The following is a 72,089-nucleotide window of genomic DNA, read 5'->3' on the forward strand; positions in this document are numbered from 1 at the left end:
AGGCAATAGTAGATGGTCAATCCCTAAAAATGTTTCAGAGGTAAGAAGCTTTATGGGGCTAGCAGGATACTATAGGAGGTTTGTGGAAGGATTCTCTAAGATAGCAAACTCCATCACCTCATTACAGAGGAAGGGTAAAAGGTTTGTGTGGACAGAACAAAGTGATAAGGCATTCCAAATTTTTAAGGGAAAACTAACTTCAGCACCCATTCTAAAAGTACCAGATCCAAATGGACACTTCACAGTCATAACTAATGCTTCTATCGAAGTTTTGGGAGGAGTACTTGTCCAAGATGAAGGGGTAGTAGCTTATGAATCTAGGAAGCTGAAGACTCATGAAGTTAATTATGCACCCCATGACTTAGAGTTAGCAGTGATTGTGCATGCCCTATAGAAGTGGAGACACTTCTTACTAGGGAAGCCCTTTGAATTAAAGTCAGATAACCAAGGACTGAAGTACATATTTACCCAACCCCACTTAAATGCTAGATAAAGAAGGTGGTTAGAATTTCTAAGTGAATATGATTTTGAAATTGAATATATTAAGGGGAAGGAAAATAGGGTGGCAGATGCTTTAAGTAGGAGGAGACACTTGATGACTATAGCAACATTCAAAACTTCTTTCAAAAGGAAAGTAATGGATGAGCATGGGACATGACCCATGGTATGAGCAAGTCAAATTGACTTTAGAATATGATCCAACCGATCCTAAGGTTGAAGGGTATACATTAGATGAAGATGGGTTGCTCAGATACAATAATAGAATCTATATTCCTAATTTAGGAGACTTAAGGAAAGTAGTCTTGTCGGAGGCTCATAATGCCCCTTACTCAGGGCACCTAGGGTTTAACAAAATTTATGTAGATCTAAAGAAGTTATACTTTTGGCAAGGGATGAAGAATGAAAAAGTCAAGTATGTGGCTAAATGTTTGGAGTGTCAAAGAGTAAAGGTAGAACATAGACATCCAGCTAGATTGTTACAGTTACACGATGTACCTCAACACAAGTGGCAAGTTATTAGCATGGATTTTGTGCAAGGGTTGCCCATGTCACCTTCTAGGCATGATACAATAATGGTGGTAATTGACAAACTCACTAAGGTGGTGCACTTTATACCAGGGAATCTGACGGATGATGCACCTACCTTGGCTAGGCACTTTGTTAAGGAAATATTTAGGTTGCATGGAATGCCAGAGAAAATCATATCAGATAGAGATGCTAGGTTCACTTCAAGGTTTTGGACAACTCTTCAATCAACTCTGGGAACTCAACTAAATTTTAGTACTACATACCATCCTGAAACTGATGATCAAACAAAAAGGACAAATCAGATTTTGGAAGACCTACTTCGCATGTACCACATGGACCAACAAAAGAAATGGGAAGATTACCTACCTCTGGTAGAGTTTTCTTACAATAATACATATCAAACATCTTTGGGAGTGGTGCCTTTCAAAGCATTATATGGTAGACCATGTCGAACACCTTTGAGTTGGGATATCCTTGAAGATAGAGTAATTGTTGGACTAGATATGTTCAAGGAAATGGAAAGGAAAACTAAGGAAATTAGGAAAAGATTGAAGGAAGCCTCAGATAGGTAGAAAAGTTATGTAGACAAGAACAGGACACCAAGGGAGTTTGAGGTGGGAGAGAAAGTCTTCCTAAGGGTTAGGCCACACAAGAGTTCCATAAGGTTTGTGAAAAAGACCAAGCTTGCACCTTGTTATGTTGGACCCTTTGAAATATTGGAAAGGATTAATCCAGTTGCATACCGGTTGGCCTTACCTCCCCAGTTGAGCCAAATCCATGATGTCTTCCATGTATCTCTTCTTAAAAAGTATGTACCTAATGAGAAACATATTTTGAATTGGGATGATTTACAGGTCTAGGAAATGGGAGGAATAATGATAGAGCCATTCAAAATCTTGGAGAGGTGCCAGTGCCAATTGCAGAACAGAGAGGTTGATCAATGCAAAGTACAATGGAATCAGTATGATGAAAAGAATGCAACATGGGAAGATACTAGGGAAATGCAACAATTGTTTCCTTTTTTGTTTTAAACTAATCATGAACTATAGACTCTTTTGGATACATTAAATAAGTGCATCGGGATGATGCACAAATTTAGGGGGCTAGGATGTCACAACCCTCCTTTATCACTTTTTAATTTGATACAATTCTACTATATTTTTGGTTGAGCTATTGTAAATAATTGAATGAATATTATAAAAATAAATAAATAATGGACCCACACACACACACTTGGAGAATATAATTCAAAAGGCATTTTTTTTTTTTTTCCCACTCCCAATTATGGCACATGTTGTAGGAGGAATTAGAAGCTTCTAGAGGAATCTTCAATGCCTTGCATGTAACTCCCCCGCTAGATTTTATTCAATTTGCATGAGTCCAATATTGGAAAAGAATCTCATTCTTAATTAATTTATCTAGATAGTGGAATTTAGGGATTTTTCCTGTATATTGTATGCAAGTTTTCAAAAAAGGGAGTTGATTATGTTTTGAAAAAATTTCCCAAGTTTCCTTGTTGTTAGTAGTAGGATCTTCTTTGGTAATCTCATTTTCGTTGTAGAATTGTTAAGTTGTTCTTGAAGATTTCTCTCAAGTTGCAAGGAAGGATCTAAAAAGGATAGTTAGAAGATTGGAGAGGATTCAACATCGAGCTTTGATAAGCTAGGTTCTCTTCTTTTGCCATCTTTCATTTACATGTGAAAAAAAATTGTATTATCAAAAAAATATAGCTTCTAGATCTTCCTTTATATAAATTAGATTGCAAATCTTTTATTCTTATTTAGGGATTAATATTGATAAAAGTACTTTTCATATAATGCATGTAAAAGATAGCTTTATTGTTTATTTAATTTTCTTTAGAAAAAAATATATATATCAGATCTTGCTTTTGCTTTTCCAAAGCTTTTTAGATCTGTGCAAAAATCATATTTCCTTTGTTTAAATTTCTTTTTTTTGAGATTAAACTCTTCTCTGTGTGATTAAATGATAATCACTTGTGTATGAATCTTGTTCCTTATTTTCATTACTCCCGCTCTTGGATTGGAAATCTGAATGTAAATCTCATTTCTTTAATTAATTCTTACTTCCCTATGAATAATCTTACCTCTGTGCGAATACAAGTTTGATCTTCTGCATATAAAGTTATTTAAATTTTATTTTTTTTCTATGAGTAAAAATTCATTTCTCTCTCTGAATGTACATTTGATCATAAATCTTAATTCCTTAAGAGCAGTCTTACTTCTCTGTGAACAAAAAAAAAAGGAAATAAAATATAAACTTCACTGTTTCCATTTTTCTCTGTGGAAATAAAATATAAATCCGTCTCTATGAATATTAGTTCCTAAAAATCTTTCTCTGAAAGCTTTGTTTATCTCAGCATAATCATCTATTTTTCAGTTAACTGTACATTGCTGAAATGAATTAATCTCTCTGTGTTATTTCATCTCTGTGATTAAATTCATATTCTCATAATAATATTCCTTTTGTACATATATCTTTTATTTATATTTATATCTCTCTTATATTTTTAAATAAACTGGAAATAAGAAAATAACCACATATATATATATATATATAATTAAATTTATGCAAAGTAAAAATAAATATATAAAATAGTGTACGAAAAAGTACAAAGAAATCCGTAGATTTAACTTCGTTTGTGCATGGAATAGCAGGCCAATCGCAAGAGGGGGTGGAGTTATTACCACCGCAGGGTAGTGGGGGGGACCACGCCGGTCCCCTTAACACTATGCGCCTGCTCCCGCAGGCCCACAATGGTGATGGGACCCATGGGCCCCACACCCACTTGCCCCTTTTTCTTTTTAAAAAAAAAGCCACTATAAAATTAAACCATGGAAAATTTGGACTTTGTAAGAAAAAAATTTATTTTCAAATTTTAGTTTAATAAAAATTTAACTTAGGTAAATTTGAAATTTATCATCTTTAGAAAATTTTATAATTACTTTATTTTTAGCAATTTTCTAATTGTAAATTAGATTGTATTAAATTTTATAATTGGAATTTTATAAAAACTACTTAAGATTCATTGGGTCACTTAGATGACATTTTGGACTCATTGAAGGCAATTAATTCATATTGATATGATTTAAACCAAATGTCTAAGGTAATCGCTAATTTTGGGACTAGTGACTTTATAAGTGATTATTCTCATGATAGAAATCAACACATTGCTTAACCCTGCATGTAACTTACAATATTCTTGCTTCATGCGAATCACTCATACATTATTTGCATTTATTAATGACAAAGTTACATTTTCTTCGTCTCCATGCAAGTGACACGTTTAATTATTAATATGCAAATTTCATAATTGTCATTATTATGCAAGTTATATTTCAAGTTTTTAATTTAGTTATGGTTTTTATTCCACGTGGTTCATCAAGTAGTTGTTTCAATTAATTAAACTTTGCAATGTCCAATTATGTATGTTCAATTCATAATTATTTTCAAGCATGATGTTTTTCATAGCTTCTTAGTTAGAAAACTAAATAAAGGAAGTCGGAAAACCAAAACCTAGCAGCGTTCGGTATATACAGTGCCTCTGGGTCACACTTACAGGTAATGTCGTCATGTTGAACTACTGCACTTAACGCCTAATAAAGTTGCATCAATGACATCTATGTCATCATCCCTATAAATCGTCGGGTAGTAATAAGGGACACTTGGAAGTTAAAATCTAAGGGGTGGGTAATCCCCCTTGGATCGATAATCTAATAAGATTTAATCCTTAAATGATTTTTACATCCGTTGAGTTAAACCATAATAAACCCCCTTTAGGGTTGATTAAGTGAAATGCTTTGATGAAATTGATTTAATCTCAAAGAGTTGTTGTCAATTGACAATTGGGTCAAGGGTGACGCTTATGGTAGGTATTAGAATCTAGTTGTTTTAGGCCACAAGCAATAGGCCATCTTGAGCCCTTTGCTTAAGTGCTACCACCATGGGTAGAAACCACAGAGAAACTATCTGAGACATTGACCCTGGAAAGGGTTGCGTACCCACTAATCAGTTTACATCAATTCATAGAGTAGAAAATAGAACTACATACTTTACGCCTTGATCCCGTGCTGAAACAGGTATGTAGGCAATCTAGGGACAGAGTTGTCCCTAGTACTCAGGTGTTCGTGGGTGGGGTCTAGGCTTGGTAAGAAGAAGGATTGAATAGAATCCTAATTTGAAAGGTAAGTATAATAAAAAGGAAAAAGTAATTCAATGCATACTCGGAAGGAATCCTGTATGGATTCGCTTGATTTCCCAAGGCTTTAAGATAAATTTCGAGGCAGAATTCAAGCTTGTATTATGTTATTTTGATTACTCTGAAGGACGGTGACCTTGGTGCACCCCTATTAGAGGAGTGTAGTACTTAGTGAGTGACTCAGGACCCGAATGGTTCCGATGAGTCTAAGTCTCTGGCCAGAGCACCTCCTATCCCAATTGGATAGATGCCCACCCCATATGGGTAGATGCCTATCCCATATTAGATAGATGAAATCTGCTACTCTGTATGGATAGATGCCTAACCCGTATGGTTAGATGCTCATCCTGGATGGATGAATGCCTAATCCTAATGGATGGATGCCCAGAGTATGCGATTGAATCAAACACAAATGATTAAATTAAACAAAAATAAAAGTGGTCGAATTTTGTTGGGTTAAGTAAAGTGGGTTATTATAGAAAGCCAAATAATGGAAAGGTATCTCATTTACTGACCTGGTTGTGGGGAACTTCCCTATCTCCACAGTAGGCTAGGCTATATTTAAATCTATTTGGAAGGCTTGGGAAGTGGTCAAGGTCTAGGTTTCTAATTGTAGGATTAGAAACAATGACTATAGTTGTGGAAGAGATCTATTTGGTGGAATCTCTTCCACAAGGGTAAGTATCTTGATCTCATTCAAGGTTTCTTAGCTAAAACCTGGGATAGTAAGGCATTTGTTGTTTCAATGATACTTTTGATAATGAGCATCTTATCTCTTGGGCTGAAATTTCTCATAATTTTAGCATACTGGCCTCCAATTGGAGGACTTAATCTTTTCTTAGAGATGCATGTAATATGTTGCATCTCACTAAACATTGCATTGTTAACAATGAGAGGTTTTTCTCCTACACCTGGACAGATAACTCTCCTCTTGTGAGTACTAAAGCTAAGATTTTTTTTAATGTTTTATCTTCTAATAATGATATTATTGTTCATATGAATTATGTTTGGCACAATGATTTCTCTAACAAACAGTGGCATAATATTCTTAATAGCTTATGGAGTAGTATGATAGCTCCTAAGATGAAATGTTTCAAATGGTTATTCATTCTTAACAAGATACCTTTCAAGAATGAGAAGCATGATGTGGATTTATGTAGTGTTTGTAAAGTGGCCGAAACTGCTAATCATTTATTTTTCGAATGCCTAAGTACCAAAGAGATAAGGATATTATTTGGAATTAATATACCTGATAATATGAATATTATGAATATTGTTACAAGCTTTGTGAATGTATTGAGAAAGGATCTAGCAAGATGTTCTGACTTATTTTATCCTGTGAAATATTGTGCTTTATTTGGAAAAATAGAAATCAAGATTAATATCAGGGTAAAGTTAGGGTACTTACTAAGTCTTTTAGATGACTCACACTCCACTATATTGATGTGAAAGCTACAATCATGATGAGATTAGCAAAGAAAAAATTTGAACAATTCCTAGAAGATGAGTACGAAAGGGTGTACACTTCAAAAATCTCCCATGGCTATACTTAGAGCAGATCCAACCAGGAAAGAACTACCTTCGTGAATGCATTAGCAGTTTTAATGAATGAGATCAATAAGGGAAGAAAGATGGAAATGGAGTACATTTCCCAACTAGTAGCTCATGGTGCAATCTCGATTAGAGATGCAAAGCAAGTGATTTGGATGGAGGGTCCCCTGGGCTAGACTGCCTGGGTTGACCAGTGATCTTATTGCTAGTTTGGATCAATTTTTGTTACATAGACTTCTTAGAATGTTCATTATGTATACATTATAGATCTGGATAGGGTCAGTGGTTGTTTATGTGTAGATAAATGGAACTATGACATGATTTTGTAATATGGGTCAATCAACTATGAGCAACTAATACTTATATATTGTACTATTTTCCCTCTATATTTAATATATAAAAAAAAATCACTTATAGATCTATGAAAGGGTATTTTTACATTTCAAAAAAAATTATTATTTATAAGAGTAGGACTTGTTGAAACATTGATTTTTTCATAAAAAATTAAAATTGGTAATTAGACCTAAAGTGGTATAAAATATACATTTAGTAGATACTTTCAATTGGAAAAGTTGTGGCCCATATATAAGATACCTATAATGAATCTCTATAGACCATATGTTTGACTAAAATTAATTTTTAGTTAGAATTACTTAAATTCACTCGTGTTGATAAGTTGGCCTAAAACCTAACATAGTTTTGTGTTTTTACCCAGTCATAACCAAGAATTAAAACCAATTTCAAATTGACAAGAAAGGTACTAAACATTTTTTTTTCCATTTCAAATACATAAAATCAAATAGAATACAATATATTTTCCCCTTCTTAGTGAGGAGTAATCAGTGGTCCATTGGCCTATTTTGGAGACCCATAGCTTGATTGGAATGGAGAATTAGGGTTTCCTATTTTTGTGGAGTTCTGCACGAGCCATTTGAGGACTGTTCGGTGGGAATTCTACATTTCTGTTTGTATATTCCTTCTGGGTTTTTAGTGAATTTCACAGTGGTATAACATGCATTCAGTTTAAAGGAGATGTCTGAACTTACTATTTTTAGTAAATGGGTGTTGGGCTGACTAGATAGTACAGTTTTTTTGGGCTTTTTTGAGCTCTCTCATAGGTTCTGACGAGCATGTCTTTTGGAGGTGTTTTCATGACTTACTATTTTTAATAAGTGTCAGTTAAGGCAGTGCTATTTTTGCAAGTGTTTAGTAGAGCTCCAATCTAGTTCAGATTAGTGTTTTTTTGCATCTCTATTCACATGGTTGATTTGGCAGCAATCAGTGGTTGGTTTTAATTGCTAATTAAATATTATTACTTTACTCTAGAAGTTTAATATTTAATTATTCTGACTGATTATATTTTGGAGGAATGACTTAGGAAGGAAAATTATGTTATTTATCCAAAATCCCATTCTATTTTCTTAAGTCAGGTGGGCGTCCAAATGAAGTCATTTTAACACAATTTTATTTTCTCAAAGTTCGAACTTGTGCACCTTGATAAAGTTCGACTAGGGAGGCTGGAAAGGGGATGCCATGTCTTGAGGTGAAATGAAATGAAGTGAGTTTTGGATGTGTTTGGGTGCCATTTGTATTTGAATTTGAGGGAGAAATCTATAAATACAAGGTATGGGCTCATCATTTCGTTATCTTGAGAATTTACACCACTATGTTGTCGAAATGGTTAGTGACTAAACTTTGAAGTTGGAACAGCTTCTTGGTTGCTTCATTTTTGTACTTGAGACACAATACCTAGCTGGATAGTTGATTTTGGGTGATGCTTTTGGAGTGTGATTCAATTTTCAGTGTGAGTTTTGGAGTTTCTATGTTGCTGTTGTGTTTTTGGTGTTGCTAGTTCATACTAGGCTAGAAGTGAGTTTTATTCATAGCTTCTTGTGTGTTTAGAGCATCATTCTGGGTATTGGCTCTATCTGTACTCCCTAGATGATAAGGTTCACAAATTTGCAAATTCATATTTTTAGTTGCAGATCAAAATTTACAGCTTGGTCGTACCATTTTGGAGGTGCCTCGGTTTGCATGCTAAGTGTTTGTGGTGTTTGTGTGGCTAGTTTGAGGTTTGGATCTCATCTTCTATGCTTTCCCTTCTATTTTCTTCCTCTCCCATTTAATTAGGAGTTGTTTTGGATAATTTGTAAGCATTTTAGTGTGTTCGTAGCTAGTTGGTTTGGTGAATTTTCTATGCATTTCTAGAATGTCAGAATTGGTGTTAGTAGTAGTTTTGGCTTGTCATCTTCACATTTTTCATTGTAGCTAATTGGGATCATTTCTTTGATAACATTGAGAATGTAATGCTTCTTGGATGCTAACAGTGCAATGTACATACACTTATTGTAAGGTTGATTTCAGTAGTACTGAACAGTCAGTTATACCTACTTTATAATTGTATTTCCTGCTGAAAAGTGGAAGAGGTTGGCTTGCAGGCTTCATTGGATAATTGTAATTATGTTCTCCTACTGTATAAGCAGTCGAGTGATATTTGTTTGTAATGGTCCTCCCACTGCATAAGCAGTCGAGTTGAGCTATGCTGTTGTGTTCAGTCCTCTCACTGAAACATTGTGGTAGAGTGATTAGTGTTGAGTGTTCTCTTGTTTCCTTGGCTGGTTTACCACCAATTATCTTGTTTACCAACTAGTTAAGCAAAAGGGGCTGGCCTACCGCCCATTATTGTAATCAACACTTTCAGCAATTTTCTAGTAATGATCCCCTCCTACCGTATGCTCTCACCCTCCCAGTTTGAGTTATTTGTGATAAAATGGTGTAGGGTTCCTTTCAATTGTTTAGATTACTTTATTCTAACCCTAATGGGTGATTGGTGTGATTGTGATCTTGCTATAAAATAAAAATAAAAATTGTGGGAATATTACATACAAATATCAAAAAAAGAGAGTAATAAACACTACATTGAATCCTATGAAAACGACGAGAAAGAAGGAGAAAAAAGAAAAAGGAAGCAAGAAATAAATCCATGAACAACGAGTTTCAAACCAGAAAGAAAGAAAAAATGCAACAATAATCCTCCAACAAAACCCTCCAGCAACACACAAATCAATCTCCCAAAATCTCTCCAAAATCCTCTCTCCACAAGCAAGCAAATCCATCCAAAACTCACAAATTCATTCTCACAAAATTCTCTCCAAAAAACTCCAACAATAATCAACCCTCTCCTCTCAAAAACCAATCCTTAAATAATAAATTCCCTCACATAAACATGTATGAGAATTCACAACCAACTCCCAAAATAAAACTGTATAAATCAATATAAAAAGTCTATTAAATTCATTGGAAGGGGATTCTAGCATCACATGCATTCTCATCTATTCAAATGATGTGATATCATCCCTTTCCATACAACATTTGTTGAACACATAGTACCACTAAGAGGGGGGTGAATACTGGTTATTATCTTAAGCACTAAACATTCAAACCAGTAAAGCAAAGGAGGAGACCAAAGAAGACAATCACACAAATGCACTCCACAACATGAGATGTATGAGGAAAACCCAATATGGGAAAAACCTTAGTGAGAAATTCTGTTGGAGACTACTGCTCCAATCCGGCCTCACAAGTGAAACATTGAATTACAAATATTTAGGCCACCAACCCCTACTAATTTAGGGCACCAACCCCTTCTGATTTAGGGCACCAAACCAAGGAGCACCAACCCTTGCACCAAGCTCCAACTTGGTGATGTATATTGAAATACAATTTTGATACAGTTATGGCTTCTTGTTGCAAATGAGTTTTGCAACTCTTGATCAAATATGTTACTGTCGGTTGACAATCTTCTCTTCTTTATTGGATCTCACACTTTTGGTTGTGAGATCACTCTCTCTAATTCTTGTCCTCTCTTCTCTCTCTCTCTCAGTCTCACAACTCACTGTGTCACACTTCGATGTTGCCTTTCTCAACCACACCTCACCGATTTGATTATCTGTTGGACTTGCTTTAGTTATATCAGTACTCAATCACTGTCAATTAAACCTTCTCACCAATTTTATTGTTGGCTCACTCTACAACTTAGAATAAATTCTAAGGGAGATTATTATTCTCTACACTCAACCTCTCTTTACTCTTCTTCTTCTCCTCAAGCATCAATCTTTTTTGTTTCCAGCTTATATATTTATAATCATGGATTACCGCCAATAATGCATTCAAACATTGTCGTGTTAGGTCTTCCTTTTCCATCTCAATCTGAATCCACTTTGATTCAATCTTCTTTTTAGGGATATGATCTTTGTGACAATGATCAATCACTAGCCGAACTTCGCATTCCAATGTGCATCTTCTAAATTTGGAGGTCTGCAGCACACTTTTTTCTTTTCTCTGTCACTCGCCATTAATGGTTTTGCTATTTACTTCACCAAATAGGTATGCAGATCAAATCTTCTTGTAGAATCAATGCAGTTTTATTTCCATCTTGCCTTCCTCGAGCCACAATCTTCTAGCATCTTTCGTTTCTTGCAGGTTTCTCATAAAATCCAACCTTCTTGCAGATTTGTTACATCGATGCACACTCCACCAACCTGTGCAATACCTCCACCTGGCATCCAGCTCTTATGCTTGTCGACATCCACCTTTGCTTGGATTCCTATGTCGGTTTGACATACTTTGTCGACCAAGGTTGAATATCGGTTTAGTCTATCTTATAGGTATGACCATAAAACATCCTTTATGTTCTGTTAACCAGTTGTTGTGCCTTCATAACACACAAAAAACCTTCATCTTGGTTTATTCCTTATCGATAAGCCTTCTTTACCAGTAGATTACCCAAGTCATGTGTATCGGTAGCCTTCCTTTTATCTTCTCACTCTCATGTGTATTTCCATCATATCGGTCACCACTTCTAACTTACCAGTGACCTTGCCAAACTGATTTCTCTGTTAATTCTTCCGGTTGTTGGTATTTTGGTATGGTTTCTGTAGCGTCCTAAAATTGCGACACTTGCAATTTTGACTGCATTTCGGTCTTCACGATGGCGATGCAACACGCAACCTGAATGGAGACCCCGAAACTTGCTCACGACACCAAAAACTGCATTTTTCAAGTACCCTGGCCTGAACCTCCTTGCACCCTGCTGTCCCGGGAGGTGGGACCAGAGCGCCCAGCGCCCTGGTCCCCAGGACCATGGTGCCCAGCACCCTGGTCCCTGGGTCCTATTTTGGGCCCGGTCTCCTAAGGGGCCTCGGGTCTTTTTGTTTGCAATTTGGAAATTAACTTTCCTGGTCGGCCTAAGGTCGGGAAAATCAGTCTATCAGCCCTAATTGACAAGTATATAAACTACATTTTTCTCTCTCATTTGATATAACACATACATGATGAAAAAGGCGTGGAAACTATACTCAAGCATTCAAGCATTCAAGCATTCCTTCTAAGTCTCCATTCAAGGCTAAGTGTTGCATTCAAGACAAGGATTCAACCATTGAAGAGGAGATCACATACTACTACAACATACAACATACAACATCTAAACCTTCGCACATAAGGATACAAACATCCTTAGAACAAGGTATTAGTACTTGTTTTACAGTCATTTACATTTACAACTCTTGCTCATTTCTTAGTTAATTCCAAAACCGGGGTTTGACCTAAAGGCAAACCCCTAATCCCTAACCCCCCAATCGTCTTCGCTTTTCTGTGTGTAGGTTGCAGGTACGCGGCTGAGATTGAAGATCTGGAATCCTTGTGCAGAGACGAACAGATCCCCCTTCGTTTCGTTGATTTTTCGGAGGACCGTGGCGCTGGGCGCCATCATCCTGACAACTTTTGCTCAAATTTCTAGGACAGCGCCGTATCGACATTTTACTGCTAATTCCAGGTCCCCAGCTTCATAGTGTATTCCTATCTCAGTTTATAAGCGAATCTTTGTCACTTTCTATGCATTCCTAGCTCAATTCTTCTATGCACATTCTTTACAAAAGAGGGTAGCCTTGCTGTCTTAACCCTTGAAACTCATTTAGCATCCAATCTTGCATTGCGTGGGATTGGATCTTGTGGGTTTCAACCCCTCTTTTGAATGTAAAGTCTCCCCCCTAAGTGAAAACCATCGAATCCTAGCGAACCTCCCTTCTCTCTCCTTGGAGTTGGAAGAGCGAAAGAGCAACTAGGGTTCGATCGCGATTTTTCCGCTTTACATTTTGGTGAACCCGACGTGAACATCCTTTCTGATTTTTCATGCTTAGATCTGAAAAAATTGATTACATTTCCATGTTTGATCTTTTGCAAAATTTTAGAGGTGATTGCATAAAAACCCTAAAATTTCTTTTTAGTAATTAAGCTTGTGAAATTTTTAATTGTTAATGCTTGTTTCAGATCTGTCCTTCTATTACAAATTATCAATTCATATCTATGTTTTAATTTTGAAAATTAAGTGGTTAAGTGTCAAAACCCTAATTTTTGAAACCCTCTTGATCCAACCTTTGTCCGACAATTTCACTGATCAAAACATCTCCAAATCAGCTGTAACTTTGGATTCCGCAATAAAATCACAATATCTTTCATCCCTGAAAATTTGGAAAAAAGTTGCGAGGACTGTGGCGCCGAGCGCCATCGTCCCCGACATTTTTTCCGAAATTTCGGGAGCGAGATCTTACTATATTTTTCTGCTAAAATCCAGAATTTTGGCTGATTTTATCAATTTTAACACCTTCAAAATTACAGTCAAAGTTGGTCTTGTGATTGCTTGGATTAAGGCTTTTAAACATTCAAAAATCATTGAAACTAAAATTTTGTGTCAAAATTGTGTTCTTACTGTCCTAAATCTGAAAAGTGCGTTAACATTCATTAAAAATTTCAGTGCTTTATTCAAATTCTTGCATTTTGAAATTAAGTGCTTAATTACAACAACTTTGATTTCCGCTTTCAAAATTGAATTTTGCGTGAAATTGAGTCAATTTTTAAATTTCAAAATTTGCATTGCTCTTGACATTCCCTCTAAAATCATAAAATTCAAAATTTCAGTTTCCCTCTCTTTTTTTCAAAATTCAAATTTTGCATTTTTTGACAATCTGGGTAGGGTTCAATTTTGAGATTGCAACTTTAATTTGACCTATCTACAGATCGTAAAATCACTCAATTTTTTCAGATTGGCTTTAAAATCATCATACCTTTCATCCCTGCAAATTTCGAAAAAAGTTGCAAGGACCGTGTTGCACTCCGAGCGCCACGGTCCTGGACATTTTTTCCGAAATTTCAGGAGACGGTCGTGATTGCATTTAACAGCTTAAATCCAGAAGATTGGCTGATTTTACTGAAAATTGCTACCTCTAAAATCAAAATTTTCTCTCCTTCTCTAGTGCATGAGTTTTACAACAATAAGCCCTACTTACACTATTCCCATTAGACGAAGCTGTAGAATTAAGTCTTTCCAAGGTTTAACTACTGAGGAGATGGAACCTAATTTGAATAGCCTTTTTAACGAGGACATGGGTAATTCCTCTAATCCTCCTAATGATGAAGAAGCTCTCCATGAGGTTTCTTAAGAACAACTTTCGAAATTGGATAACCAATTTGACGATTTTCGACCATGGATGTCTCAAGAATACCCTGATAGTCAAGCTCTTCCTTTAATTGAGGGTCTAAAACGTATGCTTCAAAGTGATAAGAATGGAATTGATATTTTGCGTGGTATTTCACACATTGTGGATTCGAACGTGATGCCTATGAAGAGTTGTGCCGAAACTTTAGGTTATACACAACCTCCTACACAAGTCAATCATTCTATTCCTTTGATGACTTCTATTGCTAGCATACCTACCTTTACATCAAACATAATGGCTACTTCTACACAAGACATTCCTCCTGTGATCACTAGTCATGAGGGCAATCCTTCCTTTTCAATTAACCCTCTTCCTTCATTCAATCCGACTTCTTCATTCATTCCTTCAATGAGTGTTCCTATTACATCTCCGCAAATGAACATGACGCAAGGGGGCAATTCATTTAATCATTCCATTCCTCCTTGTAGTGTTCCTCCTGTCCAATCATCTCCTATGACTAATTATCATAGAGTCCCACCACCTTACTCTTTACCTTTTTTCAATAACATAACACCTCCATCTCAATCTAACACATCTAATATGAACCCTTCGACTGAAGCGACCATTAACAATCTTGCACAAACTGTCTCTTCTTTACAGCAACAAATTGCCTCTATGAATCAATCTAAGTTTAGTGTGCCCACATTTGATGTTGTGAGCCCACTTTCTCTTGACATTGTTCGAGCTATCCCTCCTAAACATGTTGAAATCCCGCATTTGGAGCTTTATAATGGTAAAGGAGATCCTCTAACACATGTTAAGACTTTTCAAACAATATGTACTGATTTTGCTTATGACCCAAGGTTGCTTGCAAAATTATTCACAAGAACATTAAGAGACAAAGCCCTACAATGGTATTTGCTCGTTGCCTTCCTATTCTATTACTTCTTTCGAACAACTTGCAAATGCTTTCATTCAACAATTTCAAAACAATATAAGTCCTAAAGTTACTTTGATTGATTTAATGCATTGTAAACAAGGTGTTAAAGAATAAGTGACTGATTTCATTGGTAGATATAAGCATTTGTATGGTCAAATTTATTTTCCAGTGCCTGACAATGATATTCAAAGAATCTTTATTTCTAATTTACAAAAAGATATTCGAGACAAACTTCTATTTTCTGAGTTTACTTCTTTCCAACAGTTGTGTGCCACTCTTCACAATTATCAACTGACTGTGAGTCAAATGGAACAATCACATCCTATGGCTCTGAGTGATAAGGGTGATAGCAGTCAACAACCATTTGGGAAGTTTAAACCGAACAGAGAGTCCATTAAATTCAATGAAAACATCATCAACAACAATGTGAATGCAGCATCAGGTGTGCCTCCTATTTCTAAGTTTTTCAAGAAAGAAAGAAAGTTTACTCCTTTGAATGAATCATTGCATAGTATTATGAATAAGTTATTGGAACAAAATGTGCTTACTCTTCCTCCTATAAGGAAAATAGATCCTGCAAAGATTAACTCACCCTATTTTGATAACAAATCTTTTTGTCAATTTCATCATCAACCTGGGCATGATACTGAAAAATGTTTTTCTTTAAAGGGTAAAATTCAAGATTTGATTGATAATAATACTATCTCTGTTTTTGGAGTGAATGATAAAGGCAATACATCTGTAGCTCCTCTTAATCAAAATCTTTAGATTTTCACTGATCCATTACCTTCTCATACCTCTAATGCGATTGAGACTAATGATTCCTCTCTTTCATCTGATGGTCTTGTGTCTATGACTCCAAATGTGATTAACTTTGTAGAGCAGCAAGAAAACCCTAAAGAACCTTCCATCACATTTGATTCCAATGAAACCATTAGGGCACCTGATGGTCCTTTATACATAGTTGCAAAAGTCAAGAATACACCTTGCCGTGGAGTGCTTATTGATCCTTCGTGCATGGTTAATGTTATTACTGAAGAATTTCTTTTTACTTTGCAATTGAATCAAGTGATTTATGACAAAACAGATGTGATTGTGAAACTATTTGATGCATTTTCTTCTCCTGCAATTGGTTCTATTACATTGCCTATTGAGGTCTATAACAAATCCCTTGATGTGAACTTTGCTATTATTCCATCTTCCGAACAATTTCGTGTGAAACTTGGCTATCCTTGGCTATCTTCCATGAAAGCTATTGCTTCTCCTATTCATAAGTGTTTGAAATTTCCCCATAATGGTGAAGTTGTTACTGTCAATCATAGCCTCTTTAAACCAGCTGAAAGAACCTCTAGTGTTCCTCTTGATTACTTTTGGCCTAAACAATTCCAATCCCTTCCTCCGCGAAGTGATCATCTTTTCAAATCTTATCAAAAGTGGAAAATAGATATGATCCTATCTTTAAGTGAACCTAGAACACCTAAACTTGACATTCCTATCATTCTTGAGAAGGAAGTTCTTCCTTTGAAAGATAAAACTAATGTCTTTCCTCAAGAAGATTCCCAACCCATCCCTATGGATGTGACTATGTCTATATCTAATAAACTTCCTACAAGTAGACCTATACCTCCTCATCATGATGGACTTGGTCTCCTTCCTAAACCGAAAATTCCTCCTTTATATGGAGCAGTTCCTCCTCCTTCCTTTTATAGAGAGAAGAGACCTTCTTCTTCTCCTATTATTCAGCCTAAGAGACCACAACCTAAACACCCAAGTGATAGGGATGAGAACATTCCTCCTCCTCAATCTTCTTCACTTCCTACTAAGACTAGACGAAATCGTTCTGCACGTGAACGCCGACGAAAGTGTCGTCTTAGAGCTCAAGCAGCTGCTTCTCAAACTTTGCCATCTCCAAAAATACCTTCAACAAGCATTATTCCATTTTCTCCTCAGCCGGACATTGAGCCTAAATCTCCTAAACATAAGATGCATGATGGTCTTGATCCTGTGTGAGTTAAAGATCCTATTTTTATAAATCTTGATGATGATATAGATGAAAATGTTATTCATGATGAAAATATTACTCCTCTTGCTTCTGATAGTGAATATGAACTTGTTGATATTGATAACCATTTATCTAATGAATTTTCTAAAGTACTTATCCTAGCTCCTAGACAAGAACAATGTGGCTCGAAACATGAACATAGCCCTTGTTTGGATCTTGTGATAGCTCCATCTGTTGTGTTGAATGTTCCTCCTCTAGCGTGTTCCCTGCCTTCCCGAAACATTGATCAACAAGATCGGGGGGTAGATGACGTGCTAGACTAGTTACATTAGCATAGCAGATTCTCTCCTCCTCTCTTGTGTTACTTCTTCTATATGTTATTCTCATTCTTCTATTTGTTGTCCTTAGTGTTGTCTACTTGAGGACGATGCAAAGCATTGAGATCTCTCAATCTCTCTCATGTTGACTCAAAAGACACATGTGTTCCCTTCTTCTAGGTGACCTTCCTTGATTGGGGAATGAAGAACAATTATACATACATACATATGATATATATACATGACTTATCATACAGCATACTGACCCCAAGGAAAGCGAAGTCACCTCGTGCTTTGTGTTTTGTGTCTATTATCCTTGGGCTTATCTCACACTTGGGGGCTAAATCCTTGCGATAACGTGCTCCTTTCCTTTCTCATTCTTATGTGTATGACTGCGTTAAAACAATCACCCCCGGTGAGGCGTGTGCGATCGCTTTAACGTAGGGGGGCATACATCCCGTTCATATCTTTTCAAGATACTTGAGAATTTCTTGGCAAATTTAGCTTTGCCTTGAAAATTCTTGATATCTTTCTTGCATGACTCATAGTGAGGGAACCTTACTACTGATAGTCATGGTTCTCCCTCGTGATCTTCCCTTTTACTTTGTCAATCGAAGTCGTAAGATCCTTAGTCCACTGGGGGCTTGGTGTGTCTTGCCTCCTTGACGTGGTGAAAGTTTTTCAATGTTGTTTCCTTGTACTTTACCGGAAGTATGAGCATACATACTCCCGCTAAAGTGGGGGCTAAATGTAGCGTCCTAAAATTGCGACACTTGCAATTTTGACTGCATTTCGGTCTTCACGATGGCGACGCAACACGCAACCTGAATGGAGACCCCGAAACTTGCTCACGACACCAAAAACTGCATTTTTCAAGTACCCTGGCCTGAACCTCCTTGCACCCTGCTGTCTTGGGAGGTGGGACCAGAGCGCCCAGCGCCCTGGTCCCTCAGGACCAGGGCACGCCCTGGTCCCTAGGACCATGGCGCCCAGTGCCCTGGTCCTTGGGTCCTATTTTGGGCTCGGTCTCCTAAGGGGTCTCGGGTCTTTTTGTTTGCAATTTGGAAATTAACTTTCTTGGTCGGCCTAAGGTCGGGAAAATCAGTCTATCAGCCCTAATTGACAAGTATATAAACTACATTTTTCTCTCTCATTTGATATAACATATACATGATGAAAAAGGCGTGGAAACTATACTCAAGCATTCAAGCATTCAAGCATTCCTTCTAAGTCTCCATTCAAGGCTAAGTGTTGCATTCAAGACAAGGATTCAACCATTGAAGAGGAGATCACATACTACTACAACATACAACATACAACATCTAAACCTTCGCACATAATGATACAAACATCCTTAGAACAAGGTATTAGTACTTGTTTTACAGTCATTTACATTTACAGCTCTTGCTCATTTCTTAGTTAATTCCAAAACCGGGGTTTGACCGAAAGGCAAACCCCTAATCCCTAACCCCCCAATCGTCTTCGCTTTTCTATGTGTAGGTTGCAGGTACGCGGCTGAGATTGAAGATCTGGAATCCTTGTGCAGAGACGAACAGATCCCCCTTCATTTCGTGGATTTTTCGGAGGACCATGGCACCGGGCGCCATCGTCCTGACAACTTTTGCTCAAATTTGCAGGACAGCGCCGTATCGACATTTTACTACTAATTCCAGGTCCGCAGCTTCATACTGTATTCCTATCTCAGTTTATAAGCAAATCTTTGTCACTTTCTATGCATTCCTAGCTCAATTCTTCTATGCACATTCTTTACAAAAGAGGGTAGCCTTGCTGTCTTAACCCTTGAAACTCATTTAGCATCCAATCTTGCATTGCGTGGGATTGGATCTTGTGGGTTTCAACCCCTCTTTTGAATGTAAAGTCTCCCCCCTAAGTGAAAACCATCGAATCCTAGCAAACCTCCCTCCTCTCTCCTTGGAGTTGGAAGAGGGGAGAGCAACTAGGGTTCGATCGCGATTTTTCCGCTTTACAGTTTTGTCGTTGATGTCAACACCTACTAAACCTTATCAACTCTAGCATTTTGGAGAATCAGCAACATTCACCGACAAGCAAATGACTTATGCACAGTCACCGATATCTGGTACACCAGCAGGATATAATGATCATCGGCAGGTTTATCTTTTCTAGATCAGCATGGCACGCTATGGAGATGACTTATTATTATTGTAAATGCATTAAGCCGACATGTTGAATCGGTCATTGCATCAGGCATTATTTTATTTGTAAATTGATTTTATTATAATATCTCTTAGAGCTGACCTACTAAAATTGGTCCTAGGTTATGATATAAATGTAGGATCTTATTTGTAAGATCGGATGTGGAATGCAAAGAAGGATTGTGTGAAGGTATATGCACGATTAAGCAGATTTATACAAGCAGACATCATTTGAAGGTGAAGCAAGGTTTTTGTGAAAGCATATCAGAACTACACCAATACTGAATCCAGCATATGAAGATGTTATTTTGAGCAGTACATCCTTATTGGATTTAACCATCCAATTGTAGTTAGTGTGACTCCTATTTTGTGTTTGAGCAGTGAGCTCTAGGCGCTTGGCCTTTCTGCATGTGCATACCCCATTTGTATACACTTACTATCTGCAGTAGTATCATTTGATTTTGGGTAAGGTTTCCCATCATGGTTTTTCCCCTTACAGGGTTTCCACATACAAATATTGGTGTTAAGTGTTGTGGATGAATTTGTCTTTTTGTTTCATGCATTAATCTTTATCGGTATTGCAATTATCTGATAAAACTGTCCACCGGTATAAAAGACTGGTTCACCGGTATTAAGAATTAAGTTGGTTAAGTTGTTTTTATTTTGAATTTATTTGACAACTGATTCACCCCCCCCCTCTCAGTTGTCTCTGAGACCTAACAATTGGTATCATAGCCTAGTCCTCTTTTACAGAAGTTTAATAGCTTGAGGAGATCCAATGTCTACTAACTATTTTAGGAAGGACAGTCCTAAACTTGATGAAACCAACTATGGCATATGGAAGTTCATAATGGAGACACATTTAAATTGCATTGGAAAGGACATCTGGGATGTTACAAAGAATGGCTATACTGCTCTTACTCAAAGCCAACCTAATCCACCTAACTTGACTAAAGATGAAGAAAATGATTGCAAAGCAAGAGAAGCACTTTTGAGCGTATTAACAGATCAGCAAATCATGGGATTATTAGATAGATCAATTGCTAAAGCTATTTGGGATCATTTGGAAACACTGAATGAAGGAGATTCCATAGTCAAAATTGCAAAGCTTGAAGGCTTTTGAGTCAGGTATGAAAATCTGAAAATGCAAGAAGATGAAAGGATTTCTGCTTTTATGGAAAGACTTAATGAAATTGTTTTGGATATTAAATGTTGTGGAGGAACCTTAAGTGAAGATGAAATTGTTTCAAAAGTTTTAAGAGGATTGCCACCGGCATATAAAATGAAGGTCACTACTATAAATGAGTTAAGAACAATGCCTAATACATCAGTAACTAGAGATACATTGATTGGAAAAATTTTAGCCTTTGAAATTGAGGAATTTGGTCTTGTTGCTACTATAAAGATAGATTTAGCCTTTAAAGCATCAACATCATCTGCATCATCATTTGACAAATCTGATTGGAAAGCCTTTTATGCAAGAGAACTTGAAGAAAGCGGGAAAGAAAATGAAGAACTTGAAGAACTTGAAGCACTGTTTGCAAGGAAAATGCCTAAAGGTCTAGTTGGAAGTAAGTATGAAGGTAAAGAACCCTTTAAATTTTTTAACTATAATAAGATTGGTCATATGGCTTCAAGATGCCCTAATAGACATACTAGACTAAGAGAAGAATCTAGAAGAACACACAAGTCTAACCCTGAATGTCAGAGATACAAATTTAAGAAGAATAAAGATAAATCTTGTTATCTTGCTAATGAAGGAGTGACTGATGATTCTGATGAGGATTCGATAGACAATGGATCAGTTTTTGTTGATATAACAGAAGATCAACCGGCACCTACAATCCAACCGGTAGAGCAGGCCTTGGTAGCTGAAATCAAAGTAAAGGATGAATGGATCATTGATTTAGGATGCTCACATCATATGATAGGTGATAAAGGTAAATTCTTCAACTTTCAAGAATATAATGGAGGTCTAGTGAGATTTGGAGATGATAAAGCTTGTCTCATCAAAGGTAAAGGTACAATATCTCTTGATGGTAAGCATAATACTGACAATGTTTACTATGTTGAAGGTTAAAAGCATAATCTTTTGAGTGTTGGTCAATTAGTTGAAATGTAAAATCATGAATAGAACTAGTTTAGAAATTGCAACCGGTAATCAAACTAGAGGAAATATCTTTCATTTGAATAATGGTGAAAAGACATGCTTGATTGTGCATATTGATGAAAGTTGGATATGGCATAAGAGACTCTGTCATGTAAACTTTGATTGCATGGTCAAAATAAGTACTGCTAAGGCAGTTAGAGATTTACTTAAAATTGTCAAACTTCACAATACAATATGTAAGGAATGTCAATTTGGAAAACAAGTTAGAACTACCTTTAAAAGTATTCCAGTAAAATCCAATAATGCTCTTGACTTAATTCATACTGATTTATGTGGTCCAGCTAGAACTAAAAGATTGCAAGGTGATAGATATTTCATGCTAATCATTGATGACTATTCTAGAATGTGTTGGGTTACTTTTCTCAGAGAAAAATCAGAAGCACTTGGGAAGTTAAAACTGTTCAAAGCTATGGTAGGAAATGAAACCGGTAAGAAAATCAAATGTCTAATGTTAGATCAAGGAGGAGAATTTACATCTAAGGAATTTAATGCATTCTGTGAAGTGAATGGAATCAGAAGACGACTATCAGCACCTTGGACACCACAGCAAAATGGAGTTGTTGAAAGAAAAAATAGAACTATCTTGGATGTAGATAGAAGTATGTTATCAGAAGCAAACCTACCACATATATATTGGAGAGAGGCGGTAAGTATAGCGGTCTATACATTCAACAAAGTTCACATCAAAGGTGAAATTGGTAAGACCCCTCATGAACTATGGTTTGGTATTACTCATACTCTTAAATATTTCAGAATATTTGGAAGCAAATGCTATATTAGAAGAGATGAGTATATTGGGAAATTTGATACTAGAAGTGATGAAGGAATATTTCTTGGTTATTCATCTAAGAGTAAAGCATATAGATGTTTTAACAAAAGATTTCAGAAAATTGTTGAGAGTACAAATGTGAAGATTGATGAACAATTCAGAGGAACTTCAAGGTATATAGATTCTGAACCGGCAACAAAAATTCTAACAAATGAACCTACACTGAACCCATCAGTACAGAATGAAGATCCAATTACACAGGTATCATCTGAAAATTCCACTATGACTGAGGAACAACAACAAAGAAAGACACCCCGATATGTAAGATTGAATCATTTTGAAGATCAAATAATTTGAAACAAGTATAAAGGAGTTATGACAAGAGGAAGATTGGCAAATGAAGAGGTATGTCTTATTTCTCAAATTGAACCATCATCAATTAATGAGGCATGTGAAGATAAATATTGGATTAAAGCTATCAAAGAAGAATTAGAACAAATTGAGAAGAATAACTCTTGGACATTAGTTCCCCAGCCTAAAGATAAAAATGTGATTGGAACCAAATGGGTATTCAAAAACAAACTTAATGAAGATGGTAAGGTTATTAGAAATAAAGCAAGACTAGTGTGTAAGGGATATTCTCAGAAAGAAGGAATTAATTATAATGAGACCTTTGCACTGGTAGCTAGAATTGAGGCAATCAGATTATTTTTGGCTTTTGCTGCACATAATAACTACAAAGTATATCAAATGGATATTAAATGTGCATTTCTGAATGGAGATCTTGAAGAAGAAGTTTACATTGAACAACCCAATGGATTTTCTTTGACAGATAACAAAGATATGGTTTGCAGGTTAAAGAAAGCTTTGTATGGATTGAAACAAGCTCCCAGAGATTGGTATACAAGATTGGATAAGTATCTTTTGAAGATTGGTTTTTCTAAAGGTAATGCTAACAACAACTTATATTATAAAGTGACTAATGATGACATCTTGGCTATAGAAGTTTTTGTTGATGATATAATCTTTGGAGGAGAAGATGGATTATGTAAAGACTTTTCCATTGAAATGCAGCAAGAATTTGAAATGTCTATGATTGGAGAAATAAAATTCTTTTTAGGATTGCAGATTTCACAGACTGATAAAGGTATATTCTTGAGTCAATCCAAGTACTTAAAGGAGTTACTAAAGAAATTTGGGATGGAAAACTCTAAACCGGTAAGCACACCTATGACTACAAATGACAAACTATCACTCAGGAATGAATCTACACCTATTAATCCAACTAGGTACAAATCTATGATAGGAGGTTTATTGTATTTGACATAGACCAGACCTGATATCATGAATGTAGTATGTATTGTTTCAAGATTTTAGAGTAATCCTAGAGAAAATCACGAATTAGCAGTAAAAAGGATTTTTCGGTACTTACAAGGCACTACAAATCTTGGATTATGGTATCATAGAGATGAAAACTTTGAATTATGTGCATACACAAATGCAAATTGGGTAGGAGATGTGGATGATAGAAAAGGAACCACCGGCGGAGAATTTTTTCTTAGAAGCAAACTATTTTCTTGGTTGAGTAAGAAACAAAGTTGTACATCCTTATCAATAGGAGAATCGGAATATGTTGCAGCAGTAACTAACTGTACACAGGTACTATGGCTTAAACAAATGTTGAAAGACATAAAGGTAAAATGAAAGGAACCTATAACTATATATTGTGATAACACTGTAGCAATTGATATATCTAAGAATCCAGTACTACATTCTAGAACCAAACATGTTTCCATCAAACTGAATTTTCTAAGGGAAAATGTTGAAGCAAAAAAAATAAAACTGGTTTATGTGAATACTAAAGAGCAGATTGTAGATATTTTCACTAAACCTCTACCTAAGGAGACTTTTGAATATCTTAGAGATCAGCTTGGGGTCATACCCCCACCGATAGATACTTAGAGAGTTGATGTTTGTCATTAATCGACAAAATTAACAGAGAAATCTTTTACTTCGGCTTTGATGAGGAAGCTACTTCTCAGGGGGAGTAGTTAGTATACTAAATTGGTTGGTATTTTGTAATGAACTTGACTTTGTAGTAACTTTGGTATTTGATGTCAAAGGACAAGAGATTGGTATGGAAAAACACAAGGAAACACAAGTCACTCTTAGGGGGAGAGATTATTACTTTGAGAAAGATTACTTATATTTTAGTAATTATTGGTATTTTGGTATTTCGCATTTATGTTTTGGCACTTTGATGGTTTTTCCATCTTGTGTTGCCATCAATGTCAAAGGGGGAAATTGTTGGTATTTTGGTATGGTTTTGTCATTGATGTCAACACCTACTAAACCTTATCAACTCTGGCACTTTGGAGAATCAACAACATTCACAGGCAAGCAAATGACTTATGCATAGTCACTTGTATCTGGTACATCGGCATGATATAATGATCATCGACACTTGGAATGGCATGGAAAACACTTGGTTATGTTGAAGACATCATTTGGACACTTTGTCTTGGAAAATCATTTATTTGCATATTTGTTGTTACCGACAAACAGGTCTAGGTTATACACTGGCAGGATTATCTTTTCCAAATCAGCATGGCACGCTATGAAGATGACTTATTATTGTTGTAAATTCATTAAGCTGGCATGTTGAATTGATCATTGCATCGAGCATTATTTTATTTGTAAATTGATTTTATTATAATATCTCGTAGAGCCGACCTACTAAAATTGGTCCCAGGTTATGATATAAATGTAAGATCTTATTTGTAAGATTGGATGTGGAATGCAAAGAAGAATTGTGTGAAGGTATATGCGAGATTAAGTAGAGCTATACACACAGACATCATTTGAAGGTGAAACAAGGTTTTTGTGAAAGCATATCAGAACTACACTGGTACTGAATCTAGCATATGAAGATGCTATTTTGAGTAGTACATCCTTATTGGATTTAACCATCCAATTGTAGTCAGTGTGACTCCTATTTTGTGTTTGAGCAGTGAGATCTAGGCACTTGGCCTTTCTGCATGTGCAGACCCCATTTGTATACACTTACTATCTGTAGTAGTATCATCTGATTGTGGGTAAGGTTTCCCACTGTGGTTTTTCTCCTTATAGGGTTTACATACAAATATTGGTGTTAAGTGTTGTGGATGACTTTGTCTTTTTGTTTCATGCATTAATCTTTACCGATATTTCAATTATCTGATAAAACTGTCCATCGGTATTAAGCAACAAGTTGGTTAAGTTGTTTTTCTTTTGAATTTATTTGACAACTGATTCACCCCCCCCCCTCTCAGTTATCTCCGGGACCTAACAAATGACACCTTAATGCCGAATGCCAATAATCTCCCCCTTTGGCACTGATGTCAACTTACCGCAAGACACTTTATATAGGTAAATTTCTCCCCCTTTGACACAATGACAAATGGTACTATACACTCCCCCTTTGATCCATATTGAGCTCCCCCTTAGACTGCTATGAACTCTCCATGAACCATATAAATCCTTCCTTTCTCAAGTGCATAAGGAAGATGACACAACTCCCAACTTGTGTTGGAGGTACTCAAAGGTGCTTACCAGTAATGGTTTGGTGAAAATTTCTATTACTTGTTCTCTGGTAGGGACATAATCCATCCTTACCGCCTTTCCTTCAACCTTTTCTCTAAGAAAATGATACTTTAAAGAAATGTGTTTTGTTCTGGAATGCTTCACTGGATTATTTGCTATGTTGATTGCACTCGAATTATCACACCAGATGAGAATAGGATCAGTGATGTCCATTTGTATGTCTTTGAGAGTTCGCTTCATCCAAAGCACTTGAGAGAAGCATGTAGCAACCGCAATGTATTCTACTTCAGCAGTTGATATAGAGACTAAGTCCTACTTCTTGCTATGCCATGAGACCAACCGGTCACTTAGGAAGAATGCACCACCACTTGTTCTCTTCTAATCATCAATGAAACCTACCCAATCAGCATTAGTATATGCTTCCAATATGAATTCCCCTTGATTGGTGTACCACAATCCATAACTGAGTGTTCCTTGTAGGTACCTAAAGATCCTGCTTACAACATTCATATGTGATTACTTAGGTGCAACTTGAAATCTCACCACCATGCATACTGCCTATACTATATCCGGTCTAGAAGCAGTTAGATACAATAGTCTGCCTATCATGGATCTATATAAAGTCTGATCCACCACCAGTGATTCATCATTCTTGCTCAATTTACTTCTGGTCACCATTGGGGTATTTACCGGTTTACAATCCTCCAATTGAAATGTCTTTAACATTTCCTTTTCATACTTGATTTGTGAGATAAAGATTCCCTTATCTTTCTGTAATAACTGCAAACCAAGTATGTCAATTCACCAAGCATTGACATCTCAAATTCTGACTGCATCTGATCAGCAAATTCTTTGCAGAGGGTGTCCTTGTTGCCTTCAAAGATAATGTCATCTACATACACGACCATAATGATCATGTGGTTTCCATCTTTCTTTATGTACAAATTATTTTTAGCACTCCCCTTTTTGAATTCCTTCTCCTTCAAGTACTGATCTAATCTTGAATACCATGCTCTAGGAGCTTGCTTTAGACCATACATGGCCTTCTTCAACCGGCACACAAATGTTTCATCATCATGCAATAGAAACCCTTCTGGTTGCTCCATGTACACTTCTTCTTCAAAATTTCCATTTAGGAAGGCAGATTTTACATCCATTTGATATACTTTATAACCCTTGTAGGCAGAGAAGGCTATAAACATTCTAATTGCTTCTAATCTAGCTACTGATGCAAATGTTTCTTCAAAGTCAATTCCCTCTACCTAAGAGTATCCTTTGCACACTAGTCTAGATTTATGCCTAACAATTTTACCTTCTTCATTCATCTTATTTCTATAGACCCATTTAGTACCAATGATGTTCTTGTCTTCTGGTCTAGGGACTAATTCCCAAGTCTTGTTCTTCTCAATCTGTTGCAGTTCTTCTTCCATGGCATCCATCCATTCATTTCTTTTGCTAGCCTCATTGAATGTTTTAGGTTCTACTTCAATCATGAGGCAGAAGTTGACTTGTTCATCATTCTGGGCAAGTCCTCTTCTAGTGTGCAGACCATCACTCTTATTTCCTAGAATTTTCTCTTATGGGTGATTCAACTGCACATACCATTTGGGAGCCTTCTTGGATGCTTCTTCTAGTTCATTTTCTGATTGAGCTTCCTCACCTTCATCATTGGAATCATTATACCAGTTTACCTATGGTTGACTTCCTTTGTCCATATCCTCATCAACTTTTACATGCACACTCTCAATGACTCTTCTTAGTCTTTTGTTGTAGAATTTGTAGGCTTTGTTGTTAGATGAGTAACCAAGGAAGATTCATTCATCATTCCTAGAGTCAAAGCTTCCTAGACCATCCGTATATTTTGATAAAACACTTACTTCCAAATACTTTGAAGTATTTGACTGATGGCTTTCGATCATACCACAACTCATAAGGTGTCATTTTGTTGTTTGTTCTTAATTGAACCCGATTCAAGGTATATGCAATAGTATGAACAACTTATCTTAAGGTAACTCTCTTAAGGAAACACAAAGTACCATTGAGAGGGGGGTGAATCAGTGGTTCCTAAACTCTTTTTTCTTTTAAGGCAACTTCAGAATACCAGTTGTTATCTTAAGCACTAAATAGTCAAACCACTAAAGAAAATGAGGAGACCAAAGAAGGAAATCACACAAATGCACTCCACAACACCAGATGTACAAGGAAAACCTAATATGGGAAAAATCTCGGTGAGAAATGTTGTTGGAGACTACTACCCCAATCCAGCCTCACAAGTGAAACACTGAATTACAAAGATTTAGGGAACCAACCCAAGGAGCACCAAGCTCCAACTTGGTGATGTATATTGAAATACAATTTTGATATAGTTGTGGCTTCTTGTTGCAAATGAGTTCTGCAACTCTTGATCAAATATGTTACTGTTGGTTGACAGTCTTCTCTTCTTTACTGGATCTCACATTATCGGTTGTGAGATCACTCTCTCTAATTCTTGGCCTCTCTTCTCTCTCTCTCTCGTAGTCTCACAACTCATTGTGTCACACTTGGATGCCGCCTTGCTCAACCACACCTCACTGGTTTGCTTAACTATTGGACTTGCTGTAGTTATACTGGTACTCAATCACTACCGGTTAAACCTTCTCACCAGTTTGCTTGTTGGATCACTCTACAACTTAGAATAAATTATAAGGGAGATGATTCTTCTCTGCACTCAATATCTCTTTACCCTTCTTCTTCTCCTCAAGCATTGATCTTTTTTGTTTCAAGCTTATATATTTATAATCATGGATTCTCCCCAAGAATGCATTCAAACACTGTCGTGTTAGGTTTTCATTTTCCATCTCAATCTGAATCCACTTTGATTCAATCTGCTTTTTAGGGATATTATCTTTATGGCAACGATTAATCACCAACCGAACTTCGCACTCCAATGTGCATTTTCTAAATCTGGAGGTCTGCACAATGCTTTTCTTCTTTTCTTTGTCACTCGCCATTAATGGTTTTTCTTGTTTCCTTCACTAAATAGGTATGAAGATCAAATCTTCTTGTAGGATTAGTGCAGTTCTATTTCCAACTTGCCTTCCTCGAGCCGCAATCTTCTGGCATCCTTTGTGACTTGCGGGTTCTTCATAAAAGCCAACCTGCCTGTAGATTTGTTACATCGATGCACACTCCACCAACCTATGCAATACCTTCACCTAGCATCTAGTTGTCATGCTTGTCGACATCCACCTTTGCTTGGATTCCTATGTCAGTTTGACACACTTTTTTGACCAAGGTTGACTACCTGTTTAGTCTATCTTACCGGTATGACCATCAAACATCCTTTATGATTTGTTCATTGGTTGTTGTGCCTTCATAACACATAAACAACCTTCATCCTAGTTTATGCCTTACCGGTAGATGACCCAAGTCATGTGAACCAGTAGCCTTCCTTCTATCTTCTTAGTCTCATGTGTATTGCCATCATATCGGTCACCACTTCTTACTTACCAATGACCTTGCCAAACCGGTTGACATCAATGACAACTTAATGCCAAATGCCAACAACATCCATAGAACATAACCATGGTTCTTTCATTAATTAACCATATTAGTAGGAACTTTATCATCATAGTGATCACTAGATCTAACAAACATCTTTCTACACTGATTATTACTACATCACTTACATCATCTACATTAAAGCATAGGCTCAATATCATACTACCTACTTTATTGTGTGATAGTTAGAGAGGTATTACACATCCTAATGAATGCCCCCTAAGTAAGCCATGTCCCAATTAGGTCCCCTTAAGATGTATCCTACTTTTATGTATCTAACTAATTTTGTTTTTGTAGGTTGATCCTAGTTTTTGTTGTAGGCAGTGTTAACGAGTACTACACCTCTAGATGTGTATTTGAAAGTTTGTGATAAATTAATGAATTCCCATAATATGGTAAGCATCAAATGTTCAAAGTTTGTGACATTTTTTAATATTTTTTTAATATCAAGTTCATAAATTTAATATATAATTTGGTATTTTGTAAATTATTATTGTTTGATATATAGGTACATCCCTTTAAGCTTTAGATGGTACAATGGAATTTAAGGAATAGAGGTATGTATATGTATATAGTTTTATATAAATTTAAATACATGTTCAAATTCATTTATAATCATTTTGTACTTTGATATCTATTCTAATTAGATATATCCCCTTAAGCCATGTGTCCTAATTCTAGACCCCCTTAAGCCACCCCCTTAAGATGTATCCTATTTTAATATCTAACTAAGTTTTGTTGTAGGTAGATCCTAGTTTCTGTTGTGGGTGGTGTTAACGAGTTCGTGAAAAATTAATTCAAGAATGCTCATAATATGGTAAGAATTGATTATTGAATGTTTAATTAAATTTTTATTATTAGCACACACACGCATATAGTGCAATTTTGAATTTTTTTTGTGTATTCAATTAAATCTAATTTACTTGACTCATTTTTTATTGGATAGGTCTGCTACAACTTGATTGTCTCTACGAGGATCAATTTTAATGTTATTACCTCATTTATAATCTGAATTTATGTGTATATTATATTTAAGTTCCTAAATATTATTGAGATGTGTTACATGTGTGCATTTATTGAATAAAATGTTTGATTTAAAAATTATATGTTATAATATAAGTTCCTACATTGATTTAAAACATGTAAGAATTCAAATTATAAAGTCCATACATGTAGAACAAAGTACTAGAGAAAGCATATATATATATATATCCATGAAATGTACTAAAGTGCATACATAATAAAGTCAAACAAACCAAGTGTACTGAAATAAGTTTGTGAAACATCTATGTATAAAAATAAGTCCATGCAACAAATTTTGTACCAAAATATAAGTCTATGAAACATGTATATATAAAAATCTATATCTAGCCCCTAAAATCATAAGGAATCCCTAAAATCCAAGCTCCTCTTCAATCCACATGATCCAAGATGAAGAGAATCACTTTGCAAGATAAAAATGAACTTGAAATCAGATTTTTAAAACTATTTAATTTTTTTAATTCTTATTAATTTAAATTATAAAATCAGATCTAAATAAAATACCGTATGAGTCTGGTCATCTCCTTCCTTGTATGTGTGATTTGCATCTCCAAGTACTATGGATCTCAAAGTCTCTCCTCTCTCAAGTTATAGAAGAAAAATAAAATTAAAAATATTTATTTAATAATAAATAATTTAAGCTTTAATTTGTAAAATAATGTACAAATTATTGTACCTGATCATATCATCCTAACACATCCAAGTGCTCTGCATCACTACATGTAGGTGTTATTGCCATGGTTGCACATGTCTCAACACGTAATTCAACAATTTAAGTATTGTTAATAAATTCCACTATTCAAACTACACCATTTAATCTCATCTAATTCCTCTAAAATGAAGACTATTCTTTTTCTTTAATTTATATTAATACTCAACTATAATCCTTGAGGAGATGTGAATCTTACATTGATCTCCTTTTCTAACTAACAATTTTATAAGTACCCCACAACATATTATGGACATACCTAGCTCCTTAAATATCTTGCCTCAAAACCAGTGTAAGGTACCCATTCCATGAGTCTTCCTAGAATAATCCATGTTTTCCATATTTAATTTCTCATAAATAGTGATTCACAATTAAGTCCCCACATTCCACTATGAATTTCCAAATTGTCAAGTCCCTTAGAGGATTGAATGTAATGAATGTTCTATCAAGACCCCAAGTAGTTAAGATATTTATTTTGAATGATTCTTCCCCATTTCAACTAGGATTTTACAAACAAGTTCTAGACACCAACTTGAAATTCAAAGCATAATTAAATTAAGGAATATCTTTTTATTCTAACACCACCTACCTCTTTAGGAGCATAGATCTTCTCCCATGCAACTAGTTGGAATGCATTGCATTCTAAGGTGAAGACTTTATATTAGCATTTTTAGGCATGGCGTGAAATATATGGAAATGGGTGATACAACTAATTTCAACTTCAAAATTCTATCAATATAAGATAACCACTTACCTTTCCATTATTCCAACTTAGCCACATAGTTTGAGATTAGTGATTCCATAATCATGATTTGCAAGAACCAAAAAATAAAGGTATCACTACATATTTGTTTATTATTTTACTTATCTTTAAGCCAATGATGAACATAATAAATTTATGTTTTCTTAATTTAGTGTTTAAGAAGAATATTTGTAATTTCTATTAGTTAATTTGGTGACCTAAAGCTTGATGTATAAAATAAGTATTTTTATTATTATTTTAGCCTCTTTTCTACTAGTAGCACCAAATAATATATTGTTGTCAATAAATTATTGATGAATAACTTGTTGCACATATGAGTCTTTGTTTTCATTGATGTCAAATCTATTGTTGTTGTTTCAGATGTCAAACCTACTTGGTCTAGTTGTTGATTCTATTGGTCTAAAAGTGATGTGAAGTAGAAGTATATGGCTTGATAGTGTATTCTAGTTAATTCCTTGATATTGGTTGTGTTTGATTGTTGCTTTGGATGTCTATACGTTAGTAATATGATGTATAATTTTATGCAGATTCTTGTGAACAATGATGTGGTTTTTCTAGGAATAGGTGGATATGCTATGTTAACTATGTGTAAGATTTTTGGATGGCTAATGTTGATGATATGTTATGTTTTGAGAAGATTAATGTCTTTTGTTTGGTCCAAATATTGTGTTACTATCTCCGATGACTGTTTTGGTGACAATATCTTTGTCGAAAAATGTATGGATGAACCGAATATGTATCAGATGGTTATGTGGATTGAAGTATAATGATGATGGCAGATTGATCTCATATTCTCTGTTGGATGGATATTTCTCTATGATCGTCATTTATGTTTGTGATTAGAGTTGGTGCAATTTTAGGATTTTGTGGAGGAATGTGTTGCATTCCTCATCTTGTTATTACTTTGAGGTTGTTGTGGATCATTAGATATTGTTCCAGTGTGTCATGTTTCTTTCGTGGTGAATCACATATTATATTTTTGGGTCTAGATTAAAATAATTTTGGGTAAAACAGATTGCTATGAATCAGCTTATATGTTTTGGTTCATGCGGTTATGTGTAAAACTTTTATGAGGATAATTGGAAGGTGTGCCGACTTAGTGTGAATCTTTACACATCTTCTTTGCCTTCCACATACAATGTTTTGAGTCGATGATGAATATACACATTACATCTTTAAGCTAACCTAATTGAGATAAATGATGATCTAGTGAATATATAAAGATAGATCAATTGAGCTATTAAAAATTAGAAAATATAGACAAAGTATGATAGAACAAATTGAGCAAGTGTGTAAGAGATGAAGTGAAGTAGGATGTGGATGTGATGAGAATTTGATGTGATACAGAGGTCCAATTATGTTGCAGAGCAGAGATGAATGATGAATCAGATGAGTAGTAAGCTATGAACTGTTATCTACATGTTGGTAGATGTTATTCCCTTTATAGTTCAATTTCTCATTCTCATTGTATCAAGGAAAATGTTTTCTATCTTGCCTTGAAGAAGTGATCTACAATTGTGCAAGTCTCTCTTTTGTATCTTGCCTCAAGGTTGTGCACCTTAGCTTGCAAGTGTGGAGCAGTGAGATCCCTGGCCTATGGCCTAAAACATTATACACTTATTACATATTGTGATTTTGATTGTCACCATGGTTTTTCCTAGTTTGGGTTTTCCACATAAAAATCTTGGTGTTCTTATGTGGATGCATTTACTGTTTCAATTATTTTACTCTCATGCACATGTGATGAATGGTTGATGTGGAATGAATGTTTTAATATGATCAAGTTTTAGTATATGCTAATTCACCCCCCTCCCCCCCTCTCAGCATCAAGCAGTGTTCAACATAACTAGATCCATATTAAGAGCTACTTTTAATCACTTCTATTCACCTTTGTTGCTTATATCTTGAACTAACTAAACTAGAGCTTCAACCACAACGATAAAACAAGGGTAGAGATAGGATCCCCTTATCTGAGCCCTTTTAAAGAGGGAAAAAAACATTGGAAACTTCCATTTTCCAAATTGAAGAATCTTGGCTTAAAGATACAACTTTGAATCCAATTAAAAATTAAAAAATATGTTTATCACTAAAAAAATTACATATTTAAAGTTATACATTGTTGTCTATAATGGTATTTAGTTTAATCCAAAAATTCTTAAAAAAACTCACCAGCGATATTGTTAAAGTCAATTTAAACTTATGTTTCTATAATAACATTCTACTTGTAGGTCCAAAGCTTAGGGTTAGGTCTCCAACTCTGAAATTAAATTAAAATTGTGGATGTTAAATATCAAATTTCACACTAACAAATGCACAATAATTTACAAAATAATGAATACACAATCTAAAAACAAACAAGTATCCATTCTAAATGATGCTTTCATTGAAAGTGGACTCAACTTCTTGCACTTAACCTTGGAAGGAGATCTAATACCACTTGTTAGGATATCACCTACAAAATATTATTTCAAAAAATAATAATGTTCATGTGAAAGCAACATAAATCTCAAAAATAGTTATAAGACTAATTATATTAATAACTAATATTATAAGTCTCTCTAAGGAATGCAAGTCTTTACAAAGAGTAATTTGCAAGTTACAATCAATGCGGGATAAATGCACATAGTATAATATTAACTAAATATCAATACTATAACTATTATAATGGTCAAAATATAACTTTTCTTTTGAGAAATTTTTTATGTTCATTAATATTTAACCAAATATTTTTCTTTCACCAAAAGATTTCTTTTTCAAAATTAATTAAAATTGATGTCATGCATATTTATTACTATAATAAGATGTGCAAAATATTAAAAAATATAATTTATTACATTCATTAAAATTATGACTCTAGAACTTTTATTGCAGTAGCTAGAAAGGACATCATACTGGATAACCATTGAATTATTTATAATAAAATATTAATTTTTTTATGAATAGTTTTTAAGATATTTTAATTACTACAACATTATATTTGGAAGGTTTCTCTATTTTGTCGTCTATAATAAAGCATGTTAAAGTGAATGGTGGTAGGACAAGTAATGAATGGACAATTGTCTAGTCAAGAGACTCTATTTGATTGGAGTTTATGTCTTAATAATTTGTGTACTTTATATTAATGATATTACATGTTTGGACCTTGTGACAACCTCTATCTAATTATTATTATTTTTGAAACTATTGCACTTAAACAATATTCATTAAATTGCATCTTTATGCAATGAGATGACTTTGCAATAATATGAAATTGATAGTAATCAATGGTAATGGATTATTAAGTAGAAACATGTGCTAACCTAAACGTGCACATCATATATTAATTTTTAAAGGCATATGATGTGATATTTCAAAATAATTGAAATTGTATCTTAATATCTACTAGTATAAATGTGTTTATACTATAGTTATCAATCATTTACTCTTGAATATGAAATATTAGGCTTGACCGTTGATTAGGAATGATAATATATGTGTGTTAAGCCACATATTACAGAGTGTGACGTGATAATAGTAAAGGCCATGGAGGTGTAGGGAAGAATATAATACATTATGACTTTATGGTCAACTAAAAAATATTATTTAGTTTTTTTAATCTTATGGAAAAATAATATAATAAATGGTAAATAATATTAATAAAATTATAATAGATTTAATTTAATTTAATAAATTGTTTGTGGATATGTAGTGTCGTGGTTTAAACACTTCGTTGGTGAAGTGGCCACCAAGGTTCAAATCCCTGTTGGGCCATTGTGCTTCGTTGGGTCATTGTGCTCGCTGATTTGAGCAAGTGAAGTGTGGGGATGAGGTCCCCTGTTTGTGGCCTCACCGGTTCATAGCTCTGGGTCAAAAGCATTCACGTGGAGCCGAAGGGAGTGTCGTGCCAACGTCACCGATCACGTTAAAAAGTTTACCAGACATAGTTTTTAAAAAAAAAAATTAATTTAATAAATTATAATTGTAGACATTTAAAATTGTTTTAAGTCTTCAATGATATTCTTTACTATTTTTTTGTTTCAATTGATTAAATAATTTTATTACTTAATTAGTATTACTATTCTTCTTCTAATAATTAAATCATTTTTAATTATTTCATTATTTTTCTTCTGAACCATTAATTAAAGAATCTTCATTATTTAATTAATATTCATCATTATCTCTCTTTAATCAATTAACCTTGACTCATTGATTGCTCAACCTAATTATTCTTCTATGACTAAATAATTATTCAAATTATTTGATCCCTCTTTTAAATTAAAGAATCTTCATTGTTTAATCACCCTAACTAATCTTTTGTCCATGATTAAATAATTATTTATAATTATCTAATCTCTAATTCTAAATCTCCTTAATTAAATAGAAAAAAATTAATTACCATGTGTGGGTGAAATAAATAAATTTTAATTTTTTTTTAATAAATAATTTTTAAATTTATTTATTTATGGCCCCACTTATCTCTCCCACTTGCCAATTTCACTTCCCACTTAACTCTCCCACTTGCCAATTTTACTTGTTGATTTCCCTCTCACTTAACTCTTCCATTTTCTATATTCTTTTCCACTTGACTCTTCATTTCCTACGCTTTCAAATGGTAGCTTTGTGTTGAAAATAAGTAGTTTGTTTATTTTCAATTAGCTCATTTTCTCTCCTCCTTTTCTCCACTTCCAAATTGTATCTTTGAATGTCATTCAATCCTAAACATTGATTTCTCAAAATTTAAATCAATCTTAGCCATTGATCAAAATTCAAATATTTTATATATACCAATCAAATCCTCTTTTTTAATATAAAATCATGCCCTTGTTAGATCAAAATTCAAATATTATATATAAACCAGTCAAATCATCATTTTCAATCTAACCATGCCTTTGATATCTTCATGCTATCAAATCGTCATCTCACTTTCGAATTTCTCTTGTACACAATAATGAAAATTTGAGAGCATGCTTGCAAGGAGAGAAAGAACAATGGAGGTCATGGATCATGCTAGGTATAATTGTTTTGATTTTTATTTGAATGCATTGTGAATTCATCTTTCATTGGTTGCTTAGGTTATTTTGCATAAAACTTGGTTTTGTGGTTATTAACGGTTCTTTGCAGTTTTTTTCCAAATTTACCTATGATATGTTTTGGCAAAACTAATGTGAAGGCATGCTTGACTATGATAAATTTGTGTGTTTTGGATTATTGCAAGTTTTGGTGACGCATTCGAGGAATATAGTGACATAATCAACTAGCGATTTTATGTCTAACATATTTGTTTTGATGTGTCATGCATTTTATTTTATATTTAACACAATCATTGCTAAATATAATGCATTTTATTGATTACAAATGTTTAAACTCCTAACTCTGATGCATCTATTTATAAATCTAACATGATTATTGTGCATGCAAATTTTTCATTCACAGATTGATTAATGTTAATCGATTAATGCATACTGACAATTTTAGCATTTAATTAATTGGAAATTGATCCTAATCTAGTTAATTAGGAGATCAAATGGATCATAACTTCAATATAGAGTTTAATTAGGTAGTTAAATTGATCACAACTTTTTTTTCATAATCTCAACCTAATTAGATAGATAAATTAAGCAAAATCTAGTTTAAATAGGAGGTTGAATTGACTACAAAACTAGTTTTAATGTATTTTAATCTCAATTTAATCTAATTAGGAGAATCAATTAGATAATCTTTTATAATCTAGCCTAACTAGGGTTTCAAAGTAATCAAACTTTCATAGTTTAGGGAATAATCTAAATTAATTTGGTTAAAATGAACCTAATTTTGCAAATAAATCTTTTTGGTCAATAATCCAATTGAGTCTTTTGTTTCTAGATATGTTTCATGCATCAATCTATTAACATAAATGCATTTGTATCTATATCCGATGCATTTGATGCTTTATGCCATACATTTGACTGATGAGAAATTAATTGAAATTTACAAGTTTTCTATTTGTTGCTTGGTTTTTTCAATTCTCTAGTTGGCAAATTTTGTGTTACTAGTGGTTTGTTCAAGCATTGTGGCAATCGAGAGTCGAAGACATGAAAAATAAAACTACTAATATATGTGTTTCATGATCTTGGATAAGTGTAGTTTCTTTTATTTCTTATGTGTTTCTATTTGTTATTGTAAATCACATTTTGATCTATTGGATATTGCTAAGAAGTTTGTTGGAATGATGTGTTGTCATTGATGTCAACTTATTCCTCTGTGTATTCTAGCGTTGCAGTCAGATTAAATGAGTTGGTTTGGTCAATGTGTTGCAGATGAGTTGTTGTGGTTTAATGGGTTTTGAGATAAGTATTTCTAATTGATTGAGATAAAGTTTTAGTTGTCTGTATGGTGATTTGATCGATTTATGAGGTCAAGTGTTGTGGTTGGTTGTTCAGTTGTTTATGGTGTTCAATGTTCTGGATTATGTTCCATATTGCTCCAGAATTATAATATCTTGGTTTGTGGATTTGATTGAGTGTTTGGGACGTTCATATGTGTCCTTAATTCAGATGGTTTGTGATTTAGAGGTTTGCAAGTGAATCTTTTAGTTTGATAGTCAATTCAATGTGTGTTCTTGAGGTTCAGTATAATCATGATGAAGATTATAGTAAGTGGTGATGTTGCGGTTGTTTCTGTGGTAATTCATGATGATTGTGGATGTTTCTAGATTGTGTTCTATCTGTGTTGATGGTCCACATTGATCGTTGTGCGCATTATTGATCATTTTATTGATCCAACAATTTTCTTCATGTTATGCGACATTCATGATGATTGTAGCATGTTGCTGATGTTTGAGGTGTAATTCTAGGAGGTTTTTCTTGTTTGTAGTGGTGATTTAGGTCCAAACTATGTCTTAGCCAACATTGTTTTGGTCCGCATGTATTGTTGTAGCGTGTGAAGTTATATTCCTATAATTTGTGTTAAGGGTTGAGCCAACCTTGAAATATAGGTTGATGATTTGTATAAATATATGTAATATTCATATGAGAGATGTATCTATGTTCTATCTACGAGTGTGTGATCGATTAAATGTGCAAACAAGTGTTTTGATCTTTCGAAAGTGTGAAGAAGTGTGTGGAAGAGAAGATCAAATTTTGCCTAATCGAAACTGTGACCAAGCATGAGAAGATTCCATTTTATCAGTTCATAATCCTTCGGATGTAATCCGAATGTTTTTATAAAATAGTGAGTCTTCCTCAGGGTTGTAGCCCTTCTTGTTTTATGATTTGAGCAGTGAGCTCTAGGTAGTGTGTCTGAATGCATGTGTATTCCCCATTGTAATAGGTAACTGACTGGTAAGGGTCTACAAAAGTGCTCTGCTAGGAGTGAATCTTGTTAAAGATCACAAAGCCCTATTAGGAGCTATACCCTGTTAAAGGTAGTACCCTGTTAGGAGTAACCTCAATAGAGGATTTCAAACCCAAACTAATGGATCCCTTGGTTAGAGGATTTGTACAATGAATCTTGTTAGAGCTTACCTAGTTAGAGGATTTGACTATTGTAGTGATTAGAAAACATCAGGTGGTGTGATCTAGAAGTAGCACATCTTGCTTGAATAGATCCTCTTCTGCTTACTCAAAACTGCATCATCGACATACTCTGCAACGCCTTCAATAAATTGCAACAACTCAACACTTCTATCTTGCATCATAAAAATAGTTCATCATAATGCCATTATATAGACATTAGGTTTCATGTCGCCTTAGGAACTTAATCACAATTTCCTAGGTGCAGTGTATCTAGACAATCTAACATAACACATCAGAAATTGATGCCAAATCTGTCAGTTAGGGATAACTCATCATGACCAGTGATAACTCATCACACAATCAGTGAAACTGGTTGGAACACCGATACTGGTTAAGAGTTAACCTCTTCCAACTCAGACTGATTCTCCTTCATTTAGTTCTTTGATGATTTTCGTTGAATCTCCAAGCTAGTGTCATGCCATTCCTACATATACCGATTGTCTACATATAACGGTTAGACACCTTCAAAACCGATTGAACTTTACTATACATATAATACTAGTTTTGCAATAAAAAGATAGGAGTAATACTGATTTGTCTTAACTAAGATGACTAAGACAATGTAAACATGTGTGTGTGTGTACATGTGCCATCAATGACAACACATGAAGTCATTCATTGCAAAAATCATCATCAAGCCAACAATCTCCCCCTTTGGCATTGATGGCAACACTTAGAAAACTTTACAACTTTACAACTAAGTGTGCTTACAAAAATTGTACAAACATATTTCTACTCCACCTTAACAATACATACAAAATTTTCGCAACACATACATATTTCTACCCCCCCTTTGACAATAATGCCAAATTGAAAAGTAAAATACATATATATTATATCAAAAGTTGCATTAAAAACTACATATACAAAAATATAAGGCTTTTCAAGGAGTGTTCAATTCAATTTTCAAGAAAATGTCACTGAAAATGATCTTCATCTGAGGAAAATCATTATCCCATGTTTCCAATAATATTTCAGTGATCTCAATGGTTGTTATAACTTGTGCAACGAATTCTTCTATTGCATCCACTGTGCTCATCTCTGGAGTCGCCAAAACCACTTATGCATCCTTTTATGCCCGTTGTAAGATGTCCACTTTAGGTCTCAACTGGTTCTTTAGTTCTTTCAAGGATCAGAGTCTCTTAGCTTGTTCAAAATCATAGACATCTAACCAGTGTTGCAAATCATCAACTGATTTGCCAAATGCTAAGGCTGAATCCTGTAAAGGTATGTAGGCATTACATATCCTCTCCAGTTCTTGTTCTATCTCTTCTCACCTCTTCTTCAAATCAGGATACAAAAATTAAACATTAGATGTATAGGCCAGTATCCTTCCTCTAGTTTCAATAGTAGTCTTCAAAAGTTCTTTCTTCAGGGATAAGGCAATCTTCCATGTATCAATATCTTTCATTATTTTCTCTCCTCTTTTCCTTCTATAATTATTCTCAACTAAATTCTGAGAAGCTTCTTTAAGGGACTTAAGTTGGTCAGAAGCATCAGCAACCAACTAGCCAAGCTTAACATTAGGAGTTGACCAATTTCCAGTGTCAATCTTTGGTAGAAGACTTGACAGAATCTCAATGGCAGTTTGAATTGTTTCTACTTCCTTCCTCTGCTCTTTCACTCTTTTCTTTTGAGCTCTAGATTGCATCACTGTAGTAATCTCCATGAGTTTAGATGCACTCATATTATCTACATCGGCCCTTTCATGCCTATTGAGTCATCCTCATCATCAATTTGCTGCTTTACCTTTGCTTTTTTCTTTTCATCTATTTTTTCTTTCACTTCCTCCTTTTTCAGTTTAGTTTCCTTCACTTCACCTCTTTCTTAGGTTTCTCTTTTTCTATTTCTTCCTTTGTTTTTTTCTCTTGTGTATTTGTTGTAACTGATGGCAGTTGATTTTCCACTTGGTGTTCTTTTTTTGGTGGCGTATGAATATAAACACTAGGTTGAATGATCGGTGCTTCACCTACTTCCTGTGTAACAATAATGACCGGTTGTTGTAAAGGGTTCCATAACTGGTTCAATGATATTACCAGTTATATCAATAGTGTCCTAGATTTCATCAGTATCATCTACAAATATAACTGGTAGAGAAGTAGTGTCATCCTTATGCTTGATAGGATAGACAATATCTGGTGCAATAATTTCTTCTTCATCTAACTCCGGTTGAGCTCCAGTCTCTATTTGATCAATTTTATGAGACTTCATTTGCTCGTGCATCCTTTGAATATTTCTAGCTATCTGATGAGTTTCAACTTCAACAGATTGAACCTTTCCACTCAATAACTTCAATCATATTGCCTTAGAATGAAACCGTCCTTTGAAATTATCAAGTGATTCTAATAATTCATCTCTAGGTAATTCAAGAATTTATTGAATGAAAATTCTATCAATAATTTCTTAATCTTCTTCAATGGCCATTTTCCACTTATTTGCAAGAATAGAACACAAATAATCATAAATATCCTTTTCAATATCTTGAGGTAACCGATTGTATTGACACAAGTGGTTGATTACCTCTTGAACAATTTGTTGCTTCTAATCATCATCAAATGAATCAAAACTTTCTTTCACATTATCAAACCTATTCCTCCCTAATGTTTTTACAGTTCTCTAAAAATCAGTCATAGGTTTGTAAGATAAAGAATTAATAGAAATACTTTGCTTTGAAGTGTCTCCTACTGGTTTGGCTTTCTTACCAGTTACTTTCATCTTCTTTGGTTCCTCTTCAGTGTCAGTATCCTCAGATTCTGCTTGAAGAATAAGCTGCCTACCTCTCTTCTTTGTTGCAGTCTGCTTCTTAGCATATACTTTGGGTGTTCGTTCCTTTTTTACTTGAACACTTCTTGTCACCCTTGTACTGGTGGTCACTGAAGGTGCTTGCTCAAATTTCTTCTTCTCTTTGGCACTACTAGGTTCAAGAGGTGCATTTCTTTCCTGGTAGGTTCCCAGTTTTTTCTTCTTCTTATCCTTGGGAGATGCCAAAAGGTTGGTGGCATAGCCGATTAATAAGTCATAGTTGACTTCATAACTCATTTCTTCCATCTCATCTTTTGTGGGTTCTATGACCTCCATAAGATAAAAGTTTGTGGTAACTATGAAACATATGTCTTCTTTACCTAGCAATAGAAAATGTGTTATTCACAACCTTAATGTTGTTCTTGATGTGAGTTGTTACCGGTATGTCCTTTGACCATTGAATGTCACCAATTCCCAGTAGGAAATTCTGAAAAATAGAAGAATAGACCAATCAACAGTTGACCATATTTAAACCTTTGACTACTGTCTTTCTTAATTGATTGCGGGTTCAACATCAATTGGCTCCTTGTAGCCTCACATAAGTCATAATCTGCATTCTTAGCAACTATCATGTAATCTGCATGAACAATAGCAAATGACACACTATTCATCCTGCTGGAATAAAATAACCTATAACCTATGACCATAGTTGAAAGTCTATCTGCTAGATCTTTAATGTTGTTGGCTGAAAACACATGACCGTCAAAGGTGGTCTGAGTTAGTGCAATCACAGTCTCTTTTGAAATTTTCCTCATCTTTGGAACTTCACGGGTTTGCCAAAAAATAGTCACTCCATGAATTGCTTCCTTCGTGATTGTATGCGACTTGTCAAGATACATATTTTCTCCATGCACACGACTAAGAATTATCCTAACATGCTCTTCTTCAAAATCTTCAAGAAAATATGCCATAGAATGAAAACCTTTTTTCATAAACCCTAATGTACTTAGGCTTGATTTTCCCGCTTTTATCACACAAAGATTTGAGTTGAGAATAAATTGATAGTGATCGTAAATGTTCAATTTTGCAGTCAATGTAATTGGATAAATCAGCTTTGATAATAACACCATCAGGAACTTGAGACAATACATTATATGATACTATTTTGTCTTATTTCATAGACTCCATAGGTTCAGCAGTAATCAAAAGTCTCTCTATTTGCTTAGAAGATGATGCCATTCTAGATAAACTCGATTTGAGAGAGATTAACAAAAGAATACCTTAATCCCTTTGTGTTGTCAAGGTTTCCAATTGATCTCTCGAATGTACACCCACTTCACCTTCTCTGATCTTCGAATTTGATTCAATCTTTCGATCCACAACACAAATCCATCTACAATCAGCTAGCAATTCTCTTTTTCGCTTTGCAGGTGCTCGAAAAATCTCTTTGAATGCAATTAGGGTAAAAATAACATAGTGAAACTTGCTTTTATAAACTTGCCCACTACATTATTTACTCAACCAATAGGGTAACAAACCCTAATATACCTCTTAACAAAACTTCCCAATACTGACAGGTATATAACCGATTGACAATCTTTTGAAAACTGATAGACAATGATATCAAGAATTATCACAAAACAACTCAAAATACAAAACTCTTTTACCACATATTCTTCAAGGGGTCCAAAAGTAGATTTATTGCTATGCTCCCCTTAGGCCTATTTGAAAGGCTTAATTCACTGGTGCAAGATTATCCACACTAGGTGAAGGGATAGATTCTTTTGGAGGCTTGTCCTCACTCTTCTTTTTCTAGATTCTATTCATCTCCTCTCTGGTTTCCTCAATATTGACCTTTTTCTTACCTTTCTAATCTTCGGAGTGGTTAACCAGTTTGTTCTTCATGGTTATATAGAACTTTGCCATGTGTCCCAGTTTGTGACAATGATAGCAAGACATCCCAGATGATCTCCAAGGTCTTGCATTACCTCTTCTAGTTCTCCTTCTGCAATTCATAGCCACATGTCTATAATTATTACAAATGGTGCAAATCACATTTGTTACCTTTTCCATTTCAAATGGACTAAACTGGTTGACATAGGGTTTCTTCCAGTTCATGTTTTCCCGATTGTCATAGGTTCTTCTCCACTCACCATTAGGTCTTGGATTCATGTGAGGTGCCAAATTGTTCTCTCCATATTTCCATTCAACTGGTCTATGTCCATACATGTTGCATGTAAAACAATGGCCTTCAAATCTCCTAGACACATACCTAGCATTTTCATTATAGCCTTTGTTCTCATTAGGTCTGCTTCTACACACATTAGTAGTATGTCTAGGTTTATGACAGATAAGGCAAACAGGTTTGAAATATTTCTTACCGATAGGCTTGTTAGACTTAGGAGCATTTTTCCCTTTGTTCATGTTGCTCTTGGTACCAGAAGATTCTCCTTTCTCAGATGTATTGAAACCTAGTCCAGATGTGTCACCTTTCATCCTCTGAGATTGGATCTACTCATCTAGCATTAAAAAACTCTTATTGAAATTTTCAAGATTTCCATTAGCCTCATTGAGCTCTCTGGTAAGATCTCATTGTGTGTTGTCAGAGTCTCTCTTAGAGATGTTTCCATTTCAAGATCTATCTGCAGTGCTTACTTCTCTTCCTTCTCCTCATGCCAATGTTCATGCAAAGTTGTATTCTTCTGCTTGATCTTAGCAATCTCATGATCTCTCTATTTGATTAGGTCTTTAGATCCCCTTCTTGCTTCAAGCTCTTGGATCATGCATATTGTTAGGGCTTCTAGCTCTCTCCTCAGATTTATCTTTTCACCATTCAGTTTTTCAACTTCTTCAGCCAGTGCATCAATGTTGGCCTCATTTGAAGAACTATTGTCAGATATCTCCACTAGTTGCTTAGTCAGCTCTCTCCTTTTAACTTGTGAAACTTTAAATCTAACCCTTAGGGTTTCAAGCTCTTCCTTGGTAGCATCAAGCACTCTAGCCATTTCTAAACAACTCATATCCCCCATGGTGGCTTTAGGGTTTCCTTCCAAGCGATTAAGCCTTAAGGAAGTTAGGCTCTGATACCAATTGATAAACTTATAAAGCACTAAGAGGGGGGGTGAATCAGTGATAGAAAAAACAATACCACTTCAAATATAGACCGGTAAAGACAGTTAATCAGCTTACTAAATACTATGCATGCAATCCAAAATGATATTAAAGCATCCACAACGAGTAAAACATCCACCATAACACAAGTGTTTATATGTGGAAAACCCAATTGGGAGAAACCACGGTGAGATGGGACTCACAAGTTAACTATCTACAATAATAGGTAACTGGCCGGTTAAGGTCTACAAAAGTGCTCTGCTAGGAGGGAATCTAGTTAAAGATCCCAAAGCTCTATTAGGAGCTATACTGTGTTAAAGGTAGTACCCTATTAGGAGTAACATTGGTAGAGAATTTCAAACCCAAACTAATGGATCACGTGGTTAGAGGATTTGTACAATGAAGCTTCTTAGAGCTTACCCGGTTAGGGGATTTGATTGTTGTAGTGATTAGAAAATAATAGGTGGTGTGATCTAGAAGTAGCACATCTTGCTTGAATAGATCCTCTTCTACTTACTCAAAATTGCATCATCGACATACTCTACAATGCCTTCACTAAATCGCAACTACTTAACACTTCTATCACGCATCATAAAATTAGTTCATCATAATGTCATTATATAGACATTAGATTTCATGCTGGCTTAGGAACTTCATCACAATTTCCTAGGTGCAGTGTATCTGAACAATCTAACATAACACATCACAAATTGCCACCAAATCTGCTAGTTAGGGATAACTCATCATGATCGGTAATAATGCATCACACAATCAGTGAAACCGGTTGGAACACGGATACCGGTTAAGAGTTAACCTCTTCCAACTCATAGACTGATTTTCCTCCATTTGGTTCTTTGATGATTTATGCTAAATCTCCAAGTTGGTGTCATGCCATTCCTACATATACCGGTTAGACACCTTCAAAACCTATTGAACTTTACTATACATATAATACCATTTTTGCAATACAAAGACTCAGGAGTAATACTGGTTTGTCTTTACTAAGATGACTAAGACAATGTGAACATATGTCTGTGTATACATGTGTCATCAATGTCAACACATGAAGCCATTCATTATAAAAATTATCATCAAGCCAACAGTCTGATACAGGAGCACCCGAGTCGATGAGCAATCTTGCATCAACCAAAAATATTTCCTTTCAGTTTTGTTCTTGTTTAGTTCTTTATGCAGGTTTTTGGGTTCTTTTGGGTTGGTACCAGTAGTTGTTTTCTTTTCATGGTAGATCTTATTTTTGGTATCCAAGTTGGATCATGTACTTAATTCCAATTTTCTAGTTCATTTGGGTTCTTTTCCGGTCAATTATCACTTACGGTTGACTGTTTTTGGGTTCTGAGATAGTTCTTGTGCTTAGTAGTTGGTTTTCCTTAATTACCGACGCGATTCTTGGCATATGGATCTATCTTGGGTATTGTTCAATGTTCTTTGGCATGTGTCCAACCTTCCTTCTAAACCTCACTTCATGGTTGTTATTTTCCAGAAAGATTTCTATAATCCTTAGGGTTGACCTAGTTACACATTTCATTTTCCAGCATTAGTAAATGTAATCTTATGAGGCCGACTCAGATATGTACTAGTGGGTATAAATATGATATTATGTAATCATTTGTAGGGATAGAGGACTTATAATTAATAATAAGGATTGAGATTCACATTTTGTGATCCAGTTGATTCTTAGAGTCCCGGTTGGATTGTATCTGGCTGATAGCCTGCATGTAACCAGTTACCTACGAGATGTTCTTTGATGATTATATAATGATAACCGGTTGGTTTTAGGATGTTCTAAGGAAATAATATGATCTATTTAGGTAATCTTGTTATGTTTTCTTGCTTCTTTCGTTGTGTTACTCTTGTTGCATAAGTCGGTTTATACTCTTTGAGGGTTTTACCGGTTATGGTTGCATCAATTTCTCTAGGGTATTTTTGTGAGCATTACATCTAGTATTAGAGCCCATGTTCATACACTGGGTACTCTAGTTTTATTTGAGCCCATTGTGCATATTAGCACTTAGCATGGGATAGCCCAACAGATTATCCCTGCTTGTTATTTGTTTTGCATTGTTGCCCTAGCTTTAGCTTATAGTTTCTTTTGTGTCTTGGTTAGACAAGATGTCTGCTAGAGGTTATGATCGTTATGATGGTGGTCATATGGATACTTGACAGAATCCTTGTCCTAAGGTTTCTAAAGAGTCACATCATGAGGAGCTGCAACATGATCAAGAGGAGGAAGGAGCGTAAGGTGGTAATGAGATTTCATAGTTGGTCAATGCACTTCAGAATCTTCTTAACCATTTAGGACCAGGGCAATAGGAGAACTAGTAGGAGGAGTCTCACCATTCTGGCCATCAGGAGAGAGAGAGAGAGAGAGAGAGAGATAATGTGTTCACCTTATAGGAGAGAAGATTTGGTTGTAGATTAGGATGCAATCGTGGCTAGTCACATGAGAGATCTTTTGAGATCGTATCCCCCTACTTTTGATGGATCTGGCAATAGCATGGAGGTAAAGACTTGGCTTCTTGATTTGGGTAGGTATTTTTCTATGCATCTGTATAGTAGTAAAACCAAGGCTAGGTGTGTAGTTATGCATCTTCATGACTTTTCTTCAACATAGTGGCATATAGAGGAGTAGAAGTTGCATTTGGATATTGCTATGATTTCTTGGGGGTTGTTCCTTGAGCAGTTTCATGGCTGATTACTATCGACTCTTTGGAGGTAGCATATGGCTGATGAGTTCCATGATTTTAGGTAGTGGAACATGTTACTAGAGTAGTATGATTGCAGGTTCTATGACTTCAAGCAGTACTCAGGGATAGCAGATTATGATGTGATGCTTGTGCAACATTTTGTTAGAGATCTTAATGACCGCATTGGTGGTGATGTTTGGGTTTTCTAACCCAAGTCTATGGAGGTAGTTGTGGAGAAGGAATGACTAATTGAGGAGAAGGTGTCTTTGGCATCACGAGGTACACTAGGAGTGTAGACTATTAGTGTTCTAGCTTCAAGATCTGTTGCAAGAGGTTCTTAGTCATAGTTCTCAGGTCATGCTATGAGTTATCCTTCTTCTTCTTTCAATGGTAGCCAACGATATCAGAAGAAGAATCTTCAAAGTCAAAAGTTTATGCATGGAGATAGATCACAATAGGATAGATATTGTGGCAGACAATAAGATAGGTTGTCTCATCCTATCTAGTTAGCTCAAAGTTCACAACAATAATATTGTAGAGGCGGTGTGAAATAGTCTAGTGCCCGTCCAATTGCCTGAGGATTAAGTAGAGGGAATTGTTTCACATGTGGGAAGTAGGGTCACTATGCATTTCATTGTCCTCAGAGATCCACATAGATGTCAGGATAGAGATCCACAGCTTCTGAGCCTACAATTGGTGATGTAGGAAGATCCCATCATGTGTTTGCGGTAGTTGATAACCATCAAGTCAAGCACCAGGCTAAAATTATTGAGACTACAAGTGAGATAGGTGGTATCTCTTGCTCAATGTTATTTGATTCAGGTGCTTCTGATTCTTTCATTTCTCCTTATATAATAGAGTGATGCAAGATTGTTGTAGCAAAGCAAGGTGATTGGTGGCAGGTTGAATTAGCTATGGGGTTCAACGTGGCATTTGATTCTTTTGTAAATGGATGTTTGTTAGATTTGGGAGTTTGTACCACCTCAGTGGACCTTTGTGTTCTCTCTTTGGGTTCTTATGGTGATGTGCTAGGCATGGATTGGATTGAGTCTCATCAAGCTAGTACTGATTTCTATTGTAAGAAGGTATAGTGTGTGGAGATAGTGGGTGTTCAGAGACCTATTTCCCTTTGCATAATTTATGCTATGAAGTTGAAGCGATGTGCGTGATAGGGTTGTCAGTTATTTGGAGTGAGGGTGAATGAATTAGATGAGAGAGAGGATTGTGATGATCTCTTCCTTCATCACCCCATCCTCCAAGAGTATTCAAATGTCTTTCCCAGTGAGATTCTAGGTATGCCGCCGAAGCGCAGTATTGATTTCTAGATAGAATTGGTTCCAAGTGTAGAGCCTATCTCTAAAAATCCTTATTGGATGACTACTTAGGAGTTGAATGAGTTGAGATTGTAGCTAGAGGAGTTATTAACTAAGGGATTCATTCTCCCCAACGTCTGTCCATAGGGTGTACTAGTATTGTTTGTGAATAAAAAGGATAGATCTCTTAGGTTGTGTATCGATTGCAAGAAGCTTAATAAGGCGATAGTGAAGAACCAATATCCTTTGCCAAGGATTGATGATTTATTTGATTAAATTAAGGATGCAAAGATCTTCTCCAAGATAGATCTTAAGTCCAGTTATCATCATTTGAGGATTCATGAGGTGGACATTCATCGTACAACATTCCACACTAGATATGGGCACTATGAGTTCACAGTGGTACCTTTTAGTCTCATTGATGCTCCATCAATTTTTATGAGCTTGATGAATGGGGTTTTTGGGACATACCTCGGCAGGTTTGTGCTTGTATTTCTAGATGATATATTGGTTTTCTTGAGATCAGTGGAGGAGCATGAGGAACACATGAGGCAGGTCTTGCAGTTCTTATGGGATAATTAGTGTACGCCAATATGGCAAAGTGCTAGTTCTTGCAGACAGAGGTGAGGTATCTTGGTCATGTTATTTCAGAAGAGAGTATCATAGTGGATCCCTCTAAGATCCAAGCTATTGTAGATTGGCCAACACCCACTAATGTGGGGGAGGTTCATAGCTTCATGGGGCTAGCAGGTTATTATTGTAAATTTGTTCAGGACTTTTTGAGGATTGCTCATCCTATTACTCCTGTTCAGAGGAAAGGGAAGAAATTTGTATGGATAGATCAGTATGAGATGGATTTTTGGATCCTTAAGGAGAATCTAACTAGTGCACCTATATTGGTAGTATCTGATCCTTTGCATGGTTTTTTAGTGTGCACAGATGCATCCTTGGAGTGTCTTGGAGTAGATCTTATGCAAGATGGCAGGGTGATAGCATATGAGTCACATAAGTTTAAAGATCATGAGTTAAACTACCCTACCTATTATTTAGAGCTAGAGGTTATGGGTCATGCATTGGGCCATTGGAGGCATTTTCTTCTTGGGCATCAATTCAAGCTGCATAGTGATCACTGTATTTTATAGTACATTTTCACGCAACCGAACTTGGATTCTAGGTAGCGACGTTGGATGGAGTTTTTGTGTGAGTATGACTTTGAGGTGAGATACATCTAGGGTAAGGAAAATGTGGTTGTGGATGACTTGAGTCACATGAGGTATGAGGTTGCAATAGTGTCTCTCAGGGTTGACTTGAGGAACAGGATACTTAGTGCCCTTCCTTCAGACAGTTGGTATCAAGAGGTCAGAGTAGAGATAGCATCATGGAGAGATTTGGATGGTAGATATGTAGGTTACTCTTTGGAGAATGATGATCTTCTTCAGCATTTGGGATGCATATATGTTGCACCTTCAGATGATTTGCGAGATTTCACTTATCAGAGGCCCATCATGCACCTTACTCAGCACATCCAGGTGTCAAGAAGATGCACGTGGACTTGCGATAGATATATCATTGGGTAGGGATGAGGAGAGACATAGAAAATTATGTGTCATGTTGCTTAGAGTGTCAGTGGGTGAAGGTAGAGTACTGGCATCCAACAGGTTTGTTGCAGTCAAACCTGGTTCTGAAGTGGAAATGGGACATTATATCAATGTATTTTATCATTGGTTTTCCTATGTCTTCACATCGGCATGACACTATTATGGTCACCATTGATCGGTTGAATAAGGTGGCAAATTTTGTGTCCATCAGATCTTCCTACATAGCAGCATCAGTGGCTCGCATATTCTTGGAGAAGATTGTGAGGTTGTATGACATTCCTCATTGGATCATATCAAATTATGATCTAGTGTTCACTTCAACATTTTGGACAGCCCTTGAGAATGATTTAGGAGAAAAGCTAAACTTTAGTTTGACATATCATCCTGAGATAGATGGTCAGACAAAGCGATTTAATCAAGTGTTGGAGGATATGGTGTGGATTTACGTCATGGATCAACAGTCTAGAGGGGAGGATTACATCTATTTGGTGTAGTTTTCCTATAATAATGGTTATCATAGTTCGATTGGGATGTCTCCTTTCTAGGCATTATATGGATGACCATGTCATACACCCTTGAGTTGGGACAGATTGGAGGACGGAGTACTTCTTTTCTCAAAGATGTTGCAAGATATGGAGCAACAGGTGCAATGTATTAGAGAGCATTTGTCAGTAGCATAGGATATACAGAAGAAATATGTAGATGCTCATCGTGTGGATAGACAGTTTGCAGTTGAAGATAAGATGTTTTTTAGAGTGCGTCAATGAAAGAGTCTTATCTGTTATGGAAAAGGCTCTAAGTTGGCACCTTTCTTTGTAGGACCTTTTGAGATTTTGGATAGGATTGCTCTTGTAGTGGATCGCCTTGCCTTGCCACCAAGCTTGTCTTGTATCCATGTTGTGTTTCATGTGTCAGTATTGAGACCCTGTCATCTTGATATATCACATGTGTTGGATTGAAATTCATTGTAGGTCAAGGATGGGCATCTTTCTTTGGAGCTCGTGCACATTCTTCAGTGTTGAGAGATGACCGTCAGGGGTCGGGACATAGAGAAGGTAAGGGTCCAGTAGTGGGACCCAAGTGATGATACATCAACGACATGGGAGGATGCTAGGTGGATGAGAGAGCTTTACCTCTATTTATTCTCAGCCTTCCAAGAGTAAGCCTAGGAAAAGGGGGGGAGGATGTAGTGTCCCTCCTAGACTCACATTTTGGTTCATGCTTTGATAGACTTATTAGACAAATGGATGATATTTTGATGATTACTCATGACTTTATTTCTATGATATTGATATTGCTGGATAATTAATGTGGACATATGTTAGTTGATGATTCATATGATGGATGATACATCTTACATTACTTGGTGGATGGATTTTTATTGATGGATTATATGCATTTGGCATTTATATGTGGACTATATTAGTTATGATGATTCTAACCCCTATTTGGTAATTATGGTTTCATTTGATGCATTGATGTGATTGATGTGTGACTATCTTCATGAAAGGGATGATGCCTTATCACTCATTGCGAGCATGATAAGGTGTTGCAATTCTCTTTTCACTTGCCTGTTTATTACGATGTTAAATGTCATATATGTATTGTATCGTGATTATAGGATTGCAGGTACTGGGCATCGACTAGACCTAGCTTCATAGGCCTGAGTGTGTCCTATCCCAATGGCAAGTTGTTGGAGATGGCATGGGTTTCTTGTAGTCACACTAGGCTTAGATGTTCACCTTGTCAGTTTGCACCACAACACAAGTCAGTGGTAGAGTTTGTGTTGATGTTTCCCTTTGTTGAGTTGCTTGGTGATGCGAGTGTATAATTTCCATTTAATTTAAATAATTTGATAATGCAATTGATTAGAATTTGAATTAATTTATCCTATAATATTATTATTGTTTATTTATTTGGTTATTTTATTAATGGATAATTATTCATCATGAGAATTGTATTTAATCAATTGAGATTAATTTAATTGATTTTATTTTATTTTATTTTTTGATAAAAGTGGATAGAACCACTTAACTATATTAAATTTTAAAAGTTTTTTTTACAGTGTCTGGTTCAAAAAGCACTGAAGGGAAAGAACCAGTAAGAAAACCCTTCACTATTGCTTAAGTAACACAAGCCTATTCTACCCAATACCAAATGCCCATTGGCATAGTACATCAAAAACCCATCCCAATTACATAAGACACATTAGATATAAAGGAAGCTGCCAACAGAAGCATATAGAAGGAAGATTAAAGTATGATCACCGAAGGATGCATATCCATTGCTGCCAAAAAACACCAGTCTGAACCACCCCTGTCTATGAAACACAATTCTCCAAACCACTAGTTAGAATGATACCACATAGTAGAAATGAAACCATAATCAGAGACCCTGTCAAAATAAACATTGTGATCAAGCATAGTAGAACCCACACCAAAGAAAAGCCACACCAAATAAGGAGGTTGATGAACACTACAACTATGCCCTTCTTTACTTCAAATATTCCAAAATCGAGGAAGGGATCTCATCCACACTTACCTCCCGCATATTATCTTCACTGTCAATGGCTAAATTAGCCAATAAATCTGCAATCTTATTCACTTCCCTATAGCAATGGGAAATAAAAAAGGAATCAAAAAAATCTAATTTTTGCAAATTATGATCAAGTATATATTGTAATTGCCAACCATTCAACTTCTTTTTCATGACACTTTGAATAATAACCATAGAATCACCCTCAATTATCAAGTCCTTAATTCCCAAAGATATAGCCATATCCAAACCAAAGGACAAAGCAAAGAATTTTGCACAATTGTTAGACTTGAAACCAATCGCATGACAATGAGCCTGAACAAATCTTACCTTATGATCATAAATTACCATACCTGCCCCCGCTAGGCCAAGGCTCCCATGAGAAGCACCATCAAAATTCAATTTAAAGTGCCCTTGCAGAGGAGGTTCCCAGCAAGCAAAATTTCTCTTACTTATAGCATTAGTCTTATTTAAAATAGATCCATGAGAAGGTAAGACTGATAACATTCTCCAAACTCGAGTTACCCTACCATCCCAATGAGAAAAAGAGGTAAGGGTTTCCAAATTCTTATAGATAAAAGACAAAGCAAATTCAGAGATGGAAGATTCAATCCTCAATAAAACCTCAGCCAAGGAAGAACTTGTTTGTTTAAAAATCCTATTATTACGCTCTAACCAAATATTCCAAATCACAATAGATGGAGAAATAATCCAAAGACGTGTATAGAAAGATGAGGCAAACAAGAGAGGCAAGGCTCTAAAGTGGGAAAGGAAATCCTTACCAATAACAAAGGATAGATTAATCTTTTCAAACAACCACTACCAGCAAGCATAGGCAAAATCACAGTGAAGAAACAAGTGTTTAAAGGATTCTAAATTTTTATTATAAAAGACACAAGAAAATACTATCGTAATACCCAACCTATCCAACCTCATTCCTGTAAGGACCCTATCCTGCACTGCTAACCAAGCAAAAGCACCAGCCTTTGGGAGGCAAGCCATATGCCAAAACAGCTTGTATGGCCAAGTAGATAAATCTTTAGTAACCAAGAGAGAATTATAGCCATCCTTAACTGTGTACTTACCAGAGATATTCCTTATCCAGATAAGCTCATCGTCGATATCAGAAATAATTATTACTCTCTCCCCCAACATCTTTCCATATTCCAATTTCACATTTTGTTCAATATTTAAAAACTCAATTGATTTCCATTTTTCCACCTTAAGATTCCCACTATACTCAATTTCAAAATAATTAGCCACAAAGACAACCTAAAGGGAAGAAAGAGTGGAAATTAAAGGAGACCAATCCCTTGAGTTCACCAAAGGGGGATGTCCATTCCAAACTTCCTCCCAAAACCTGACCTTTCTACCATTATGAACAATCCATGAGAGATGAGGCAAAATCACTGATCTACATTTACATAGAAAATTCCAAATAGCTGAACCAGATGGTAAATTTGAAACTTGAAAAACATACTCTCTTGGTTCGTTATTAAAATATTTAGCAAAAATAATTTGTGCCCAAAAGGAGAATGGTCTCTCATACAATTTCCAAACCAACTTAGCACCTAAGGCTAAATTCAGACTTTCTAGACTCCTAATGCTTGTGCCCCCAAGGTTTTTAGGCAAACAAACTTTATCCCATGCTACCAGAGGGAGTTTCTTCTTACGTTCTTTATTATTACTCCAAAGGAAGGACCTAAGAGTATCTTGCAAACTAACAAGAACCACTTTTAGAGACTGCAAAACAGACATGAGATAAATAGGAACAACATTTTGGACAGACTTAATAAGAACAATCTTACCAGCCAAAGATAACCATCTATGATTCCAGGATAGGATCCTTCTAGAGATAACTAAAATGATCTTATCCCAAAACTCAACTCTATCCTTCTTAATGAAGAAAGGTATACCAAGATAAGAACAAGGAAGATTTTTCAGATGCAAATCCCCAAAAAATCTTCAATCTATCCTGAACCAATTGTGAAGCATGAAGGAAAAAAATCTTTGACTTATGAACATTGACTCTCTAACCAGAAAAGGATGCATAATTTTGTATTATCCCCTTTATCACTCTTTCCTCACCCAAAGAGGCCTGACCAAATAACAAGGTATCATCTGCAAACAAGTAATGCGAAATGCTTTGTGGAACATTATGAATCCTAATTCCCTTCAAAAGTGGCTCTTATAGCCCAACTGAATGTTTCAGATAGAAGAATGAACAAGAAAGGAGATAGGGGATCCCCCTACCTCAAACCCCTAGAAGAGGAGAAAAAACCTCAAGGGGAGCCATTAATTAGAACCAAGAACCTTTCAGAAGAAATACAAGCATGAAACCATTTGACCGATGTCTTGGAAAAGCCCAATTTAAGTAGAACAACACACAACGCCCCCCATTCTACTCTATCATATGCTTTCATCATATCTAATTTGAGGATCATGGTCGGGATTCTCTGAGTAGAAATAGAATGTAGAACCTCATGCCCCACTATAGCTCCCTTTGTCGTCTCAGTTCCTGGAACAAAACCACCTTGTTCTAAACAAATGATCCTAGGCAGAATTTTAGCCAACCTTAAAGAAATAGCCTTGGTAAAAATCTTGTACAAAGTATTACATAAAGCAATAGAGCGAAAATCAGCAAATGTCTTGGTAACCTCTTTTTTAGGAATAATTGTAATCATTGTAGTATTAAGCTCTTTCAAAACAGACCTATTCCTTCTAGCTTCCTCAAGGGCCAATAAAACATCATTTCCTACAAAATCCCAGCATTTTTGAAAAAATAAAGGAGTAAATCCATCCAGTCCCGGAGCCTTATCAGGGTTCATTGCAAAAACAACATTCTTAACTTCATCCAAAGAAAAAGGAGACATCAACATGTTATTATCTTCCGAAGATACCAAAGAAGGAATATTAGAAGAAATGTTATTATGAAGATCTCCATGCTCCGAAGACAATAGTGACTTAAAAAACCTAACTGCCTCTGAAGCAATATCCTCCTATTTTATTAAAAGTCTGCCATTTGGATACTCAATACAAGATATCCTATTTCTACTTCTCTTAATTTTTGTTGAAGAGTGAAAAAAATTTGTATTTCTATCACCATCTAAAAGCCAGATCTCCTTCAATTTTTGTCTCCAATAGATTTCTTCTCTGGACAAAACTTCTTCAAGCTCTGCTTTTAGCAATTTTAGCTCATAAAAAACAAGAGGCACCATACCATGTTGAATCAAATGTGAATTAAGACATTCAATCATATCTTGAATCCTCTATTTTTCCTAAAAGATGTTCTTAAAATGCAATATATTCCATTCTCTAATATTAAATTTCAAAAATCTCAACTTCTTAGCAATCTGAAACATTCGGGATCTAGAGCAATAAGGAGAAGAACTCCACCATTTTTTGAGAAAAGGCAAAAAGGAAGAATCTCTAAACCACATAGGTTAAAATTTAAAAGGTGACTTAAAAGGATCTTTATCTTCCAAAATTGATAGAGAAATTGGAAAATGATCTGACCCCGAAACTGGAAGAATAGAGGAAAAAAATTCAAACTCTGAATCAATCCAAACATCTAATAACAAAAACTGGTCTAACCTTTCCGCAATCTGAGAAACATCTTTTCACATATTTGTCCAGGTGAAAATCCCATTCTGAAATTGACAATCAAAAAGATGCATGTCCTTAATGAACATCCCAAAGTCTTCCATAATTTTTTTATTAGGAAGAATACCTCCTTTATTTTCTCCCAAGTTAGTGATAGCATTAAAATCCCCCCAAAGATTATAAAGGAACCATGCCTTAAAGGGGAGGAAATCCTCTTAAGTTCTCCCCATAATTTAGTCTTCCTTTGAATACCATAAGGAGCATAAATATTAAAAAGCCAAAACTTAACCTTCGAAAGCTTGCTTTTAACTAAGGCCAACATCCAATTTATAGTAGAAGCAACTAGCTCAACCTCAATGTTATAGCTATTCCAAAGCAATGCCAAATCCCTTGACGCACCACAAGCTGGAGAGGAGAGGAATTCCCACTTTCTCCAAGAAGAAAAAACCAAATCAGCAGACTCCTTTGACAATTTTGTCTCTTAAAACATGAAAATGTCACACTTAACTAAGTCCATCTAGGACTTAATTAAGAGCCTCTTGTTAGGGGCATTTAAGCCCCTAACATTCCAAGATATAATTCTCATTTCTCTCAAGGGGAGACCGAGGCTCCCCTCTTTCGTTTAGACGAAGAAGACTTTCCTTCTCCAAAACTGCTTTGAAGATTACGCTTCACCACCCTTGACCTAGTCATAGGAGGACTGATAATAGACCTCTTACTCCTCTTTCCCTTAGGAGTACCACTTCCTTTGATTTATTGAATATCTATTTATTTATTCTTTTGATTTATTTAATTATTTAATTAATTATTGTTGAGATTGATTAATTTTGATATATTGTTTAATGATTCATTTATTATTGATTTATTGTTGAAAGGTTTATTTGTCAATTATTTATGATTTATTTACTATCAAGTTATTGATGCTTTGATTTATTTAATTATTAATTTATTATTTATTATTAACTTAATTTTATGTTTTATTTGAGAATCTCTATTTATATGGCTTTATCCATTTAATTCAATTTTTTTAATTGTTATTGAGTGATGATTTACTATTTAATGTGTTTATACAATTATTATTTATCGGTAATCGAATATGTTATAAAGTTTACCTACCCTTGCATGTGATTGGTTGATTTTAAATTGGTGGGTAAATAATATTGGTAAATGATATATTTATCGAAACTATATATGTTAGGTAAAATATATTGTTTCTTTTAATTTTCTTATTGGTCGAATATTTTTAAAGTATTGAGATTGAATTTTTATTTAATTGGCTTTCTGTGAATGTTGTCGAGTTAATCATCCAGTAGATTTTGGAAGTGGTTTTCATAATTAGATTAAGGAATTGCTTGAAGGATTGGATATGCTTGTGGATTGCTCTTCTTTAGATTTCAACCTTGTTTGGATTGCATTTGTAGGTTGGTTCTTCTTTTCCTATGAATTTTGATTTCTGGATATTGCAGATGTTTTTTCCGTGACTATACAAAGATTATTTATTGTGTGTTATTGAATTTTTTTGGGAAAACAAGATTTGGGGATTGAAGGAATTGATTTGATTTGCAAAGGAATTTGGGAAAAATAATTTGCAGTAGTTAATTTCAAGTTTTTTGAAAATCTCTTGCTGGAAGTGTTTTCCTGTCTCCTTCCTATGAATGTTATGTTATCATTTCCCTATGATTTAGAAAGATATTGAATTGGTTTCTAGATTTATACATCTCATTGTGTTGCATTTCCTGAATCCCCTTTGTTCCAAAGTCAGATTTTGAGATTTTGTCGCTTTGAGGTTGTCGGGAGTTTTCTGCAACTCTCTGTGATTGAACATTTGGAATGAAAACCCTATTAGTAGAATTCTATAGATTCTTTTAATTCTTGTAAGGATTTTTTATTGTCTTAATGTGATTATTGTAGTGTTATTTCATCTCCCCTAGATGCTATGCCTTCTACATGTTATATAGAGCATTGTAGGAGAGATTTTTTCCTATGCAGTTTTCTGTCAGAGAGTATAAGATTGAGTTTGTGAGTTCCCTCTTCCAATTTTGAGTCTTCCAGTCCCTCTAAGCCAATTTTGATTTTTGGTTTGGCTCCCTGTGTAGATCTAAGCAAGTATCTTAGCCTTTTGTGTTCATTTTACTTGATTTTTGGCTTTCTTTCAAAAATTGTCATAGTATCATCCCAGAACACTTTCAAATAGACTAGGAACACTAGGGCATGAACCAGGGGCACTAGGGAATTCTCGCAGAGAGCTGAGCCTTGAACTAATAAAGCTAAGCTCTAAACTCGGAAAGTTGACAAATACACCCAAAATGTTGTCAAATGTACCCATAACACTATGGAATGGTCCAAAAATGCTATGATACATACCAAAAATGCTACCCTACATATGAGGGGCGCTACTCTACAAACTAGAAGCACTGGACTGTTCAAGAGGTCCTAAAAAGTCAGTTTTTATCTTGTTTAAGTGTCTTTTTGGGTTTTGTGATTTCTCTAGAGGAATGTGCAGACTGTGTTGACATTCTCAAAGTTTTCCTTGATGTTTCTTGAGCTCCATTAAGAGGAATCATGCCTTACCATTGAGGTGTTTCATATCTAATGCATTGCTTCGATGAGAGGGAGAATTCCTTGTTGTTGAGGTTTGATAATGTGGCTCTCGTGGGATGTGTTTTGCCTCATTGTAGAGGATTTGATATGGATTTGGTTTCATCCTTGGATTGTATTAATGATTGGCTCTTTCTTTGTATTGATTTAGTGAAGGCTCTTATCATGTAAATGGCTTTATATACTCTTTTGTGATAAGTTTGTTCTCAGTATGTTATGATTATTTTTATATCATTGTGAAGCCTTCGTGATGTTGTATTATGTTCCTTGGATGTTTTTTTACCCTATGGTTATGTTCCATGGTTGGGAGAGTGGGCTCTTGCATGTGTGGACTAGAGTCTTGAGAATTAGGCCTCTAGGAGGGGGTCTAGACTTGTTGGAACCACATGAAGAGTTTTCTTGTAATTGCAAGAGATAATATTAATAATTAATTAGTGGGTTTGGGTATCTAGGAATTCACTAAATCAGATGATAATTGATTTTGGTACCCCACCTTATTTCCCTTGAGTTTTTCTTGGTATGAGCTTGGGAAGATCATTGGAGTGGTAAACCTATCTCCCTTGAGTGGCTCCAAGGTTGAGAAGGTTCCACATGTCTATCAGGGTGAGGCTTGGCCCCTTCTTTTATGAGGATAGCATGTCATGAAACTCTTCCCTACATGTGTCCATTATCCATATGCCTTCGTTATTGTTATCTATGCCTCTGGGAGTTTATTGTTTTTTGTTTTAGTCATGTGTTGTGATTTGATATTTGATTATTGATGTTGTCATGTGGATGTCTTGTTGAGTCCCATGGTAGTTAGGTGTCAAGATAGGTCTTGAGTGTGAGTTGGAACCCCATGTCATCTCCTAGCATGGGGATGGTACCTATTTGGTTCCACATGGTCAGGTGGTTGAATGTCTTTTTCCATTGGGATGTTCTTTTTGCTTGCAATTGACACACATCTGGTGGATATTGATGCTTAATTATTGTTTTAATATTTGTCATTGATGGAAAATCTTCATGAAATTCTATCTGGTGGGTAAGTGCACAAAGATGGGGGACTAAAAAGATGCCAAAAACTTTATTGGCCCCCATCAAAAATTTTGGTGCATGCCAAATATGTTTGGTGTGTTGAACCTAAGGTTTGGTCACACCAAATATATTTGGCATGTGCCAAATATGGTGAGCACCAAATAAGGAGAGCACCAAATAAGGCATCCGCCAAATGGCATTACATTTTGATAATTGGATCTTCATTTTGAAAAGCACAAGTTGTCTTTCATTTTCACTCTTTTTTTTCTTCAGAAAATATACATAAAATATAACATCACTTATACTCTAAGTAATATTTTATGTATATATTGGCAAGATATTTGAGAGTGGTTTGAGATCTCTAGGAGTTATGATGCAAATTCTAGTTTCTAGAGTATTCATATAAATTTCAGTCAAATTTCAGTAATCAACATGCTCTTATTAGCATTCTCTATCTAGACTCTCCCTCTCCTTATCTCTCTTCCTCAACCTCTCTCTCTCTCTCTCTCAAGTTTCTCCCTCTCTTTCCTTCCCTCCCTCTCTTGCACTTGGGCTTTCTCTCCCTCTAGTCACTCCCTCAACCCCCACCTTCCACCCTCTCTCTCTCTCCCTCCCTCTCTCTCTTCAACTCTCTCTCTCCCTCTTTGTGGTTGATTGAAAGAAAAGAAAATACCAAGGAGAGAGGGAGAGAGACTAGAGAGCAAGTGAGAGAGATGGAGGTAGGAAGGGAGTTGTTGATGGAAAGAAAGAAAAATACCAAAGATAGAGAGATCTTAAGCAAGTGACAAAGAGAGAGAGTTGAAGTGAAAGAGAGATGGAGGGAGGAAGGAATTGGTTGAGGGAGAGAAATAAGAGAGAGAGAGAGAGAGAGAGAGAGAGAGAGAGAGAGAGAGAGAGAGAGAGAGAGAGAGAGAGGGAGGAAGGGAGTGGTTAATGGAAAGAGAGGGATATATTAGGGAGAGAGGGACGAAGGGGTGGAAAGAGAGGGAGATATTAGAGCGAGAGAGATTAAGTGGGAGAGGGAGGGAGGGGTTGAGGCAAAGGGAGATCCCAAGTGAGAGAGATTGAGGGAGGGAGGTAAGGGTTGATGAAAAGAGAGGGAGATGCCTAAGAGAGAGAGAGGGGGGGTTGATGAAAAGAGAGGGAGAGACCAAAGAGAGAGCCCAAGTGAGTGAGTGAGTGAGAGAGAGAGAGAGAGAGAGAGAGAGAGAGAGAGAGAGAGAGAGATGGAAGGAGGAAGGAAGGGGTTGATGGAAACAAATGAATATATCAGGGAGAGAGGGAGGAAGGGATGGAAAGAGAGGGAGAGAGATTAAGTGAGAGAGGGAGGGAGGGGTTAAGGAAAAGAGAGAGCCCAAGTGAGAGAGATAGATGGAGGGAGGTATTGGTTGATGAAAAAGAGAGGGAGTGACCTAAGAGAGAGAAAGAGAGAGAGGGGAGCTAGGAGGAAGAGAGGGAAAGAGAGTTAGAGGGAAAGAGACATGAGAGAGAAAGAGAAATGGACAAGGAGGGAGAGAGGTAAAGAATGGAGAGAATGGGAGAGAGATAGAGATAGAGGGAAAAAGTGATAGAGGGAAAGATAGAGACTTGAGAGAGAAAAATAATTAGAGGGAAAGAGAGAGAGAGAGTGGAGAGTGAGAGATTTAGAAGGAAAGAGAGACAAACTTGAGAGAGAAATAGAAAGGGAGGGGGAGGAAGAGAACAAAAAAATGGGACAAAGACACAAGGGAGAGAGAGAGAGAGAGAGAGAGAGAGAGAGAGAGAGAGAGAGAGAGAGAGAGAGAGAGAGAGAGAGAGAGAGAGAGGGGGGGGGGCTAGGGTGGAAGAGAATGGAAAAAATGGGGTAGAAACTATTAGTCCCAACCGCAAATGAGAGGAGAGGGGTGAAGCAACACTTTACTGGTTTTACACAATTAAAATCTTTTTACTCGAGTCTGCACTAACTTAATATTCATCAATACAAATAGTTATTGCAAGAGAACATGCATGCATGAAAAGATACACAATAACACCAAGCTTTATCTCATGGAAACCCAAATGGGAGAAAACCATGGTGTGAGTAGAAATTCACAAAATTTGCACTCTTTTGGAGTATGCCCGGTGAGAAGCCATCCATGTTAGGAGATTACAAAGACACTATTAGGTGCCACCCGGTTAAGGGATTTTATTTAAGGCCCGTTAGTGCCTTTACCTTGTTAGAGGTAGCCTTGTTAAAGGACTTAGGATCATCAATTAATATGTCACCCGGTTAAGGGATTTTACAAAGGGATCTGTTAAAGTCCACTCGGTTAAGGGATTTTGAGTTGCAATGGTTAGAAAGTAACAAGAAGTTGATCTTCTAGAATAGCTACTGATAGCTTGATTAGATCACAATGAAACTCATACTCAATCTGCATCGATTGTGTCTGCTCTGCACTACACCAGTTCTCTACTCATACCCTCGACTCTGCACTTTGTCGGTCCTCTACTCATACCCTTGGCTCTGCACTCTACCATTCTACTTCACACACACTCTTCTTTGCTAAATCACTTAGCACTTCCTCACTCTTCACTCTGCACTTTGGATCGCCTCTCATAGGATTTGCACTTTGCAAATTTTTCAATCAAAATATTTTGCATGAGCTGAAAACACTTTATACTCCCTTTGTCGTCACCTTCAAGTGTTTTCTTAATCAATGCAATCATAGATCTTGGTAGATTTGAAATTCAAATCTTCTCACTCTTTCTCTATGCACCATGCAACAATTCCACCAACTACTCATCAAAATCTACCACTGCATCCCCCCAAAATAGTGACTTTTGGGTCGATTTCAATCTTTTAAATGCAAACCAAAAAATCTACAAGAAATCATGGCTTAACTGCATGATGACTGAGGTTGACTTCACCAACCTTTAGTTTGGCGTTATAACAAACTAATCGACTCACTTTTTTCCATCGTAACTTTGTAACTAATCACCTCTCCTGGATTTATGGTGACCACCTATCTTTCTTCTACTTCACCATCCTACCAGTATGCCACTGCGCTCTTCACTATCGGTTCATCCTTTTCTACTAGTTTGCAATATTTCAATCAAGCATCTTTTCCTATTTGCCAATGAGGTTTCAGTTTGCATGGTACCTCAAGCCTTCTTTCCTAAGTTACCTTCCATGACTGCATTATCATCAAAATCACCAACTTGAAGATCTAACCTTAACACTGATCTTCTTTGAATGGCAGATTGGTTGGCTTATTCTGTCTTCCCTTATGTAGATTGAACCTTGATCATCTATCTTTGATGCTTCTTCCATGTTGTTTGCAAGCCATCACCTTTTCTACTGAGATACACCACTCCACCGACACCACTCTATCAATCAACGTTAGTCATCAATGACAAATCTCAACTAATATACCGGTTCATAGGATTAATCGGTTATGTTAATATTAGTAATGCCAACAATCTCCCCCTTTGGCATTGATGGAAACACTTCAGCATCTGTCTTATCAGTTGCTCCTACATGTACTTCCTTCATTTTTTTCTTTATTTCTGTATCGGTCATTACTTCTGCTTTGAGTAATGAGTATCTCCCCCTAACATTGGAAATACTCTATTTTCATCATACCACTCTAACCATTTCTAGCAACACTCTTCTTCAACAATACTCTAACACTATAATAATCTCCCCCTTTGACAACAATGCCAAAGATGTATTTCAATAAACTGACAAGACTGCTCCCCCTAACCGGAGTAGTCCAAACTTATCAATCTAGTTGTCGTGTGTGTGAAGTAGGGTACCGACAGCTGCAACACAAACACTCAATAGATCATTACAAGCATGGTTAGCAAATTAAAAGAAAATGAAAGATAAACCATGACAAAGAGACCTATTCCCTCCTAAGAGATGCGAGTGTTGATTTTCTTTCAAATCTAGATAAGGAATCCCAGTGACTTCACTACACCTAGATGGAGGATTTGAAATTATAATGATATGCAATATAGATAAGATTGATTATGATCGATTGATCGAAGAGTCTAATTAAGCTAATAATATGCATGATTAAGCTACATGATTCAACAATTATGCTAGAAAATGATCAAATTAAACTAGATCTAAGATACAATTGCCTATAATAACAATGCTCAAATGATAATGAGAATGGATATGCCTATAGTAAAAATGGCTAAATTAATATGATATGGGATCCCGTGTGCTCCAAAATCAGGGATATTATAGGATTTCCAAGGCCAGGGGTGAGGTGGCAGGAATCAACGGTCAATATTGAGTCTGAAGATATCAAGGGTGAAATTGAATGAGGTTAGAGAAGAGGTTGGAGGAAGGGACACTTGTCATCTCTGTGGTGACAAGTGTCAAGGAGCCTTGCTCATAAGAGGGCAAGTGTCCAAGGGAGGAGACATGTGGCATAAGTGCCATGTGTCTCAAGGGGAGAATATCCACACCATAGGAGGTTAAGATGTGCAAGATATGATAGGGTTATTTAAACCCAAGGTTAGGTAAAATGGGTTAGGTTAGAGGGATGGTTACGTTAGGTGGTTAGAAGTTAGGAGACATGTGGGTAATTTGAATTTAAAAATTCAAATAATAGGAAAAGGCTAATTAAATTTCAACAACTCATAAATTGATTTATTTTAATTAATTAGGGGATTAGAAGAAATGAATTAAATGGGGGGAGGATTAATTAATTTGAATTAATTAATCAAAGGGGGATATTGGAATGAACCTATTAATTAAATCCTTAGATTTATTAATAAGTAGATGAAAGGGATTTAATCAAATTACTAATGAATTCAATTAAATTGGGAAGGGGGATTAATTAAATAATTGCTTATTCAATTAATTATCTTCAGACCATTTTTAGGTGTATACATTTTTCCCCTCTTTGAAGCGAGGTGTGATGACGCATTGATTCAAGGAATAATCTTATTTTGATGATGATATTGGTTTGATAGCATGCACTGAACATTGATTGATAAATTGTGGTATGATGATTCCCCCTCGGGAGATCAATTGAGATAATTCACCTTTAGAGTGTTTGGATGTTTGCAAAATTGATGTCCCGATTAGAATTGATTTGATTTCTGCAACGTTGATTGATAAAAGTGCGAGTTCTTTGAGCAAAATTATGTGATTCTTGATGTGATGATAGATAAAGCTTGATTGAATTCGACAAGATTGATTACATTGATAACATCGAGATTTAGTTTGGTTTCAAGAATGATACCTCCTGTATAAGACAAAGATGATCAAAGTGTCTGGTTTTAGGAATGATATATCCTATATAAGACTTGATCCAAAATGTCGGGTTCCAGGAAAGATACATCTTGTAGAAGACATGATAGAATAGATTAGATGAGCGCGATTGATAGAATTGATAAGGTTGGTTGGATAAAGAACTGACATTTTGTTGATAGCAGGTTGTAGGAAGATTCAGAAATGTTGATGTTGGTTTTGTTGAGGGGGTAACATAAGATTTGCGTTGGGTCGATAATATCTGGAGAGAGATGAGTCATTGTTCTGATTGTGTATACACTTATGATGATACATTGATGATTCCTACAATAGATTTGGCCTTGAATAAGATGAGATTGTGTTATCCCATGCAAAAATGAAATTCAAGCTAAATGCAAATGCAAAATGCAAGCTTATGATTGGACCAAGCACTAGGTTATTGCATTTTGTCATCATTGAGCTTTTTAAAATGTGGGAAGTGAGTGCAAACAATGATGGTATAATTGAACCATGATGACCTAAGCACTTCTTTCTTGGATTTTGATATTGCAAGTTAGCACAAGCATCGAGGTATAATTAAACCAAGATGACTTGAGTGTTGCTTGCATAAAACAGGTAGTACTAACCCTTTCTATATGCAAATTGGAAATGTCTTTGATGATACTTCGATGATCATGTCCTAAGACAAATTTGCTCATATTAATGATTAATTTAGAGACAACAGACAAGAAAAATATCATGTTCCTTCCTTGTTCCTCTAGTGAAAGACATCTTGGAGCCCCTTAGAAATCATGATAGTGAAAATCAAGATAGAAAAGTTGAACCAATATTGTCAAAGTCATTATCCAAAAGATATCATCCATTGAAAAGTGTGTGATGTGTTTAGACTTACATGTGATTGTTTGATGGTGGACAATTTGATCTCGTGTTCAATGTTGGATGCATCTCAGTTTTCACTTAACAAGTGTTGCCTAACTGTTATTCCATCTATTTGATTAAGCTCAAAATGATAAAAAATTTTACCCCCAGCTAGGTGCAGGATTTTGCACCAAGCCTAGAAACAAAGTCATTATGATATACCCAATGATCCAAACCATGGTAAGAAATCACCTGCGATGTCCGCGTATGCACAAAGATTTATTATGGATATGAACAAAGCTGATGGAAAATGAAGCAAGCAGAATTATGCATGAACTAATAGATGGAAGAGCTAGTCGACAGATAACGCCTGTTTGCCAGGTTTTCACCATCTGTTTTTATTGCACTTTTTCTTATATTTGATTCTTTGTTTTTTTTTTGTTTTTTTTTTACTGTTTTTGGATTTTCTATTTTTTCACTATTTTTGGATTCTTTTTCTTTTTCAAGAATAAAACTTCTTCAAATGCATGTTATTGATGGGTTCCTCGAGCTGAGCTACTTCTTGTGTTGATAGCTGATATGCTACTGACCCAAATAATGTTGTAACCACAAACGGACCTAACCAGTTTGGTTCAAACTTCCCTTTCTTTTCTCGATCTACTTGGTTGCATAGAGTTTCTTTTAGTACTAGTTCCCCAACTTGAAATGTTCTCAGTTTGACCTTGTGATTATAACTTTGGCACATTCTTTGTTGATATACCTTTAAATGATCAAAAGAATTTTGTCTTTGTTTATGAATTAATTCTAACTCTTGCAATCTAGATACTCGGTGTTCTTCATCTGGGATAAGGCCTTTTAATGATACTCGTAGAGAAGGTATCTCTACTTCTATTGGCAGTATTGTTTATGATCCATAAACAAGAGAGAAAGGTGTGGCACATGTTGGTGTATGGATACTGGTACAGTAGGCCCATAGAGTAGGGTTCAATTGAATATGCCAATCTCTGCCAGCATCATTCACTGTCTTTTTGAGGATTTTCAAAATAGTTTTGTTTGATGCTTTTGCTTGCCCATTCCCTTGTGGATAGTAGGGTGTGGAAAATCGGTGTTGGATTTTGAATTTCTCACATAGCTCTTATGCATCCTGATTCTTGAATGGTTGCCCATTATCATTGATAATGGTCATGGGTATTCCATAGTGATAAATGACGTAATTCAAGATAAATGCAGAAATTTGTTTTGTTGTGATATTGAAGAGAGGTATTGCCTCAATCCATTTTGTGAAATATTTGTAGCTACATGGATGAATTTGTGACTATTGGATGAAGAGGGATTTATCTTTCCTACTAGATCAAGACCCCATTGGCAGAATGGCCAAGATTTTGCCAAAGCATGAAGTTCTTGTGCTAGTGCATTAATTAAATTTCCATGTATCTGACATTGTTTGCATGTTTTAGCTATCTAAAAAAAAATCTCATTCCATAGTTGGCCAATAATAGCCCAAGCGTATGAGTTTTTTTTAAAGGGTAAGACCACTTGAATGAGTGCCACAAATGCCATTATGGACTTCATTTAAGGCCTTCTCAGATTCTTCTTGTTCGAGGCATCTTAAAAGAGTACCATCTAGACCTCGTTTAAAAAGGGTATCCACAATGAGAGTATAATGGGAGGATTGGCGAATAAAGTTTCTCTTTTGGTTCTTTGATAGGTCTGGAGGGAGGATATTATCTTTTAGGTATGTGTAAGTTTGGCCATAGTGGGAGGAATCATGCCCAACAAGGTGACAGGTAGTTTGGGAATCAGGACAATTATGTGTAGGGTAAAACAACTCTTCCACCAGGAATTCGTAACGCTCTTGATTTTCCTATGTCTGAAGTAGAGAAGCAATTGTGGCCATGGAATCTATTGCTTTGTTGTCAATCCTTGGAATCTGCTAAAAATTTATTTCTACAAATATTTCTTGACATCATCAACCATCTTCTTATAAGGCATTAATTTTTCATCCTTTGTTTGGTAATTGTCATTGATTTGATTGATGACGAGCTGTGAGTCTCCAAAGGCTTGAAGTTGCATAATGTTCCATTCTATAGCCATTTTGATACCTATAACCAAAGCTTTGTATTCTACTGTATTGTTGGTGCATGGAAAGCTTAATTTGTATGCTTTTGGAATTGTATGACTTTGTGGTGTGATGAATAGAATGCCTGCTCCTGGTCCATGTTGTGTATATCAACCATCAAAGTATAATTGTCAGGTTTTTGTGGTGAGCGTTAGGATATCAGCATCGGGAAACTCAATCTATAAGGGATGATCATCTTGAAGTGGTGCCTCTGCTAATTGGTCGGCAATGACTTACCCCTTGATAGCTTTTTGGTCAACATACTCAATATCAAACTCGCTCAGAATCATGATCCATTTTTCTAGTCATCCTATCAATGTCACCTTGCTGAGAAAATACTTCAAAGGATCGATTTTAGTAATCAACTTGATGGAGTGTAATAGTAGATAGTGTCTTAATTTTTGAGAAGAAAAAACCACCGCCAAGCATGCTTTTTCTATTGGTGAATAGTTGATCTCATATCCTACTAATGTTCTGTTGATATAGTAGATGGCTTATTCTTTTCCTTCATTATCCTGTTGTGCAAGCATAACTCCTAATGATACTTCAGTATTTGATACATAAAGTAACAACAAATTTCTTGGAATTAATGACATTAGGAAGGGTGGTTGCATGAGATAGGCCTTGATCTTATTGAATGCATCCTCACATTGATGGTCCCATCTGAAATTAACATTTTTATGCAATAGATGAGTAAATGGTTGGCACTTATCTGCTAGCTGAGGAACAAATCTTCTAATTGATTCCAGTCTTCCTTGGAGAGATCCAAGTTGACTGATATTTTGGGGAGATGCCATTTCCATGATTGCTTTGACCTTAGCTAGATCTACTTTGATACCCCTAGCTAAGACAATGTATCCCAATAGCTTACCGAAAGTGACACCAAAGGCACATTTTTGGGATTGAGCCGTAGCTTATACTATTCTAACCTGTGAAATGTCTTTTCTAGTATTCCTATATGGTCTTCTCTATTATATGATTTGGCCAATATGTCATCCACATAATCTTCCATGAATGTATGCATCATGTCATGGAATATCATTGTCATAGCTTGCTGATATGTAGCACCTTCATTCTTTAATAAAAAAGGCATGATGATCTGGCAGAAAGTACCCCATGGACATGTGAAAGTTGTCTTTTCTTGATCTTCAAGTGCTATTTTAATCTAATTGTATCCAGAGAAACCATCCATTAGAGATAACTTTGAGTGTGTAGTAGTTAAATCCACAATGATGTGAATGTTAGGCAAAGGAAAGTCATCCTTTGGACATGCATTATTAAGATCTCAGAAGTCTATGCATATTCTGATACTTTTATCTAGTTTGGAAACGGGAACAGTGTTGGATACCCATTGAGGATATGCGACAGGTCTGATGAATCTGACATCCAATAATTTCTTTAGTTCTACTTTGACTAGAAGAGCAACATGAGGATGCATCTTCCTCAATTTATGTTTAACTGGTTTGGCTCCTCGACTAACATTTAAGTGATGCATTATAAGCTCTAGATCTAACCTCGGCATGTCTGCATATGACCAGACAAAAGTGATTTTCCCTCATTTGAAGAATTCTATATATTGTTGCATTTCTTGCTTGAACAAAGAAGTTGTTGGATATAGAATCTTTGGTTGCTCTGTTTTGCCAATGTTAATTGCTTATGTTGGTTTGATTAAAATGAATATCCTTTCTTGATAGTGCACAGGTAAAGTGTCAAATCTCCCATCTTCTGATGCCTCAAGGAGGTTTTCACTATTAGATGCATCCTTTCTTTTACTTTTTCATGATCTAATGTTTCCAAGAAATGGTTTTCAGCATTAGACTTGATATTGTTTTCTTTATTTTTACTTTTGCGACTGGAAGATGCGTTGTTAAAATTCTTGGTGAATGTTGTTGCGGTTAGATTGCATTAAGATATACAGATATGGCATGGTCATTAGGAAAGGTATCAATGGTAGTATGTCTTTCATTTTCCCAATCAATAAGTTCAGGGTGGATTAGAGGTAAGGGGTCATCAGGTTGAGATTTTTCAAGGGTATCAAGGGTCATGATAGAGATGTAAAAGCTTTTGATATGTATGTCCAACTCTATAATGGTACTCTCATCAAAATGACCTCATGCAAGGAGCTCTTTATCATCCTCAATTAAGTCCAAGTCAGCCGAATGTGATTCTAATTCAAGTGGGCTAGTTCCTAACATTTGTCATGAATACGTGTGAACTACATAGACTCCTACCTCTTCTTCAAAGCAATTTTCTTCCACTGATTCTTCAGAGTGATAGGAATCCCATTCCTATTCATTAGAATTTATCTCACTTGCAACTTGCAATCTATAGATTTGTTCATATAGTGTTTAATTTATTTCTTCTTCTTTTCTTGCTCTATCTTTTCTTCTTTCATATTCAGCTTCTTCGGGATTAAGATTGAGTTCTTTCAACCTTGCTATGATCTCTCCTTGATTATTATTAGGTTTGAGCTTGTTTTTATTGAGAGTTACTGCTACTTGGTAGGTTCTTTTAGTTTCTTTTTCTTATTGATTTGAAGCTTGCTTCTTTTTCCATTTCATGTTTGCTTGTTCTTGTTGCTTGGCAGATGCTTCTTCCCTTTCAATTGAAATTTGATCTTATCTATTTTCATATTCCTCTTGTTTTTGACTAGAAGATGTGTCTTTCGATAGAGTAACTTGTCCATACCCTAAGCCTTCTTTGTATGTAGCCTGCTGAGTATAAGGTTGGATAGGTTCTGAGATACCTTCTTTTTGTTTTCCTATAGGACTTGTTCCAGTGTATCCCATTTTTTGAAGAATGTTAAATCCTTTTCCATATTTTTCTATAGGTATTCTC

This window comes from Cryptomeria japonica, chromosome 7, assembly GCF_030272615.1.
Source record: "Cryptomeria japonica chromosome 7, Sugi_1.0, whole genome shotgun sequence".
Taxonomy (NCBI): Eukaryota; Viridiplantae; Streptophyta; class Pinopsida; order Cupressales; family Cupressaceae; genus Cryptomeria; species Cryptomeria japonica.